Source organism: Bos javanicus, chromosome X (assembly GCF_032452875.1).
Source record: "Bos javanicus breed banteng chromosome X, ARS-OSU_banteng_1.0, whole genome shotgun sequence".
NCBI classification, from domain to species: domain Eukaryota; kingdom Metazoa; phylum Chordata; class Mammalia; order Artiodactyla; family Bovidae; genus Bos; species Bos javanicus.
In genome coordinates this window covers 100,733,746-100,805,834 of record NC_083897.1, presented here as the reverse complement: position 1 = coordinate 100,805,834, position 72,089 = coordinate 100,733,746, and the positions used below count along the sequence as shown (strand labels likewise).

At 39.2% G+C, this 72,089-nt stretch overlaps 1 pseudogene; it reads right to left on the bottom strand.

The window, feature by feature from the left end:
• Window positions 1-43,629: 43,629 nt before the first annotated feature.
• On the bottom strand, window positions 43,630-56,017 carry LOC133242642 (tripartite motif-containing protein 60-like; annotated as a pseudogene).
• Window positions 56,018-72,089: the final 16,072 nt, after the last annotated feature.

Here is a 72,089-nt window from a genome sequence, read left to right as displayed (position 1 = left end):
ATGTAAATTGGTACAAACTATTTGACAGTATCTACTCAATCTGGAAAAGTACACACATTATGACTTGGCAATTTCATTCCTAGGTATACATCCAACAGAAATGTGTTCTCAGGAATATCAAAAGATGTATTAAAATGATCAAGAAAGCACTATTCATAATAGTTCCAAACTGGAACTATTGAAAGAATTTTTGTCTTCTTTTTTTAGTCTTAGCAAAACAATAGAGAATTGATTAATTTTAATGCTATTAAACAGTGGTGTTGCAATTTTACAGTTCTCAAAAGAAGTTCTTATTCATTTAATTACAGTGGTAGAAGTAATGAAATTATATTACAGAAAATTGGCAAAATAAAATCACCCATAGTCCTGTCACCTTAACTCAACCTTTATTATCTTTTTAATCTGTTTCTTTCTGGTGTGGCTTCCTGTATTCATTTTTGCATATCTTTAATTAGGGTGCAATCTCATTTTATATCCTGGTTTTTTACTTAACATAAAATGATTTTATATGGCTGTGTATTCTTAATAACCAACATTTGGAATGCACACAGAATGTGTTCTTGTTAATGTGACATAATTAAGCACCCTCCAGGATTGAATAATTACATTCTTTTCTTTTTTTTCCTTTATAGTCAGTGAGGCTACAAGAATTTTTATAAATATCATTTTTTTAGGGTTTCATGTTTTTTTTTCTTTTGAACTTTTTATTTTGTACTGGGGTATAGCCAATTAACAAAGTTGTGATAGTTTCAAAGGAATAGCGAAGGGATGCAGCCATATATATACACAGATCCATCATCCCTCAAACCCCCCTCCCATCCAGGCTGCAATATAACATTGAGCAGGGTTCTATGTGCTATATGTTAGGTCCTTGTTGGTTATGCATTTTAAATATAGCAGTGTGTGATATCCATCCCCGACTCCCTAACTATCCCTTTCCCCCAGCAACCATGTTTGTTTTCTGAGTCTCTTTCTGTTTTCTAAGTTCATTTGTATAATTTCTTTTGAGATTCCACATATCAGGGATGTCATACAATATTTTTCCTTTTCTGTCTGACTTCACTCAGTATGGCACTGTCTAGGTCCACCCATGTTGCTGTGAATGGCATTTCATTCATTTTAATGGCTGAGTAATAGCCCATTGTGTATATGTACCATATCTTTATCCATTCCTCTGTTGGTGGACATTTAGGTTCCTTCCATGTTTTGGTTACTGTAAATAGTGCTGCAATGAACATTGGGGTGTATGTATCTTTTCAGATTATGTTTTTCTCTGAATACATGCACAGGAGTGGGATCGCAGGTCATATGGTAGCTCTATTTTAATTTTTTAAAGGAACCTTCATACTGTTCTCCATAGTGGCTGTACCAATTTGCTGAATGAATTTTCAATGCACAGTGAATTTCAACAGTAGAATGGACAAATTTTAGTATATCTAAGTGAATTACTTAACTCAGCAGTGAGAATGAATGATCTATGACTACATACTATAACATAGATGAGCCTCACAAACATGATCTGAGCAAAAGAAGCCAGATGAAAGATAATGTAATGTCTGATTCCATTAATATGTAAGATAAAAATGGGAAAAAATATGCTAATAGAAGGCAGGGTAGTGGCTACCCTCCAGTGGAAGGGGAAGGTTGTGACTGGGAGAATAAGGGTACTTCTGGGATATAGGTAATGAATGTTCTGTTTCTTGATCTGAGTGTTGGTTGTAGGGATAGGTTCAGTTTGTGAAAATTCAACTAGCCATATGCTTTTGATATTTGATTTTCTGTATTTATAGCATGCCTCAATAAAAGCTATTTTTAAACATATTTGATAGACTGCAAGTCATGTGCCATAATTGCTTCTAATTAGATTTCTTTGATTTTTCATTGAGATTAAGCATTCTTTCATATGCTTCTTGGCATTCTGTTTGTTTTTTTTACACTTTATGTTTTAACTAATTTTTATCTGAGGATATTTGTATTTTTCTCATTGATTTATAAAATCTTTTTATACTAATAATATTCACTTTTTGTCACTTATACTGTAATCATTTTATCACTTGATGTTCTCCTGGCATAGAAATGTGTTTACTTTTTATGTAATCAATTCTATCAACCATTACCTTTATAATTTCTTGGGTTTCATTTATGCTTAAGTAACTTAAACGTCTATAGAACTGATTTGTTTGTAAATACAGATACAATCAAGGCTTCCCAGGTGGCATAGTGGTAAAGAATCCACCTGCCAATGCAGGAGATGCAAGAAACATGGGTTCGATGCCTCAGTCAATAAGATCCCCTGGAGAAGGGAATGGCAACCCACTCCAATATTCTTGCCTGGGAAATCCCATGGACAGAGGAACCTGATGGGCTACAGTCCATGAGGTCACAAAGAGTCAGACGTGACTTAGTGACTAAACAAAAGCAACAACAATGATCAACACAATACACATTGCTATTTATGCAACAAGTGGCTTTTTTTTTTTTTTTTATCATTTCTGGACCACAACAAGGTTGCAGCACAATTAGAACTGAGGACCATGAACCTTAATGACCTTAATAACCTTAATATACAGGGATAATGGACCCTGATTCATGGACCTAACATTCAAGGCAAATTGGAAGTGGTCATCATCCCTGTGCTTTACCAACAAAGGTCCATCTAGTCAAAGCTATGGTTTTTCCAGTAGTCATGTATGGATGAGAGAGTTGGACTATAAAGAAAGCTGAGTGCTAAAGAATTGATGCTTTTGAACTGCGGTGTTGGAGAAGACTCTTGAGAGTCCCTTGGACTGCAAGGAGATCCAACCAGTCCATCCTAAAGGAAATCAGTCCTGAATATTCAATGGAAGGACTGGTGCTGAAGCTGAAACTCCAATACTTTGGCCACTTGATGTGAAGAACTGACTCACTGGAAAAGATCCTGATGCTGAGAGGAGAAGGGGACGATAGAGCATGGTTGGATGGCATCACCGACACGATGGACATGAGTTTGAGTAGGCTCTGGGAGTTGGTGATGGACAGGGAAACCTGGTGTGCTGGAGTCCATGGGGTCACAAAGAGTCAGATATGACTGAGTGATTGAGCTGAACAGAACTGAACAGGGATGACGTCTGATACCACCATGATTCTTACATCACTTTCCTATAACTTCTTTATATAAAATGTTTTATCAAAAAAAAAAACAAAAAACAAAGAACACCTGGATGTGTTTTTTATGTGATTGCTTTAGTTGCTCAACCGGTAATCACCCAGTGGGCTTACTAGTTCACAAATGTGACTTTGCAAGTGCCAGGAAGATAGGAACACTTTATCAGAGATGCTTGCATTCCCGGGCAATTATATACTTAATCTCTTTGAAACTAAGCTTCAGTTCAGTCACTCAGTCGTGTCCGACTCTTTGCGACCCCATGAATCGCAGCATGCCAGGCCTCCCTGTCCATCACCTACTCCTGGAGTTCACTCAGACTCATGTCCATCAAGTCAGTGATGCCATCCAGCCATCTCATCCTCTGTCGTCCCCTTCTCCTCCTGCCCCCAATCCCTCCCAGCATCAGAGTCTTTTCCAATGAGTCAACTCTTCGCATGAGGTGGCCAAAGTACTGGAGTTTCAGCTTTAGCATCATTCCTTCCAAAGAAATCCCAGGGCTGATCTGCTTCAGAATGGACTGGTTGGATCTCCTTGCAGTCCAAGGGACTCTCAAGAGTCTTCTCCAACACCACAGTTCAAAAGCATCAATTCTTCAGTGCTCAGCCTTCTTCACAGTCCAACTCTCACATTCATACATGACCACAGGAAAAACCATAGCCTTGACTAGATGAACCTTTGTTGGCAAAGTAATGTCTCTGCTTTTGAATATGCTGTCTAGGTTGGTCATAACTTTCCTTCCAAGGAGTAAGCGTCTTTTAATGTCATGGCTGCAGTCACCATCTGCAGTGATTTTGGAGCCCAAAAAAGTAAAAGTCTGACACTGTTTCCCCATCTATATCCCATGAAGTCATGGGACCGGATGCCATGATCTTCGTTTTCTGAATGTTGAGTTTTAAGCCAACTTTTTCACTCTCCTCTATCACATTCATCAAGAGGCTTTTTAGTTCCTCTTCACTTTCTGCCATAAGGGTGGTGTCATCTGCATATCTGAGGTTATTGATATTTCTCCCGGCAATCTTGATTCCAGCTTGTGCTTCTTCCAATCCAGTGTTTCTCATGATGTATTCTGCATATAAGTTAAATAAACAGGGTGACAATATACAGCCTTGACGAACTCCTTTTCTTATTTGGAACCAGTCTGTTGTTCCATGTCCAGTTCTAACTGTTGCTTCCTGACCTGCATACAAATTTCTCAAGAGGCAGGTCAGGTGGTCTGGTATTCCCATCTCTTTCAGAATTTTCCACAGTTTATTGTGATCCACACAGTCAAAGGCTTTGGCATAGTCAATAAAGCAGAAATAGATGTTTTTCTGGAACTCTCTTGCTTTTTCAACGATCCAGCGGATGTTGGAAATTTGGTCTCTGGTTCCTCTGCCTTTTCTAAAACCAGCTTGAACATCTGGAAGTTCACGGTTCACATATTGCTGAAGCCTGGCTTGGAGAATTTTGAGCATTACTTTACTAGCATGTGAGATGAGTGCAATTGTGCGGTAGTTTGAGCATTCTTTGGCATTGCCTTTCTTTGGGATTGGAATAAAAACTGACTTTTTCCAGTCCTGTGGCCACTGCTGAGTTTGCCAGATTTTCTGGCATATTGAGTACAGCACTTTCACAGCATCATCTTTCAGGATTTGAAATAGCTCAACTGGAATTCCATCACCTCCACTAGCTTTGTTCGTAGTGATGCTTTCTAGGGCCCACTTGAGTTCACATTCCTGGATATCTGGCTCTAGGTGAGTGATCACACCATCGTGATTATCTGGGTGGTGAAGATCTTTTTTGTACAGTTCTTCTGTGTATTCTTGCCACCTCTTCTTAATATCTTCTGCTTCTGTTAGGTCCATGCCATTTCTGTCCTTTATCGAGCCCATCTTTGCATGAAATGTTCCCTTGGTATCTCTAATTTTCTTGAAGAGATCTCTAGTCTTTCCCATTCTATTGTTTTCCTCTATTTCTTTGCATTGATCACTGAGGAAGGCTTTCTTATCTGTCCTTGCTATTCTTTGGAACTCTGTATTCAGATGCTTATATCTTTCCTTTTCTCCTTTGCTTTTCGCTTCTCTTCTTTTCACAGCTATTTGTAAGGCCTCCTCAGATAGCCATTTTGCTTTTTTGCATTTCTTTTCCATGGGGATGGTCTCGATCCCTGTCTCCTGTACAGTGTCACGAACCTCCGTCCATAGTTCATCAGGCAGTCTGTCTATCAGATCTAGGCCCTTAAATCTATTTCTCACTTCCACTGTATAATCATAAGGGATTTGATTTAGGTCATACCTGAATGGTCTAGTGGTTTTCACTACTTTCTTCAATTTAAGTCTGAATCTGGCAATAAGGAGTTCATGATCTGAGCCACAGTCAGCTCCTGGTCTTGTTTTTGTTGACTGTATAGAGCTTCTCCATCTTTGGCTGCAAACAATATAATCAGTCTGATTTCGTGTTGACCATCTGGTGATGTCCATGTGTAGAGTCTTCTCTTGTGTTGTTGAAAGAGGGTGTTTGCTATGACCAGTGCATTTTCTTGGCAAAACTCTATTAGTCTTTGCCCTGCTTCATTCCGTATTCCAAGGCCAAATTTGCCTGTTACTCCAGGTGTTTCTTGACTTCCTACTTTTGCAGTTCCAGTCCCCTATAATATGGCCAATTGCCTTTTCATGATGTTTTACCAATTTATATTACCTCTGAGTCATGTGCTTTCTAATATTCTATCCAACACCAAAGGAGAACTGTCTTTTCTAAGTTTTGCTAAATTGATATGTAAAGAAGTACATTATTATTTTATATTAATGTACACTTCTTTGATTTTTGTTAGGTTAGGGTAATTTCATTTATTAGCTACTAATACTTCTATAAATTGCTTGCCAATATTCTTTGCTTGATTTTCTATTAGGTTGTTCCTGTTTATCTGATTTATTTGACTTGCTGTTATTTTCTAAGTGATTGATAAATAATGTTTCATTTCTCATTTGACCCAAGAATTGTTGAAAACTTTATATTTTTCTAGCAGCTAAATAATGATTTTGCTTGAAATATTATTCTTTTAAATCTTTTTTTTTTTTTACACTGAGGTTAGGAATATAACCTGCAAAAGTGAAGTCACTCAGTCATGTCCGACTCTTTGTGACCCCATAGACTGTAGCCTACCAGGCTCCTCTGTCCATGTAATTTTCCAGGCAAGAGTACTGGAGTGGGTTGCCATTTCTTTTTCCAGGGGATCTTTGCGACCCAGGGATAGAACCCAGGTCTCCTTCATTGCAGGCAGATGCTTTACCATCTGAGCCACCAGGGAAGCCCATAACCTGCAAAGTATCTGCTTTTTGGAATTTATTGAGGTTTACTTCATGGTCTAATATACAATCATTTAAAAATATTACCATGGACATTGATAATAGGTTTTTTTTCTTTTGCAGATTATGTGGTATACATTTATTAAATAAACCATGCTCTTTATATGTACAGATTCTCTACATCTTCAAGATTGTTTAGTTATTTTTGTCTGAATATAAGAAAGGTCAAAATTTTCCAGTATTATATTGTCTTTCCATTTATTCCTGTATTTTAAATGGTTTTTGTTTTGTACTTTGTAATGTAGTGTTATTTAACACAAACATTTTATGACTAACATATCTTCATTTTAAATCACATGTTTATTATGAAATGATCCTTTTTATACTACTTAACTTTTTTGGCTTCACCTTGTTTATTTATCTTTTTAAAAAAGTTTTAAACATTGTGTCATTTTGTTTTAGATTTGTGTCCTATAAATAGCATATGATTTACCCTACTATTTTATCCCAGAATGAGTGTTTGCTTTGTTTTTGTTTATTTTAAAATTGAAATGCAGTTATACTTAATGCATAAATATTTGTTGTTATACCTGCTGGATTTGCTCTTATTTTTGCTATTTTATTTTATGTTTTTTCCATTTTATTTTATGTTTTTTCCTTATGATTCCTTTGTTTTATTTTTCTTTTGTTACATAAACTTGAATCTTGCTTTTGTCTTCTCCAGGGATTTGGAAAACAATATATTTTATAAATTCTAAGAAACATTTTTAACATTTTAGTACTTCTGGAATTAGAATGCATTATAATTGATGATATGCTATAGCTTAATTGGCAGCATTTTTTCTTTCCTTGTGGTATATTAAAAAAGATGTTTCTTGCCTTAGATTAAATGAAAAGCAGTATATCATATTTTATGGACTTCCTTGGTGGCTCAGTGGTAAAGAATCTGCCTGCAATGTAGGAGACCCAGGTTCCATCTCTGGAATCTACCTGCAATGCAGGAGACTTGGGTTTGATCCCTGGGTCTTGAAGATTCCCTGAAGAAGGGAATGGCTACCTACTCCAGTTTTCTTGCCTGGGAAATCCTATGGACAGTGGAACCTGGTGGACTATAGCGCATGGGGTTGTAAAGAGTCGGTCGTGACTTAATGACTAAACAACAGTAGCAACAATGTTATATTTTAATTTTATTAACCTTAATTTCTTCAGAAGATTTGGAAAATATATATTTCTCTGAGTCAAGAGTAAAATGCCACTTTAAACAATCCCTCTCCACTTAAAAATAAGAAACTTAAAAAAGGCATTTACTTTCTTCTTTGATGCAATTACCTCCTTATCTGGAGACTTATACCTGTATTACTGCTATTCAATGATTGCTTTTATATCTCTTCTAATATATAACTACATAATTGTCAACTATGTGTTGATGATTGCACGCAGTTTCACAACCAAATCCATAAAAACCATTTACATTAATTCTTGATTTAGCGGGTTTGATGTTCCCTGCTGATCCTTTTGTAATACAATTTATCTATTCTTAAGTTTCTTATTTTCCTTCTCTCTCAACTTATGGAGTTCATTTTAAGCAAGTTTTTCAAAAGTGCATATATAAAGAATATATTTTTTGAGGCTTTGCATATGTGAGTTGACTTTCTGTTGTTTACACATACATATATGACCACTGTGAGTGATATGAAATAACTGAGTCACATTCCTTTTCTCTCAAATTTATTAGCTATTGAGCAGTTGTCTTCTAACATTTTGTATTGCAGAAAAGAATTCTAAACTCAGCTTGCTTTTTGTTCCTTTGTTGGTGATTTGTTTTTCAGGTCCTAGTATTTATAGAATTTTCTTCACACTTAACATTTAAAAAAGAATGACCAGGATTGATATTTCTAGGTATATGCATGTGTGCTTAATTAGTCAGTCATGTCTGACTCTTTGCAACTCCATGGACTGTATGTAGCCTGCGAGGCTCCTCTGTCCATGGGATTCTCCAGGCAAGAATACTGGGGTGGATTGCCATGCCCTTCTCCAGGGGATCTTCCCAACCCAGGGGTTGAACGTGGTCTCTTATGTCTCCTGCATCAGCAGGTGAGTTCTTTACCACTAGCACCTCCTGGGAAGCCCCTCTATGGATATAGTGAACCCTTTAAACCTTAAGATATTGGTTACCATTCTGACATCCACTTCTTTCTTTCCTTTTCTTAACATGATGCCATATTTTCCAGACATTTGATTAGAGTAAATTATTGATTTCAGACCTTTTTTATTTTTTAATATAGGCATTTAATACTCCAAATTTCCATCTAAGCATTTTTAAACTGTATTCCAAAAGTATTGATATGTTATGTTTTCATTTTCATCTAGTTCAAAATATTTTAAAATTTCTTTGTGTTTTCCTATTTAACCTATAAGATATTTAAAAGTTGCTTTTCGGTTTAATTTCCCAATATTTTACCACTTCAAGTAAAATGTAGAACCTTACAACCATATATGTCCCTTTACCTTTCCCCTGACCTTTATGCTATGGCTGTCATAAGTATTACATCTACATACTTTGAAACTTCACCAGACATCATAATTTTTGTTTTCAAGAGTTGTACCTTTAAAAAAGAACTTAAGAAGAAAAACATAGTCTTTTGTATTTTCGCAGCTTTTTTATCATTTTTATTGCTCTTTCTTCATTCATGAAGTTCCATTTTTTTCTAGCATCATTTTCATTTGGCCTGAGGGACTGCCTTTGGTACTTATTTTAGAGCAAGTCCGAGGGTAATGTATTCTTTTAGTTTTCTTTCATATAAAAATGTATTTTTTAGCATTCGTTCTTGGATGATATTTCTGGATATAGAATTTTGGGTCATTGCTTCTTTCTTTTAGTACTTTAAAGATGTGGTTCCCCCATCTTACCTCTAAGCTGATAAGGAATCTGCAGTCATTTAAATAATGTTCCTGTATGTATTAATAATACGTTGTTTTTCTTTAGCTGCTTTCAAGGTTTTTTCTCCATCTTTGACTGCAGCAACTACATTATGATGTGTCTGGGTGCTGTACCCTTTGGTTTATTCTGTTTGGCATTCATAGAGCTTCTTGAATTTGCAAATTATTTAAACAATTATGAAATTGTAAAAACCAAGATGGGAAGTTTTCCATCATTATTTCCTAGAATTTGTATTTCTTCAAATATTGATTTTTCTTTTTTGTACCAACCTCTTTCACCTCTCCTTCTGGTACTCCAATGATACAACTGTTGAATTTTTAGGTATTGTTCTATAGTCCCTGAGACTCTCTTGATTGAAAAAGATAACTTCTTTTGCTCTGTTCTTTATATTGGATAATATTTATTGGCCTATCTTTAGGTTCATGATTTCTTTTATGATTTTATTTATTAATTTTTTAATTGGAGGATAATTGCTTTATAATATTGTGTTTTTTTCTGCCTAAGTTCACTATTTCTCCATCATCTCCATTTTGATGTTTCGTCTGTCCAGGAATTTTTAAGGTTCAGATATTTAATTTTCAGATTTAACATTTAAATGTGATCTTTTTACAGTCTCTATTTTTCTGCTGAGAACTCTTATCTTTCCAGTCATTTCAAATTTGTTTATCTTTATTTCACTGAGCACAGCTATAATTGTTGCTTTAAGCCTTTAATATTTCCATTATCTGGATCACTGCAGAATTGACATCTGTTGAGAAAAGATGACATTGAAAACATTCTCTGTATGTTGGGTAATTTTCTATTTTATCTGGACGTTTGGAACCCTTTGTTGTGCAGCCTTGGAATCTTGTTCTAATCCTCTGGAGAAAGTTGATTTATTTTGTCTGGCAAGTAATTAACCCAGTTAGATTCAGACTGCAAGTTTTATCTCACCACACAAGTGGGGGATGACTCTACTCTCAGTCTGGTTTATCGAGCCTTTCCTACGCTCCTTTCGGTCTGTCCCTCATCTGTGCCACTCAGGGTTAGGTTGAGACTTGGCAGTAGATCGACGTGTACTTCATTTCTCAAGCTTTTCATCCGCTTCGTTGTGTCTCTCTGTGCACAAACGACTCAAGGGTGAGGAGCCCAGGACCTCTGTGAATTCATACAGAGAATTAGGGGATCCTTTTCTACACTTCTCTTCTCTTTGGGATTTCTTTCACACTTTCTGCCTCTCAGGAGTCTCTTTATTGGTTTCTCTGGCCAGAAAATTGAGTTTTATCTTAGAGTTTTAGTCATCCATGCTGCCACTGCCATGCAGGTCTGTAATTGAGACACACTTTCAGGGCAAAGGTACCAGAAAAAAAAAGATTTTTCCCACACTTTTTGGACTATGGGAACCCTTTCTCCTGATTTCTCTGGCTAGAAAGATGGATTTTATATCTGAGTTTTAGTTTTCATATTTGTGCCTCTTCACAGCCCCACAACCGGGGACTGCCTTCAGAGCAATACTGTAAAAGCAAAGAAAGAAAAAAAATTGAAAAAATTCACCTCTGTATGAATCCTTCTCTGAGTGTTGACTCCTTTTTAAAACTTCTTTCTGCTTTTGTTTTCTTTTCTTTGGTTTGCTTTTTTGTTTGCATTTCCCAGATAATAGGGCAGTTGAGTGTCTTTTCTTCTCCTCCCTTTTTTCTTGTTTTTTGAATATTCTCAGTAACAAAGCATATTTTAGTATTTTGTCTAATTTTCTATTATGTTGTCTTATTAATAAGTGAGAGTTCTTTATGTACTGAAAATGTGAGTCCTTTTGGGGTTCGGGTATCATGAATATCTTCTCCCATTGTGAGAATTGACTTCCACTCTGTTCATGATCTCTTTTGATAGATAGACGGTCTTAACTTTGATATAGGGGCACCCAGGTGATGCTAGTGGTAAAGAACCCACCTGCCAATATAGGAAACACAAGAGATGTGGGTTCAATCCCTGGGTCGGGAAGATCCCCTGGAGGGGTCATGGCAACCCACCCCTTGCCTGGAGAATCCCATGGACAGAGGAGCCTGGTGGGCTATAGTCCATGGGGTTGCAAAGAGTCAGACATGACTGAAGTGACTTAGCACGCCCGAAACTTTGATATAATACTATTTGCTTTTTTTTTTTTCATGGCTAATGGTTTTTATGTCCTATTTAAGAAATCTTTTCAAGTTCCAAAATGTTCTCCTTATGCTTCCCTCTGGAACGGCTTATTCTTTTACCTTTCACATTTAGATATACAATCCATCTGGATTTTTTTAAAAATAAAGAATGATGTAAGAGTCAAATGCATCTTTTTTCCATATGGCTATCTAATTTATCCAGTAAATGAGTTAAAGGAACCGTCCTTTCTTCACTGAACTGCAGTGCTGAGTGATAGATATTATTTAGTCAGTATTTGGAGATAATTCTGTCTAATACCAGCAGACTGTGGGGAAAATGTCTTTCTATTGAAGACTTTTTAATAGAGGTGGGTAACTCCATATGAAAAAAACTTCTTAAATGGAACAGAATTTGAGAAGCTCATATTTGTTAATCCAGTCTTACAGTTCTGTAGGAAAATACAGCGTCATTTTGATGGATGTTTCTAAAGGTCTTTAAAGACTTAAACTATTAGTGGAACCATGTAACTTTATTTCAAATATTTTATCATGTTTCCAGACCATATACCACATCTATCCCTGTGAATTTGGTGTATAAACAGAACATTCATGTGGATAAGAGGTGAGAAAGGAAATGAGAAAATAGGCTACACACGTGTATGCCTGGGGCTCTGAAAAGTCAAATTTATTACCTGGAGTGACCAAGCTCTAAGGGATTTATTCCCGTGGCTCTGAATCATAAACTGGCAAGTGATTGGAGACATTAATGATGGGAAATTTATTAGTGACTAATCACCAGCACTGGGCCTTCTTGCTAGTGATAAGGTCCATTCAGGAAGCAGAACCTGCTTGGATGATCCCATGGAGCAGTGGCAACAGAAATCAGCAGTGCCCATCAATATCATAAATGTCTGACTTAAGAACTAGCTGGGTTCTTGGGCCGAAAGCAGTTCATTGAAGTGAAATTGCAGCTTAGTCAGGTGTGGTGGATGCAATTATACAGTGCTTGGGTTTGAACTATTTCAGCCCAAAGTTGATTTATTTAGTGTTGATGGCATATTTGGACTTTCTCACATTTTCAGTTTTGGTTCAACAGTTTTGGCATTTAATTTGGAGAGTACATAAGTAACTCCCTGGATCCTATTTATTGCCATTTTAAAATTGTTAATCTAGATACTTTTCACTCAGAAAGAGATGTTTTTGATTTGAGAGGAAACAAATAGCAAAATTGGTAATCTACAGTAAGTGAAAAAGTGAAAGTGTTAATTGCTCAGTCATGGGTCTGACTCTTTTGTGACACCATGGACTGTAGCCCACCAGATTCTTCTGTCCATGGGATTCTCCAGACAAGAATACTGGAGTGAGTAGCCATTCCTTTCTCCAGGGGCTCCTCCCAACCCAGGGACTGAACCCAGGTCTCCTGCATTGCAGACAGATTCTTTACCATCTGAGCCACCAGGGAATCTGGAATAAGGGATTTGCTTAAATAATTCTTATCCTGGTACCTTTAACTTTAATTTTGCTCATGGTTACTGGGTCTCTTGAAACTCATTTTGTTATGTGAATTAGACAAATTTGATACTTAATGCCAAACGTTGTAATAATTATATCATATATTATCATTTTCGTGTCCCATTTTATTTGAGACAAGTAGTATGATATCCCAGAGTTGGACTTCGTTTTTTCCAATATGCCTTGTCTAGATTGTAACTACTATGTGCTCATTTTTCCATTTCACCTACACTCCATAAGTGTAAGAGACCCTACAGCAAATAATCACTAATTGGGACTGAATTGGTGAGGTCAGTCTGAATTAATGAAACATCTAAATTACACAATTTAAAAACATGTAGTTACTTCCCTTGGTGAGCAGTCTAGGTCAATTGAACTTCTGACTCTGAGAGTAAAGGAAATCTGGAATGCGTGGCAGCAGAATAAGCTGATGAATATCAATTACAGCCTTGGGTTTAGTTTACTGGCACCATCAGGGAAAATAACTCTGTCTTAAGTTTGTTTGTTTGTTTGAGGCTGCAGCTGGCCACCACCTTGAATATTTAGTGGCAGGGTGTACCTTGTTTGGGCAGGAGCATATCTGGGTGGTGCAAGGGGCGTACTGTAACACACACTGTCGTGTGCCTTGTGTCACATCTCCTTGGCTCACTTGGCTTTGGCTCTGGTGAACAGTCCCCATACATGCTGCCCACTTCCTGTCTCAACCATCCCAGAGACTTCCAGTTGTTCTATTTTCTCTGAAGCTGCAGGAGTTTGCTTACTCTATCCAGAGGTTCAATGGCATTAACTTCCTTGATAGGGTTAGCCAATGTGGATGGGAGTTGGTAGAGAAATACTTCAGCCTCTGTCTTAAGAAGGATAATTCTAATATACTATTCCAGATGCTTTTGGAGAGGATCCCCAATAGAACTGAACCTCAGTTGCCCAAAGAGATGACCCAGCCTAGAAAACATGCTCTGTACTGACTTTTCCTCTTTTGTCATCTCACTCCTCCTATGACCACATTCCTGTTTCTAGGAATCTCTCCTAAATAAACTGTCTTCTAGTCTTTGTTTTAGGCTTTACTTGTTTAAATTTATTAATGAATCATAAGTATTTTCTTATGTCTTTAAATAGTCTGAAAAAATTTTAAAGTATGGCTTATGATCATAAAAAAGTGCTTAACTTTCTTTTCAGAGAATCTCTTCATGATAGTGAAAATATAAAACTCAAACAACTTTAAGTGGCATTATTAACAATCATACATTCAGTTCAGTTCAGTTCAGTTCAGTCACTCAGGCGTGTCCGACTCTTTGTGACCCCATGAACCGCAGCACGCCAGGCCTCCCTGTCCATCATCAACTCCTGGAGTCCACCCAAACCCATGTCCATTGAGTCGGTGATGCCATCCAACTATCTTATCCTCTGTCGTCCCCTTCTCCTCCTTCCCTCAATCCCTCCCAGCATCAGGGTCTTTCCCAATGAGTCAGCTCCTTGCATCAGGTGGACAAAGTATTGGAGTTTCAGCTTCAACATCAGTCCTTCCAATGAACACCCAGGACTGATCTCTTTTAGATAGTCCATTCAACCAGGATGGACTGGTTGGATCTCCTTGCAGTCCAAGGGACTCTCAAGAGTTTTCTCCAACACCATAGTTCAAAAGCATCAATTCTTCAGCACTCAGCTTTCTTTATAGTCCAACTCTCACATCCACACATGACCACTGGGAAAACCATAGCCTTGACTAGACAGACCTTTGTTGGCAAAGTAATGTCTCTGCTTTTGAATATGCTGTCTAGGTTGGTCATAACTTTCCTTCCAAGGAGTAAGCATCTTTTAATGTCATGGCTGCAGTCACCATCTGCAGTGATTTTGGAGCCCCCAAAAATAAAGTCAGCCACTGTTTCTGCTGTTTCCCCATCTATTTGCCATGAAGTGATGGGACCAGATGCCATGATCTTTGTTTTCCAAATGTTGAGCTTTAAGCCAACTTTTTCACTCTCCTTTTTCACTTTCATCAAGAGGCTCTTTAGTTCTTCTTCACTTTCTGCCATAAGGGTAGTGTTATCTGAATATCTGAGGTTATTGATATTTCTCCCTGCAATCTTGATTCCAGCTTGTGCTTTCTCCAGCCCAGTGTTTCTCATGATGTACTCTGCATATAAGGTAAATAAGCAGGGTGACAATATACAGCCTTGACGTACTCCTTTTCCTATTTGGAACCAGTCTGTTGTTCCATGTCCAGTTCTAAGTGTTGCTTCCTGACCTGCATATAGGTTTCTCAAGAGGCAGTTCAGGTGATCTGGTATTCCCATCTCTTTCAGAATTTCTATAGTTTATTGTGATCCACACAGGGGCCCAAATGAATGAAATTATTTTTTGAAAAATGGTATTTTGCAATGCCAAAATGCTAATAAGCTGATTTTCTAAATCCAAGTGCATGAACTTTTTCTGGTTATTCAGTTTATTATCCATCTGTAATTTTTGGCTTTCCCACGTTCAGCTGATTCTCAGGCTCTATTTTATTCCAGGCTCTTATGAATGGTTTCCCCACTGCTTTAGGGGGCAAGTTATTACTCCTGTATTATTCTCTGTGAGAACAGAGTTTCCTGCAGTCTACTGAGAATTACTGTTTAGTTGATGGTATTTTCACTTCTATCTGAGTCTTGCTTCATAGTGCCAAGCTGAAAGTTACCCCTCAGCTTGAAGTCATCTGTTAAAAAATTTGGTATTTCCTGAAAAATTGTCCCTATACCACTCTCTCTCTCCTCTTTTCACCGTTGGTCCCCTTTCTGCATATCCACTTTATAGATAAGAGCCTGTCAGTTGCAACAAACTCTGGTGTTCAAACCTGATGTCACAAGTCAGTGTTCTTCTGATTACATGTTTTAGGTCCTGCCTCCTTTCATAAATCTAAGATTTTACACTCCCCCTCCAGCATGCCTTTTTACATAGATTTCAGTCTTTGTTCAGTGAGGTTTATCCCAAATTTGTGTGCTTTATATAGATGTTCTTCAATATATATGAATGTCAGGTGGAATTCTAAATGTAAGAAAATAGCTTCAGTAATGATGTCAGGTAGAGACTAGTCAGAAAAAAAAGAAATTATAGCAGATAGTTTAATTAAAGGAATTGAATAGTAGGGATGAAATTGCAAAGGTGTTAAAAGAGTCCAAAGAGAACACTGGGAAGCATTCCCAGTGCTGAAGGTGGAACGGAAAAGATAGCGTTAGCAGAACTCAAGAGCCAGGGTCAACCTGAGGGGCTGGAATCAGGGCAGGGGCTGCCCAGCAATAGCTGGGGCAACGAAGACACATCGCTGCTGCTGGCTATTCTACTCACAGGAGAAGGTGGGGAGAGAAAGAGAGAGAATGAACGGGCACGGGAGAAATGCATTGCATTTCTTACCTTTCTCCAGGCTTTTGGCAGGGCTTCCCACTGGCTGAATCTAACCAGAAGCCCTGGGAAGTGTGATTTGCATGGTTCAAACCACTATGATACAAAGTACAGCAAGGGAAAAGTGGGGAGTGAATTGAAAACAAAATACACAATAATGGTAACGATTTTGCTGAGGCTACATGGGCTTCCCTGGTGGCAAGGCGCATAAAGAATCCGCCTGCAAAGCAGGAGACCTAGGTTTGATTCCTGGGTTGGGAAGATCCCCTGGAGAAGGAAATGGCAACCCACTCCAGTATTCTTGCATGGAAAATCCCATGGACAGAGGAGCCTGGTGGGCTACAGTCCATGGGGTCGCAAAGAGTCGTACACAACTGAGCGATTAACACTACTTCAGCCATAGATGCTGGGGAGGAAGTAGGTGTCAGGCAGTTGAGGGAGATCCTGGGTAAAGCTCCATGCTCTGTAGAATCGAATATTTACCACATGTTGTTCACTGTGGATGGGATAGGAAATAAAGCGAACAACCCATGCACTTATGAAGCTTGTAGTCTTCCAGGAGAGTCAGGCAACTAAGATCTGTAATAAATTGCATTTTATATAAATAAACATAATTTGTATTATATATTACACATTTAGTATACATTATGATGTTATATGTGGACTTCCCTGGTGGCTCAGATTGTAAAGAGTCTGCCTGCTGTGCAGGAGACCGGGGTTTGATCCCTTTATTGGGAAGATCCCTTGGAGAAGGAAATGGCAACCCACTCCAGTATTCTTTCTGGAGAATTCCATGGACGGAGGAGCCTAGTGGGCTACAGTCCATGGGTTGAAAAGAGTTAGACACAACTGAGAGACTTTACGCATACACATGGTGTTATATGGAATTCTCCAGGCAAGAATACTGGAGCGGGGTGTCATTCCCTTCTCCAGGGGACCTTCCCCACCCAGGAATCGAACCCAGGTCACCTACATTACAAGTGGATTTCTTTACCATCTGAGCTACCAGGGAAGCCCATAATATAATGATATAAAACATAAAATATGTTATTGCATATTTCTTATAGTAATTTGGGAAGGTATAGTTGGGAGGCATAATCTGTGGCAGTTAGGGAAGGCTTTCTGGAGGAAGCAGCAGATAAGGATGAATAGGCATTGGAAACAGAAAGTGAAAGGTGCAGAAGAAAGAGGAAATGAATCAGATCAAGGTACAGTGTGCACACTGTGGCTTGAAGAGGTAAGAGAAGAAAGGCTGTGACAGAACAATGGCTGAGGGGAAGAGCAAGGGATGTTACTGGAAATGGAGCTGGGGAGGAAGGCTTGACTGGGTCTCAAAGGCCTTTGAAGGCCATGTTGAAGATTTTAGTCCTTATCCTAAAGGCAATCGGAGGTTAGTGAAGGGATTTAATTAGGGTTGTTGTTTAGTTAGATAACAATCAAATTTATGATTTAGAAAAGTCACTCCAGGACTTGCCGGGTAGTCCAGTGGTTAAGAATCTGCCCTCCAATGCAGAGGACATGAATTCGATTCCTGGTCTAGGAAGATTCCACATGTTGCAGAGCAAAGAAGGGCCTGTGCCACAACTACTGAAACTCACGTGCCCTAGAGCCTGTGCTTCACAACAAGGAAAGCCAGCACAATGAGAACCCTGTGCTCTAAAACTAGAGAGCGGCCCCTGCTCTTCACAACTAGAGAAAGCCTGTGCCCAGCAATGAAGACTCAGCACAGCCAAAAATAGATAAATACATGCATTTTGTTTGTTTGCTTGCTTTTTTTTTTAAAGAAAAATCATTTCAGACTGGTTGTGGGGAGAGCAGGTAGGACGTTGTGCTGTAGCTCAGGTGAAAGAGAAGGCTGCTTTGGACTGATGTAGTGAATGCAGATGGGGGAAGTTCTAGGCACATTTCAAAAGTTGAAACAACAGTGGTTTGATCGGCAAGTGATTGGCTACATGAGTGAGAGTGAGAGGAGAGAAGGATTATATTTGGACCTCAGGATGGGTAGCAATGCCAATTGTTAAAATGAAGAACACAGTCAATAGAGTGATCTGGATTGTTAAGAATCCAGGACTCAGCAATTTTTTAAAAAATAAAAAGGCGGATAGCAAATATTTTGGGCTTTGTGGGCTAAACTGACCCTAACTGCTCAGCTCTGGTGTTGTAGCATGAAGGCAATCATAGACAATCTACAGACAAATGGACATGACTGTATTCAAGTGAAATTTTATTTACAAAAACACAGTGGTCCGTATTTGGCCTAAGAGCCATGGTTTGTCCACCTCTGGGTAAGCTGAGCTTCCTATTGGACATCTTGCATTTAAGGGGCTAGAAGATATCCAGGTGGAGGTGTCGAGTAGGCTTTAGGGGTATGAGGGAATCTCTCCTTCCTCTCTTTATTTTGTCTCCTACTCTGTTCAAAAAAATGTAACTATAAAAGTTCAGAACCAGTCTTCATTGTGGAGTGGTCATCTTGCTGTGTGATAGCTCTTTAGAGATTGGGAAAGGGCAAAAGAAAGAAAAGATAGACTCTTAAGGAAACCCAGTCTCTTATTTTAAATTTTGACCTTTTTTGGCCATCTTTCTGTTTTTCCTTTCAGTCCCATATTGGATGGTTTAATCATGTACCTCATTTGCATGCATGCTAAGTTGCTTAAGTCATGTCTGACTCTTTGCAACTCCATGAACTGTAGCCCACCAGGCTCCTCTGTCCATGGGATTCTCCAGGCAAGGATACTGGAGTGGGTTGCCATTTCCTTCTCCAGGGGATCTTCCCGACCCTGGGAGCAAACCTACGTCTCTTAAGTCTCCTGGATTTTCAGGCAGGCTCTTTACCACTAGCGTTACCTGGGAAGCCCATACATCATTTGGTGAGTGTGTTAATAGTATTTCCCCTATTGATAAGACAACACTGTCTTCCAAAGTATATTACATTTCCATTGTCTGTTGAACACTAAGAATCTGGGGATACCAAAATGAGTAAGATGGTATGCAAAGGCAACCACACTTTAGCAAGGGAAAACTATATTAAAATTATGCAATGTGAAGAAAATATCAATGGAAGGTTGAGCATAATCCTATGATAAGACACAAGAAGTAGCATGTCATTATTCCAACAGACACTGAGCGGGAGGTTTCTTGAATGATATACCTTGAAAGATGACGTAGCAGTTCACCAAGACAACTGTGATGTAGATGGCAGTGGGAGGGAGGTGGTGACAATTCATTCAGAAGAAACAATATGGAGGAAGGAAGGCATGGAAGTGTGAAGATGCATGGTATATTTGTTGTTGTTGTTATTTAGTCACTAAGTCATAACTCTTGTGATCCCATGGAACGTAGCCTGCCAGACTCCTCTGTCCATGGCATTTCCCAGGCAAGAATATTGGAGTGGGTTGCCATTCCCTTCTCCAAGTGATCTTCCTGACCCAGGGATCAAACCTGGGTCTCCCACATTGCAGACAGTTTGTTTACCGTTTGAGCCACCTGGGCAACCCATTTAGGCACAAGTAAAACCAAAGTCTGCTGAAACCCAGGCACAACAGGAAAGGCTCAAAATATTTGTCAGGTGGGAAGGTTTCTGGTATTGGAATGGCGTTTGCTCAGCCTTGACTTGGAGACGGGAAAGGCACTTGCCTGATAGGATAATGGATTTGTTTGTGGATTTGGGAGTCTGGGGGTACAGCAGGGCACTTAGTTAGTCCGTGGCCTTGCTGTCATGAAGCTTTCCCACCTATATTTGGAAGACTGAATTATGGCCTGTGTTTCTGGCTGATCCCTTGGAAGTAGGATCCAATGAAGGATCTCAGAGGACTTTGTTGATTTCATCTGTGCTTTTCTCTGGGACCCAGCAATTCTAATAATGTGGCTTCTGTGAATTTGTCCCAACAAGTGGAGGAAACAAATAAAAAATGACTTTCACTTTGGAATTATTGTTAAAGATAAATATATTTGTAAGAGGAGCCATTATTTGTAACCCTGAAGTGAAAGTGTTAGTCGCTCAGTCGTGTCCAACTCTGTGCTAGTCCATGGACTGTAGCCTTACATGCTCCTCTGTCCATGAGATTCTCCAGGCAAGAATACTGGGGTGGGTTGCCATTCCCTTCTCTGGGGGATCTTCCCAACCCAGAGATCGAATCTGAGTCTCCTGCATTGCAGGCAGATTCTTTACCATTTGAGCCACCAAACATCCCTGCTCAAAATCGTGTCATTGTCCTACAGCCTGAATTATCTTTTTTTTTAAGCAGGTGCCTTTCTATAGCCTGAAATTTTTGCTGTGAAGACTGAAGAAAATCTTTAGCAAGTAGAATTCACTGTTCTATGCAGCAAAGTTTCTCATCATGCTTTGCATCTCTCCCCAGACTCAGAGGCACTGAGAGAAATAGAACATGCCTCAAGATGGAGCCCTTGAACCACAAAGTTTGGAAATAAAATCAGTGAATTTGTAAAGTTGCCAGATGCAAGCAAACGTGGAGCAGCAGGTCAATACTGGCTGAAATTCTACTGCAGAGAGCAGAAGCAGTGGAGGAGCTGTGTCTCCCAGTCCCCAAAGCTTTCACGAGGCCAGGCAGGCCTTAGTTAGTTAGTGCTGGTTGCTCACGCATGTCCGAGTCTTTGCAACCCCATGGACTATAGCCTGCCAGGCTCCTCTGTCCATGGAATTCTCCAGGCAAGAATAATGACCGGAGTGGACTGCCATTTCCTTCTCCAGAGGATCTTCCCGAGCCAAGAAATTAAGCCACATCTCCTGCATTGCAGGTATATTCTTTACCATCTGAGCCACGAGAGAAGCCCAGGCAGGCAGGCTTGTGTGGTGATTCTCAGACTTGGGCTCCATCAGCTGTATTAAAGGGCTACATCAACAGGATAAATCTTTTATTTGTAGAAACATAATAATTTGTATATTTCACAAACTATACATTCTCCTCTTCTGAAGCCCATTCGAAATGAAATCACAATTTGGAAACTTTATAATCTTCTTTGAGCCCTAAGAAGCTTTTATTCGAAAACACAAAGGGGACCTCTACTTCAGTAACTTAAATGAACCAGATACTCCTATCAGTGAGGGGTCTCCCTTAAAGAGGAAGGTAACAGTGTAGGGAGAGAAAAGCTAGGGCCTCAGTATCCACCATGTTTAGGATTGAATCCTGTCTCCGCCTCTTCCTAGCTATGTGCCCTTAAGCCAGCTTCTTAACCTTATTAAAGCCATTCCAGACTCTTAAGGATTAGAGATCACATATTAAAAGGCCTTTGCTTGTGCCTACCAGTAAAGTATCTACTAACCTTTGCTGTCAGAACATCCATCTACAGGCTGTGTTGTCCACGGCATCATGTTTTTATAGTGGTGCTAGTCACACTGTAAACATGATGCATATGAAAGCAGGTAAGTCCTAGAGCAGTAGAATATGCCCCCTCCTAATGAACCCACACTGTCCCACCCAGCCGCATGGGTAACACTTGGGTAGACACCATCTACTGCACATGTTTGCAAGGCTCTTCCTTGCCCTGAATGTACCTATTCCTCCCAGCCCATAGGAGCCTGATACAGCTGCTTTGGTGGAGGAGGTACAGTGCACAGGCTGGTATTACCAGGGCCCACATGGCCCAGGTGAGCAGGTAAGAGTAGGGGTTCCTGGACAGCAGGTTGTGGAGCATCTTTACCTCATTCCTCACGGGCCTCTTGTGCTCGAGCCAATGGCTTCAAAAGGATCCATGGAACTGCCACTGGGACAACTTTCAGCTGAATGACAGTGCTCCTCCTAGCTTCGCCCCCTCACTTCCTGCCCCTCTGCTCATCCCTACATGGGTCATGGGCTACATAAAGGGTCATGTGCCACACTTTCTTTGGCCTAGTTGTGTAAGCCTGTTCAACTTGGGATCCATCACGTTATCTACGACATACTCTTCTTAGATGATATCATATGCTCAGTCACTCAGTCGTGTCCGACTCTTTGTGACCTCATGGACTGCAGCCTGCCAGGCTCCTCTGTCCATGGGATTCTCCAGGCAAGAATACTGGAGTGGATTGCCATTCCCTTCTCCAAGTTTCCTGACCCAGGGACCAAACCCACGTCGCTTAGGTCTCCTGCATTAACAGGTGGGTTCTTTACCACTAATGCCACCTGAGAAGCTCTTTTAGATGATATCCATTCCTGTTAATTACACTTAGTAGTACCTTGTAAAATTTTAAGATATTGTTATCCCTCCTTTCATCCTACTTCTCGTTTCACTTTTTCCTCCTTTCCCCAGAATAACTCTCTTACCTTTTTCCCTTTCTTGCAGAGAACACTCCTGCTCTTCCTCATAACCTTTGTCTTCCCTCCTTCTATCTTCTTTTCGTATCTCATGTCAATTTCTAACTGCCAGCCCATATTTCTTTTCTTCTCCATATTTCTTCTCCTTTCTTGTTCATTTTCTTTTCCCTTCTCCATGCATTCTTTCTCACCCAGATTTTTCTGTTTCAGCTTTATTCCCTCCTCCAAATCCTCACAAGAACCCCCTCCGTTTTCTCCTTATTCATTTCATTTCTTCCAGTGACACTGGAGAAAGAGAGTTCCTGGAAATAGGTCACAGTGAGCTACTGTGAGCCCATTTGCTATAAGCCAGGTCCTGTGACTGTTCATTTCACTTTGAATCCTTAGAATAAGAATATTGGAGTCCAGAGAAGTCACCATCATGGATCTAGATGTATAGACAGAGGATAAATAGCCCCTGGAGTTAAAGGTAAACTTAGATCTTGCCCTGGTCAAGTTTTTGGCTTATTTCTCCTTGAGATTATGACAAAAAGGACTCATGGAGTGTCTGTAGGGCTGGTTGAATGGTCTTGACTCTTTTGAGAGGCAGGGTCTCCTTTGAAAATTTGCTGGAACATCTGGACCTCCTTTTCAGGAACATGAAGTTTTACTTGCCATGTTGAGAAGCCCTTAAGATCCATTCGTGGGCTCTTCAGGGACCTTTTGGTTGGAGATGCACTATACAAATTCAAACTCCAAAGGAGGTCTTTCTGTTTTGCCAAACAATTGGCATGATGAGTTATTGGTTGTAAACTGAGGCAAAATTTCTCACTTCAATAACAAAGCTAAAGACTATGGTGGGAATTTTCTAGATTAAAGGGACGTTGGTCAGGTTCTGTCTGCCTATGTATTTCCTGCTCTCAGTGAAGACAAGGGGCTTTCACCTTTCAGAGTCTCTCCATTCCTGGCCATTTGGAAGCCTGTATGGTTTAACTGCATAAACTTCCATCTGGGACCTGAGTGGTGAGCAGAATGGAATACTCATCATGACATCTGCTCTTTTCTACAGCTTCCTGCTTTAGTCAGTTTCAGATTAATATCTATTTTGGGGGGAGGAGTAGAGTTAAGGAAGTCACTTTCTTTGTCCAAACGTTCTGACTCAAGGTGGTTTTTTCCATATGAAAAATAAACATTGGAGGGAAGAATCCCATTTATCCACTTTGGAAAATAATTTATTCCAGAAGGCTAAACTCTGGGGTACTTTTTATTTAATCTGTATGGTCCCACGAATTATTATCTTGTGGTTTTATTTTAGTGGCGGTACATATATTTTGCTTGTATCTTTATCCTAAAAGTGTTTTCCAATGAATTAGCTTCCTTCTTCTCTCAGCTCACTAGGTCTTCCAAGTTTATAACCAAAATCAGATTTGCAAGAGCAATTTACTTCTTTCTCTGTTTCACTAGGTGTTGTTTGGAATGATTTTTCCTCAGTGAATTTACTTAACAGGTATTGCCAGCAATTTTTGTGAAATACTGGTTCGAGAGAGGGAGTTAAAGAAAACAAGAGCCTTGCTGGACTTTCCTGATGGTCCAGTGGTTAAGAATCTGCCTGCCAATGCAGAGGACATGAGTTCAATCCCTGCTCTGGTAAGATTCCACATGCCTCAAAACAACTAAGTCCATGTGCTACAACTACTGAGCCCGTGCTCCAGAGCCTGTTCTACACAACAAGAGAAAGCACTGCAACGACAACCCTGCTCACCATAACGAAGAGTAGCCCCCACTTGCTGGAACTAGAGAAAGCCTTTTCACAGCAACAAAGACCCAGTGCAGCCCAAAATAAATTAATAGGCAATAAATAAATTAATGATTATAAAAAGAATGTTTTCTTTTAAAAAAGAGACTTGCTACACCTAGGATGGATGGTATGGCCCTAACAGAAGCAGAAGATATTAAGAGGTGGCAAGAATACACAGAAGAGCTATACAAAAGAGATCTTAATGACCCAGATAACCACGATAGTGTGATCACTCACCTAGAGCCAGACGTCCTGGAGTGTGAAGTCAAGGGAGCCTTAGGAAACATCACTATGAACAAAGCTAGCAGAGGTGGTGGGATTCCAGCTGAGCTATTTTAAGTCCTAAAAGATGATGCTGTGAAAGTGCTGCACTCAATACGCCAGCAAATTTGGAAAACTTAGCAGTGGCCACAAGACTGGAAAAAGTCTGTTTTCATTCCAATCCCAAAGAAAGACAATGTCAAAGAACGCTCAAACTACTGCACAGTTGCATTCATTTCACACATTAGCAAAGTAATGCTCAAATTTCTCCAAGTGAGGCTTCAACTGAATGTGAACCAAGAACTTTCAGATGTTCAAGCTGGATTTAGAAAAGGCAGAGGAACCAGAGATCAAATTGCCAACATCCATTGGATCATAGAAAAAGCAAGAGAACTCCAGAAGAATATCTACTTTGCTTCAATGACTATGCTAAAGCCTTTGACTGTGTGGATCACAACAAACCGTGGAAAATTCTTAAAGAGATGGAAATACCAAACCACCTTACTTGCCTCCTGGGATATCTATATGCAGATCAAGAAGCAACAGTTAGAACCAGACATGGAACAGTGGACTGGTTCCAAATTGGGAAAAGGGTATATCAAGGCTGTATACTATCACCCTGCTTATTTAACTTATATGCAGAGTACATCATGTGAAATGCTGGGCTGGATGAAGCACAAGTTGGAATCAAGATTGCCAGGAGAAATATCAGTAACCTCAGATACACAGATGACACCACCCTTATGGCAGAAAGTGAAGAGGAACTAAAGAACCTCTTGGTGAAGGTGAAAAAGAAGAGTGGAAATGCTGGCTTAAAACTCAACATTCAAAAAACTAAGATCATGGCATCTGGTCCCATCACTTCAGGGCAAATAGATGGGGAAACAATGGAAACAGTGACAGACTTTATTTTCTTGGGCTCCAAAGTCACTGCAGATGGTGACTGCAGCCATGAAATTAGACGCTTGCTCCTTAGAAGAAAAGCTATGACCAACCTAGATAGCATATTAAAAAGCAGAGACATTATTTTGCCAACAAAGATCCGTATAGTCAAAGCTATGGTTTTTTCAGTAGTCATGTGCGGATGTGAGAGTTGGACCATAAAGAAGGCTGAGGGTGGAAGTATTGATGCTTTTGAACTGTGGTGTTGGAGAAGACTCTTGAGAGTCCCTTGGACTGCAAGGAAATCAAACCAGTCAATCCTAAAGGAAATCAACCCTGAATATTCATTGGAAGGACTGATGGTGAAGCTGAAGCCCTAAAATTTGGCCACCTGATGTGAAGACTTAATTCATCATAAAAGACCCTGATGCTGGGAAAGATTGAAGGCAGGAGGAGAAGGGTACTACAGAAGATGAGATGGTTGGATGGCATCACTGATTCAATGGACATGAGTCAGAATAAACTCCAGATGATAATGAAGGACAAGAAAGCCTGGTATGCTGCAGTCCCTAAGGTCACAAAGAGTCGGACATGACTGTTCGACTGAACAGTGACAACACACCTAGAGTGTGTGTGTGTGTGTGTGTGTATTACCGAGAAGAGGAGAAAGTAACCAAATCTAGAGACTGATCCCCATCCTGGCAGATAGAGGTCTGATGTGTCCAGTCCTAAAGGATTAGGTAAAACCAAAAAGTTCTGGGAAAGCTCAGTTTTATAGCTGGAGACACCCAGAATGTTAGATTGATGGTTACACAGCTAAATCCTGACTCATTTGTTAGTGGCAAAGATTCTTATTGCTCTCCAATTGGAAATGTAGCAGGACTGCGTAAAGGTCTCCCAGGCTCACACTCAACAATGCTGAGGTAGGCAGTAGATGACATGGCTAATGCCGTTAGAGACTTCAGGAATAGTGGAGGAGGAGGAGCAGGTGTCACGGAAAATTGTAAGTTGCACAGAGCACATTTTCTTAAAATTTGCATATGATGGATTTTTCATGCTTCACCAAGAGGAGTGTAATATTCTAGAACTTTTCACAAATGCCTTCAGTTATTGTCATCAAACCAGTTATAGTTTTGTCCTTGTAACTGTCATGTCAACACGGCAAGTGGATCAGGTATGCTTAAATCCTGATTGCAAATGCCAGTGTCATATGAATCATTCTGAATATAGAAAATAGTGTGGAGAAAGATCTCCATTAACAACAGAACTCTGGGGTTAGAGACTTTTGGAGAAAGTGATTTTCAGAAGATTTCAGACTAACAAACATGCTATCATGTCTTTGGGAGGTTGTTGGTTCTGATGAAATATTTCTCTTTAGAAATTGTTCCAGTGAGTACCTATCTTTGGGCAGAAGAAAGGAATAAAGGTAGACCTTCTCATTATGATAATAATGTTAAAAAGGTACAACATAGTTGGTCCCAAGTCTATGAAGCATTTGATGAAGAGATGGTCTTATTTGAACAGAAGAAACAGAAATGAAAAACTATGGACAAGGAAGGAGAAATGGGAAAGCATGATTCAAAATCATTTGGATCTGGCTAAATTGATTAGATATCCCAGTGTAAATCTCTTTTCCAAGACCATCTTCCCCTAGGATTGTGGGTCAGATTACAGAGAAGAATTCTGATTTAAATTCTCACCAAGGACTCTGAGCATTCCTGACTCTTCTCTTCTTCAACTTGTACCATGTTTTCTCATATAAATGTGTTTTTCTATCTACAGAGTAAGAAATACCAAAAGACCAAGTTTTGCCACTTTTATTGAATGTCTAGAAAACTCAAGTTCACTAGAAACAGCAATGGAATAGCAAAGACCCTCCTTCTCTTTCCCTCTTCATCCAATCAGTTTCTCTATTGCTTTCCCCCTGGAAACAAGAAACCCCAATGGAGACCCCAGAGGACAGCTCTCAGCAGAACACCACACCATTCACTCTTAACTTCAGAATTTCCCACCATGAGCAGCAGCCCTCTCCCCCTACTTTTTCCTGTCAGCAACAGTGTGTAGACCTATCAATAGCATTTGCCACAACTTTTTTTTTTGTATTAGAGATGATAGCTAGAGTGAGCATATAACTGAGTGTCCAAATCGGAACAGGCGCATTTTTTTTTTAACCTACTACTACTACTAAGTCGCTTCAGTCGTGTCCGACTCTGTGCGACCCCATAGACAGCAGCCCACCAGGCTCCCCCATCCCTGGGATTCTCCAGGCAAGAACACTGGAGTGGGTTGCCATTTCCTTCTCCAATGCATGAAAGTGAAAAGTGAGAGTGAAGTGGCTCAGTCGTGTCCGACTCTTTGCGACCTCATGAACTGAAGCCTACCAGGCTCCCCGTCCATGGGATTTTCCAGGCAAGAGTACTGGAGTGAGGTGCCATTGCCATCTCCATTTTTTAACCTAGACACTAGGAAAACTTTTAAGTTTTATTTGACATAACTGTATATTCACATGCAATTGTAAGACATAATACAAAGAGATTCCTGGAGAAGCTGCAGCATGGGGATGCTCTAGACTGAGTATTGCCCTAGTGTCTTTCTATCTCCTCCTTCTGCAGTGGCAGCAGCAGCACTTGGCAGCAGCACTTTGAGACTGCATCCTCGGAAAGCCCTCCAGGGTGTTGTTCAATTGAGACAGGGGCTCAGTGCTCCAAGGGGCTGCCCCTCCAAGAGCTGAGGCAGTGAGAAGATGTGTGTGCACCTGTCTGCACAGGGAAGCAGTAGGGATGGAGCTGGCATCACCTCATGGTCATCCTTCCAGGGAAATCAGGAAAACAAGAACTAGTCAGAGTTTACCAATCACTTGGATTCGAATTGAAAGACTATTCACCAGGCTACTGCTTCATTCTTGGAAACTGCACTGCAATTGTCTACATTAAGAAAAAATAATTATCCGAAAGAAAGAAAACAAAGAACAAAATACTCTAGAGTTCTTAAAGAACATAAAACAACTAAAATCAAATGGCATCACTTTTTTTATGTGTAAGATAAGAGCTAATGATTTTCTGAGCTCCACTACCACCAAAGCCTCCAGTGACTGCACAGAACTTGGCATGCCTGTGTGTGTACCACGCTGCCCATGCCAAAGTCTCCTCGGGAATCAGCCTTGGATGCCCCAGTCTGAGATGGGAAGCCACCAGTGGTGGCAGGGGCTGAGTGCTAAAGAGTGGGGTTAGGAGAGCGGATCTAAGGAGAGGACTGCTGTTGGCTGCACAGAGACATCCTCAAGGGATGGGAGTGAGGGGCTCCACAGCCAGGAATGCTCCTAGAGGAAGCATAGTCTGCCTTGGAAATCAGGTGCCATTGTTGAGTGGCACACAAGGGGCAGGGCTGTCATTGTAACTCACTTCCCCACCGGCTTGCACAGGGAGGGACTTTCACCAGAATAAGCTCGTCCCAGTCTGTTGAATTTCCTGTTCCTCTCCATTGCCATAGGCAATTCACACACACCCTAGATGTGGCTGCCTTATCCCTCCCTGGCCTGAACTAATAAGTGCCCCGATTAGCCAGAGTCTCCCAATTAGCTGCTGCTTTTGCCCCTTCTCACTTGGGCAGGGAACAGACACCTGAGGGTGGCCCAAACACAGAGGTGGGGCCAAAACCACAGCTGAACCCCAAGGGCTGTACAATTAAGGAAGAGAAGTGAAAATCTCTTCCTGCCGCTGCACAAGCCATGGACTAAATCACTGTGATCAGCTTGGTAAACCCTGCATCTGTGGAATAGAATGGACAGTGAGCACTCCCACAATGGACAGATCATCAGACAGAAAATTAATAAGGAAAATTAATGAATCCTTAAATGACACATTAGACCAGACAGACTTAATTGGTATTCATATGACATTCTATCCAAAAGCAGCAAACTACACTTTCTTTTCAAGTGCACACAGAACATTCTCCAGAATAGATCACATCTTGGGTCACAAATCAAACCTCTGTAAATTTAGGAAACCTGAAATCATATCAAACATCTTTTCTGACCACAATGCTATGAGATTACAGGAAAAAGCTGTAAAAAATACAAGCACATGGAGGCTAAAATGCTACTAAATAGACAATAGATCACTGAAGAAATCAAAGAGGAAATTAAAAAAAAAAATAGAAACAAATGACAGTGAAAACAAAATGACCCAAAACCTATGGGATGCAGCAAAAACAGTTTCAAGAGGAAAGTTTATGACAATACAACCCCACCTCAAGAAATAAGAAAAACCTCAAATAAACAACCTACCATTATACCTAAAGCAGCTAGAGGAAGAAGAACAAACAAAAGCCAAAGTTACTAGAAGGAAAGAAATCTTAAAGATCAGAGAGGAAATAAATGAAATAGAAATGAAGACAATGGTGAAGATCAAAAAAACTAAAACCTGGTTCTTTGAAAATACAAACAAAATTCATAAACTTTTATCCAGACTCATAAAAAAAAGGGAGAAAACTCAAATCAATAAAATTATAAATGAAAAAGAGAAGCTACAATTGACAGTGCAAACATAAATGAACCATAAAAGACTACTACAAGCAACTACACGCCAATAAAATGGCCAGCCTGGAAGAACTGGTCAAATTTGTAGAAATGTACAACCTTCCAAGATTGAACCAGGAAGAAATAGAAAATATCAACAGTCCAATTAAAAGTAATGAAATCATAACCGTGATTAAAAATCTTTCAGCAAACAAAAGCCCAGGACCAGATGGCTTCGCAGATGAAGTCTATCAAACTTTTAGAGAAAAGCTAACAATTATCTTTCTTAAAGTCTTCCAAACAATGGCAGAGGGAAGAACACTCGCAAGCTCATTCTACAAGGCCACAATCACCTTGATACCAAAACCAGATAAAGATACCACAAAAAAAGAAAATTACAGGCCAATATTACTGATGTACATGGACACAAAAATTCTCAACACAATGCTAGCAAACAGGATCCAACAACTCATTAAAAGGATCATGTACCATAATCAAGTGGGACTTATCCCAGGGATTACAAGGATTCTTCAATATCTGTAAATCAGTGTTATACAAACTGAAGAATAAAAACCATATGATCATCTCAATAGATGCAGAAAAAGCTTTTGACAAAATTATACACCCATTTATTATAAAAAATCTCCAGAAAGTAGACATAAAATAAACATACCTCAGCCTAATAAAGGTGGTATACAACAAACTCACAGCAAATATCATTCTCAATGGTAAAAAACTGAAAGCATTTTCTCTAAGATCAGGAACAAAACAAGGGTATCTACTCTCACCACCATTATTCAATAGTTTTGGAAGTCTTAGCAATGATAATCAGAGAAGAAAATGAAATAAAAGGGGTCCAAATTGGAAAATAAAAGGTGAAACTGTCACTGTTTGCAGATGACATGATACTATACATAGAAAATCTGAAAGATGCCACTAGAAAAGTACTAGAGCTAATCACTGAATTTGGCAAAGTTGCAGGATACAAAATTAATTCACAGAAATCTCTTGCATTCTTATACACTAACAATGAAAAATAAGAAAATGAAATTAAGGAAACAATCCCATTTACCATTGCAATGAAATGAATACAATACCTAGGAATAAACCTCCCTAAAGAAGCAAAAGGCCTCTACTCAGAAAACATAACATACTGATGAAAGAAATCAAAGACAACACAAGCAGATGGAGAGATATACTATTTTCTTGAATTGGAAGAATCAATATTGTGAAAATGATTGTACTATTGAAAGTAATGTACTGATTGAGTGCAATCTCTATCAAATTACCAACGACATTTCCCCCAGAATTAGAACAAAAAATTTTGCAATTTGTATGGAAAGACAAAAGATCCTGAATAGCTAAAGCAATTGCAAGAAAGAAAAACAGAGCTGGAGAAATCAGGCTCCCTGACTTCAGACTAAACTACAAAGCTACAGTCATCAAGACAGTATGGTACTGGCACAAAAACAGAAATATATATCAAAGGAATAAGTTAGAAAGCCTAGATATAAACCCATCCACTATAATCACCTAATCTGTGATAAAGGAGGCAAGAATATACAATGGAGAAAATGCAATCTCTTTAATAAGTTGTGCTGGGAAAACTGGAGAGCTACACATAAAAGAATGAAATTAGAACACTCCCTAACACCATATATGAAAATAAACTGAAAATGGATTAAAGACCTGAATGTAAGGCTGGACAGTAGAAAATTCTTAGAAGAAAACATAGGCATAACACTTTTTGACATAAATCAAGCAAAATCTTTTTTGATCTAACTCTTAGAGTAATGAAAGTAAAAACAAAAATAAATGGGACCTTTTAATTAAACTTAAAAGTTTTATACAGCAAAGGAAACCGTAAGCAAAATGAAAATGCAACCACTGAAATGAGAGACTATATTTGCAAACAAAGCAACTGACAAGGGATTAATCTCCAAAATATACCACCACCTCATGCAACTCCATATCAAAAAAAAAAAAAAATCAAAAAGTGGGCAGAAGATCTAAATAGACATTTCCCCAAAGAACACATACTAATGACCAACAAACCCATGAAAAGATGTTCGAATAATACAAAGAGCTTCTTTATTATAGAAATGTAACTCAAAAATACAATAAAGTATCACCTCACACTGGTCAGAATGGTCATTATTTTTAAAAATTTACAAACAATAAATGACAGAGATAGTGTGGAGAAAAGGTGACCCTCTTACACTGCTGGTGGGAATGTAAATTGACACAGTTACTATGGAGAACAGTATGGAGATTCCATAAAAATACTAAGAATTACCATATGACCTAACAATCCCACTCCTGGGCATATACATGGAGAAAATCATAATTTGAAAGATATATGCGGGGACTTCCTTGGTGGTCCAGTAGCTAAGACTGTGACTTAATGCAATGGGCCTGGGTTCGATCCCTGGTCAGGGAACTAGATTCCACATGCTGCAGCTAAGAGTTTGCATGCTGCAACTCAAGATCCCTCATGCTGCAGTGAAGACCTGGCGTAGCCAAATAAGTTTTAAAAAATGATACATGCACCTCAATGTTCATTGCAGCACTGTTTACAATAGCCAGTCCATGGAAACAACCTAAACACCCATCAATAGAAGATGTGGTACATAAGAACAATGGAATATTACTCAGCCATAAAAAGGAATTAAATGCTGCAATTTGTAGAGATGCAGATGGACCCAGAGACTGTCATACAGACTGAAGTAAGGCAGAAAGACAAAACAAATATCATATAATATCACTTATATGTGTAATCTAGAATAATGATACAGATGAACTCATTTGCAAAGCAGAAATAAAGACACCGACATAGAGGACAAATGTACGGATACCAAAGGGGGAAGCGTGGGAAGCATTGGTAGATTGGGCTTGGCATATATACACTACTATGCATAAAGCAGATACTACTAAGAACCTACTGTGTAGCACTCTACTCAGTGCTCTGTGGTGACCTAAACTAGAAGGAAATCCAAAAAAAGAGGGCACTGATCACTTTGCTATATAGTAAAAACTAACATAACATTACAAAGCAACTATACTCTAATAAAAACTAATTAAAAAATAATACAAAGAGATTCTTTATACCCTTCACCTAGTTTCCTCCAAGGGCAACATTTTGCATAACTACAGTACAGTATCTCAACCAGGAAATTGCTGTTGATATAATCTACCTACCTTATTCAGATTTCACCAGTTTACATGCATTTCTATATGTGTGTGTACGTGTGTGTTTTGTTCAATGCAATTTTATTGCCTGTGTAGAATACTGTGATCACAGTCAAGATACAGAAGAGTTCCGTAAAAGGATCCCTCATATTGCACTTTTATAATCACATTCACCTTCCAACTACACCCACATCACCCCAAACACTGGCATCTACTAATCTGGTCTCTATATCTATAATTTTGTCTTTTCAAAACTATTATATATTAATAAATGGAATCATACAGGATATAACTTTTAGGGTTGCCTTTTTTCTCAGCATAATTTCCTTGAAACTCATTCAACTTATAGTAAATGTCATTCTTTTCTTTTTTATTCCATTCCATAGTTTGGATGTACCACATTCTGTTTATCCATTAATCAGTTGATGGACATTGGGTTGTTCCTAGTTTTGGGACTCTTATGACTAAAGATGCTATGGCTGTTTGTGAACAAGTCTTTGTGTGGAAATATATTTTTATTTCTTTGAGATAAATACCCAAGAATGCAATATTTAAGTTGTATAGTAAGCACATGTCTAGTTTTTAAATAAACTAGTATACTCTTTCACAGAGTGGATGTACTATTTTACATTCCCATTAGTAGTGTATAAGTGATCCAGTTTCTTTGCATGGTTGCCAACTTTTATATTATCACTATTTTTTAAGTTTTACCATTTTTTATAAATGCAGAGTGGTATGCTATACAATACTCCTCACAGAACAATTGTTTTGTGGCTACCCTGTAGACAGTGGGCTCAATTCCTCAACCAAAATTGCTTCAGATGTGGGGACTGATGATACCACACACAGTAGGAAGGTATGAAAAGAGGGAATTATTCATATAATGGGATTTTTTTTGTTTTTGGAGGAGAGCAGGTCAGATACCCCAAGCCAGTCTGGACTGGATTGAATGAAAGGAGGAGTAAGTGTCTTTTGATTTTATTTTGATTAGGGAGTGAGGCTAGGGTGATGATTCCCATGTGTGGGCAGGGATTTTCATAGTTTGACCTTTCCTGGAAGTGTCAAGGGAGGGAAGGCCTGGGATTTCTTATCAGCTTGCCCAGAGGCAGGGCAAAAGTGGAAAGAGGTTAGGTGGAATTTGAAAGCTGTCAGCAGTCAAATGTCAAAAATGGATTCAGACACTTTATTAAACTTGCTCTTGAAATGTTGTCAAAGATTAGCTGGGCATATTTGTGTGAGTTTATTTCTGGTTTCTCTCTTCTGTTCCATTGACCCACGTATCTAGTCATCTGCCAATAATACAGTGTCTTGATGGTTTTAACTATATAGTAAGCCTTAGCAAGGTGTAGAGTGGTTCTACTCACACTGTTCTTCCTCTTCAAGATTGTTTTAGCTATTATATGTTCTGTGCATTCCATATAAACTAAGAATATGCTTCTCTATGCCTACAAAAATCCCTGCTGGAACTTTGATAAATATGGCATTAATGTATACATCAGTTTAGGGAGAATTCACATTTTTAATATGTTGAGTCTTTCAACCCATGAACACAATAAATCATACCTTTTATTTAGTTCTTTGATGCCTTTCCTCAGCATTTTGCAATTTTCAGGATACAGATATTGTATATATTTTGTTAGATTTATACCTAAGTATTTCATTTTCATTGGAGTAATTATAAATGGAATTATATTTTAAATTTCACTTTCCACATATTTGTTGCTAGTATGTAAAATTGAGATTGATTTCAGTGTGTTGATATTGTATCCTGAGACTTCGATAAACTCACTTCTAAGAGTTTTTATTTTTGTCAATTCTTTGGAGTTTTCTACATAGACAACAAATCATCAAAAGGGAAGTTTTTTTTTTTCCTTTTCAATATGTATGCTTTTTATTCTTTTTTTATTGTGCTATTGTATTGGCTAAAACTTCCAGCACCGTGTTGAATAAGAGTAGTAAGAATGGACATCCTTGACTTGTTCCTAAATTATACAAGTGAAATGTTCAAAAAGACTAAATAAGTCAAACTAAAAACCTTAAAAACATTCAGGTAACTTATTAGAAGGCTGGAGATGAGAAATAGAGGACTGAGACACACAGGAAATAAAAATAAAGAATAAAGTGGATGTATAAGCCCTATACATACCAATAATTACCTTAAATGTAAATAGTCTAAATACGTCAATTGAAAAGCAAACTATCAGAGTGGATTAATAAACCTGTGATTCAGCTATATGTTGTCTACAAGCAACTCATTTCAAATACAGTGACATAAGTAAGTTGAAAGTAAAAAGATAGGATAAGGTGTGGCAAGCAAATATTAACAACAGCAGCAAAAAAGCAGGAGTAGATATATTAAATATCAGGTAAAATAGGTTTCAAAGCAAAGAATTATGTCATGTAGTAGTGTGCAAAATGCATGGACAGTGCACAGAGTTCTCACTTCACCATGTAGTTAAATGTGAAAGATGACAACTCTCTAGATGCAATGTAACAGATACCTCCTTTTCAAGGACAGGCTGCAGTTTCTTGTAAAACAAAGTTCTCTTTGACTCCATCAGTTAGAAATTACTATCCCTGACTGTGTGGATCACAATAAACTGTGGAAAATTCTTCAAGAGATGGGAATACCAGACCACCTGATCTGCCTCTTGAGAAATTTGTATGCAGGTCAGGAAGCAACAGTTAGAATTGGACATGGAACAACAGACTGGTTCCAAATAGGAAAAGGAGTATGTCAAGGCTGTATATTGTCACCCTGTTTATTTAACTTATATGCAGAGTACATCATGAGAAACACTGGACTGGAAGAAACACAAGTTGGAATCAAGATTGCTGGGAGAAATATCAATAACCTCAGATATGCAGATGACACCACCCTTATGGCAGAAAGTGAAGAGGAACTCAAAAGCCTCTTGATGAAAGTGAAAGTGGAGAGTGAAAAGTTGGCTTAAAGCTCAACATTCAGAAAACAAAGATCATGGCATCCGGTCCCACCACTTCATGGGAAATAGATGGGGAAACAGTGGAAACAGTGTCAGACTTTATTTTTATGGGCTCCAGAATCACTGCAGATAGTGACTGCAGCCATGAAATTAAAAGACACTTACTCCTTGGAAGGAAAGTTATGACCAACCTAGATAGCATATTCAAAAGCAGAGACATTACTTTGCCAACAAAGGTTCGTCTAGTCAAGGCTATGGTTTTTCCTGTGGTCATGTATGGATGTGAGAGTTGGACTGTGAAGAAGGCTGAGCGCCGAAGAATTGATGCTTTTGAACTGTGGTGTTGGAGAAGACTCTTGAGAGTCCCTTGGACTGCCAGGAGATCCAACCAGTCCATTCTAAAGGACATCAGCCCTGGGATTTCTTTGGAGGGAATGATGCTAAAGCTGAAACTCCAGTACTTTGGCCACCTCATGCGAAGAGTTGATTCATTGGAAAAGACCCTGATGCTGGGAGGGATTGGGGGCAGGAGGAGAAGGGGACGACAGAGGATGAGATGGCTGGATGGCATCACTGACTCGATGGACGTGAGTCTGAGTAAACTCTGGGAGTTGGTGATGGACAGGGAGGCCTGGCGTGCTGCGATTCATGGGGTCGCAAAGAGTCAGACACAACTGAGCGACTGATCTGATCTGATCTGATCCCTGGTCTCAGGTGGTGTATTTGATGCTGTTGTATCTGCAAGTTAGTTATGGTATCAGCCACTTGTGCTATTAAATTTGACAGGCCGCTAGCTCAAAGGGTCAGTAGAAAATGTGAGAAAGTATGTGTGTTAACTGTAAGTGAAATGCATGTGGGAAATGGAGTCTGAGCAGTCCTCCTATAGAGCATAGGGAAAACAGTCAAAAAGCTCCTGCTACTGTAGTTTTGCTGTTTCTGTGAAGGTGTAAATCTATAACCATTGCTTATTTTTCTGTTTCTTAATGCCTTTTTATTTTGCAAATAGACCTTCTCTACAGCAATACATTTTCAATGGCAGTGAGAAAACGAAAGTAAATGCTTTGTACATAATTAGTGAATTTTTATTTCTAAATTTTAAAAAAGCTGGTGAATGTAACCTGCTCAAAAATATTTGTCAGTATTTACCTTCCAACCAGAAGTCATAGTGCTATTACTGACCATATGAAAACCAGCAGACCCAAATCTGTTTTTAAAAATCACCATCTATTTCAAAAGTTAACTGTGGAAGGTGAATTTACATGCCATTCTGTGAAGCATGGCTTTTCTTTCTTTATTTTTTTTCCCATAATACTTAGTAGTCAACTCTTTTGTAACTATAGCCCTTGAGGGTGAGGTGGAGGAGATGTTGTTTAGTCGCTAAGTCATTCCCGACTCTTTGCAACCCTGTGGACTGTAGCCCACAGGCTCCTCTGTCCATTGGATTTCCCAGGCAAGAATATTTGAGTGGGCTGCTATTTCTTATGCCAAAGCATGACTTTTCAATTAGATCAAATGATGATTTCTCTGAATTAATTTCATTCATTTTCAATTCCATGTTTTCTGTGCAAATACACAGAGCAAAGTGATAACTGTTACTGGGTCACCTCCATTAGCTGAGAAAGATTTTTGCAAATTGTTACATGATGCCAGTTTTATATCAAGGACATTAGATGCTTCACACAGAAAATTGGTTAATTTCAGAAATGGCTTAATGTTTTCATCAAATTTATGCAAGCAAAGTATAGTTTTTGAAAGATTATTTTGATAAAGGTAAAACATCTGACTTTAATAATGCTCACTTACAAAATCAGTGTAAAAATCCAATATTGAAAATAAAATTAGTTTGTTACGATGATAATACAAATACTGACTTAGGTGGAAAATAATAATCATGACAAAAACTATGTTCTTACTAAATTAAGAAAACGATGGAGCAGAAACACACTTGAAACTGATTGTGGAGTATATATCACTGCATCTACACTGTGATATTCTACCAATTGAAACAGAAGCTATAGTTGTCATCATTTACAAATGTATTTACATATACATATACATGGGGCTTCCAAGGTGGTGCAGCTGTAAAGACTCTGCCTGCCAATGCAGGAGACACAGGAGACGTGGATTCACTACCTTGGTAGGGAAGATCCCCTGGAACCTGAGGAAATGGCAACCCACTGCAGTATTCTCGACTGGAAAATTCCATGAGCAGAGGAGCCTGGAGGGCTGTGGTCCACAAGGTCTCAAGAATCACACACAACTGAGAGACAGAGTACACATCCTGCTGCTGCTGCTGCTGCTAAGTCGTTTCAGCCGTGTCAGACTCTGTGCGACCCCATAGACGGCAGCCCACCAGGCTCCTCTGTCCATGGGATTTTCCAGGCAAGAACACTGGAGTGGGTTGCCATTTCCTTCTCCAATGCATGAAAGTGAAAAGTGAAAGTGAAGTCACTCAGTCGTGTCTGACTCTTAGCAACCCCATGGACTGCAGCCCACCAGGCTCCTCTGTCCATGGGATTTTCCAGACAAGAGTACTGGAGTGGGGTGCCATTGCCTTCTCCGAGAGTACACATATACATATACATATTTAGAATAGTTGAATTGTAAACTTTTGAGACAAATCTAATGGGGAACATGAAAAAAATTTAGCATGGCTGTATATGATTCTCTTTTTGCTTCTGGTCATGACTCAGATTGTTTAAAATTTTGAGCTTTTATGGAAGTATGCTGTTAATTAACTCAAGTGTCCTACAGAGTATTGACCATCATTGTGAAAAAGTCCTTTAAATTTAGATTGTATTTTGTTCAATCATTTAGAAATCTTTAACCAAAGTACTCAAGGAATGGAGTACCCAAAATTTCAGCTTTTGAAGCTCTTGAGCAAATTGAAATTATGAAAATAAAGCTTGTATATAGGAAGAAATTGAAATTCATTATTTAGCAGATTATATGATGAGAGCCCAAACTGCATACAAGATTTAATTTTGACATTCGACAACTGTACTTTGTAATATCTTGACTTGATGTTTCTTATTTTTACCTAAACCATATAATCTGTACTGTAATACTAGAATATACTTGAGAAAGCTTTGATTTTTCAGTGTTTAAATTTGGTGAATCATTCAAAAGAATCATAAATACAGAAAATTTATTTAATGAATTTTATCTTGTAAAAATATTTGTTGAAGCACTCTAAATGGAAGCAAAACACATTACCCTTCAAAATATTCCTCCATTTTTCAATAAAATAATTAAAATCAAGAATACTCTCTAATTAACAGGATTTGCTCTATCTTATAGATGTTGTAACATCTGTAAAGAGACTTTACAGATCTTTGTTGTCTTCTTAGTCAACAATATTATAATCTTCAGAAAAGAATAAATTGAAGTTATCCAAAATTTCAAGTTTATTGGCTATAGAGTACAACTTTGAGGAATATTGCATGCAATTTTACTAAGTCCTATTGAAAAAATATGTTTTCAGAAAAAATGTCAGTTAACATAGTATTAGAAATAGATATAGCTAATAAACTGATTAAAGTGCATGAATATGTACCAGGAATAACTATTTTCTTTATGGAATTTTAGTTTTGGAAAATCATTTTGAAAAGTCTTTTTTTCATGGAAATAAATTTATTTTTTAAAATAATTCCAATTTGGGAAATATTTTAAATATAAAATATATTATACCAATTTATACCAATGAAATTAGTCCAATTTGTTGGTCAATAAATACATATTTTAGAAAAACATGAAATTACAGCTCTTCAAATGTTTGATTCTTCAAAATATTTCATTTTAGAAATTAAAACACTTAAAACTATTCCTAGGAGGCTTCTCTTGTTACAGTCACCAGTAACCATCATGTTGTTAAAAACAATAGACATTTTAAAGTCCTCATCTTACTTGATATTTTCTTGTCAGTTTTTCACATTGTTGACTATTTCCCTCTTCTCACAATGCTCATTTTTCTTGGTTTCTCTGAGGTACACTACACTCTCTGGTACACACACTTCTCAGTCTCTTATGATGGGCTTTTTTTCATCCTTTTCATCATTAAAAGCTGAAATACATCAAGTCTTCATACTTAAGCCACATCTTTCATTCTAGGTGGTCCTCAAACTACCGTGACTTCAAGTAACATAAAAATATGTATCTCATATCAAGATCACTCTTTTGAATTTCAGACTTAATTATACTATTGCCTAGAAGAAAATGGCTTCCCAGGTGGCACAGTAGTAAAAAAATCAGCTCGCCAATGCAGGTTACACAAGAGATATAGGTTGGACCCTTGGGTTGGAACGATCCCCTAGAGTAGGAAATGGCAACCCTGCTATGGCATTCTTGCCTGGAAAATTTCATGGTCAGAGGAGCCTGGTGGGCTACAGTCCAGAGGATCACAGAAAGTCGGACACAACAAAGCACAGCATAGCACTAGAAGAAAAGCTTGTCAAATTATCTCTGTAAAGGGCTATGTATTAAATATTTTAAAATTGATCCAATTGGTTTCTGTCAAACTAATCAACTCTGTCATTGCAGTGCAAATGCAGCCATAGACAATATATAAATAAATGAGCCTGGTTGTGTTCCAGTAAAACTTTATTTTTTAGAAAAAGGAGTGAGCTATTCAACATGGTACTGGAAGTTCTAGCCAGAGTTATTTAGACAAGAAAAAGAAAAATCATCCAAATTAGTAAGAAAGAAGTAAAACTGTCTTTATTTGTAGATGACATAATTCTACATGTAGAAAATCCCAAAGAATCTATAAAAAAGCTACTAGAGATAATAAATTAATTCAGCAAAGTTACAAGTTACAAAATCAACACACATATACACACTGACAAGTTGTGTTTCTAAACACGGGCAATGAAAATTCTCATAAGGAAATTAAGAAAACAGTTTCATTTGTAATAGCATCCAAAAGTATAAAATACCTAGGAATAAATTTAACCAAGGAGAGGTAAGACTTGTACATTGACACTTAAAAAGCATTGCTGAAAGAAATTAAGGAAAATCTAAATAAATGGAAAGATATCTCGTGTTCATGGATTAGAAAATTTAATATTTTAAGATGTCAATACTATCCAAAGTGGTCTACAGATTCAACACAATTCCTATAAAAATTCCAGCTTTTCTTTGTGTAGAAATGGAAGAAATGGAAAAGTTGATTTTCAAATTCATATGGCATTCTAAGGGTCCCAAAATATCCAAAACAATCTTGAAAAAGTATCAAGTTATAAGACTCAACTTCCTGACTTCAAAACTTACTACAAAGCTACAGCACTCAAAACAAAATGGTACTGGCTTATGTATAGACATATAGAGCAATGGAACAGAGCTGAGATCCCAGAAATAAACCCTTACAAATATGGCCAATTGATTTTTGGCAAAGATGTCAAGTCCTTTGAATGGGGGAAGAAATTATCTCCAATAAATGGTGCCAGGAAAATCAGATTTCCCCATAAAAAAGAATGAATCTGGACTCCTGCCTCACATCATATACAAAAATTAACTGAAAATGATCAATGATCTAAATAAAAGAGCTAAAAATCCTAAAACTCTTAGAAGAATGCATAGGGGGAAAGATTTATGACCTTGGATTTGGCAATAGATTCTTAGATAAGACACCAAAAGCACAAACAAGAAAAGAAGAAACTGATCAATTGAGCTTCATCAAAATTGAAAACCTTTGTTTATTAAATGATACTCTTAAGAGAGGGTGAAGAGTACCTAAAAATGGTAGAAAATATTTGAAAATCATAGCCAATAAGAGTATAGTATTTTGAACATATTAAAAAGTTAAAACTCGTCCTCAAAAAGACAAACAACCCAGTTAAAAATGCATCAAAAATTTGAATAAAAAGCTCTGCAAAGAAGATCTACAAATCACCAATAAGTACATGAAAAGATACTCCTCAACATCCTTAGTCAATAAAGGAAATGTAAATAAAAGCCAGAAGTGAGATATAATTTCATACTCACTAGAATGGCTATAATGATTTATTTTTTGTTTTTAAAATTGAAATATAGTTGGTGTACAATATAACATAAGTTAAAAGTGTACATCATAGTGATTCAAAACGTTTAAAAGTTAAATTCCACTAATAGTTACTACAAAATACTAGCTATATTCCCTATGTTGCACAATATATCCTTGTAGCTTGTTTATTATATAATAGTTTGTATTTCTTAACCCCTGCTCCTGTCTTGTCCTCCACTTCCCCTTCCTCACTGGGAACCATCATAGTTTGTTCTTTATGTCTGTGAGCCTGCTTCTTTTTTGTTATATTCACTAGTTTATTTTTTAGATTCTACATATAAGTGATATCATACAGTATTTGTCCTTCTCTATCTGACTTATATCAAGTAACACAATACCCTCTGAGTCTATCCATGCTGTTGCAAATGGCAACATTTCATTCTTTTTTGTGGAGAATGGATATAATAATTTAAAAAACAAAAATAAAAAATGCTGGAGAGAATGTGGAGAAATTGGAACCCTTGTACTCTCAAGATTGGAGTGTAAAATAGTGCAGCCACTATGAAAACAGTTTGGTGGTTCCTCAGAAAGTTAATCATAGAATTACTATTTGACCCAGCAATTCCACGCTTAGGTATAATACCCAAAGGAATTGGAAACAGGGACTCAAACAGATACTTGTTTGCCAAAGTTATTACAGCATTACTCAGAATAGAAAAAAAGTGGAAACAACCTAAGTGTTTATCAACAGGTGAATGGATAAACAAAATGTGGTATGTACATAGGATGAAATATTATTCAGCCTTACAAAGGAATTGTTATTTTTTCCATTTAAAATAGTTTATTGGTTGTGTTAAATAAGATATTATTTATTTTCAAATATTTTATCTAAGAAATTCAAAACTATAAAGATAGTACCGATGATCCTATGTGTAGGGAAGCAAAGGAGACAGAGACACAAAGAACAGACTTTTGTACTCAGTGGGAGGAGAAGGTGGGATGATTTGAGAGAATAGCATTGAAACATATACATTACCATATATAAAATAGATAGCCAGTGGGAGTTTTATGTATGATGCAGGGCACCCAAAGCCAGTGCTCTGTGACAACCTGGAGGGATAGGGTGGGAGTGGGGTTTCAGGATGGGGGAGGCACATGTATACCTATGGCCAATTCATGTTGATATATGGAAAAAACCATCACAATATTGTAAAGTAATTATCCTGCAGTTAAAATAAAAAAGTAAATTAAACAAATAAAAATAAGGTCTTTATTAAAAAAAGAAATTCAAAACACTTGACACCTGATGCTGGTGACAACTTTACAATTGGCATTGCTACCCTATTTATATAGTTTCTGAAAACGAGGAAGAAAAATCCATCCTAATTTTCAGCAGCAGAAAATTTTAAAAATCCAGAATTATCAAGGCAAAATTTACTAACATTAGCCCTAAAAGCTGAAATAAAATCATGCCCCAGGTACTTCATCTTTCATAATCTGTTACTGAAGAGATTTTAAGAGAGTCAGGATCTGGTCTAGTATAGAAATAGGGCCAAATGGCTTCTAAAAGAATCATTAAAAGTATAGAGAAGAGTTCTATCATTCATATTATAAAATGGAAACCACACTCAACTAGGTCCAGAAATGTCACGGTCTTTGTAGACTGGGACCTGGGGACTGGAGTAGATGAGGAGAGGGACGCAGGGGACCCAAGTCTCGAGTGAAACAAGGGTGCTTTATTTGCAGAAATGCATGTTTATATATCTTCATACAAGACAGCTTTAGGCAGTAAAAAAAAATGAGCAAAAACAAAGCCAAGCAAATAACAATCTTTAAAGGGCCAGAAAGCATTCCATATCCTGAGTAAGACGGGCAAAACAGAATAGATTACCTTTAAGTAAAATTTTGGTCACTGAAGGGAGTCCCTGAAAGGAATCCAAGCAGGTGCCCTTTCTCATGATCTCAGTTCTGAGAACTGCATGCAGCTCTGCTTGTTCCTGTTTTCCAGGAACTGATAAGGAATAGAGAATCCTTGAGAAACGAAGAGAATAACATATTGGATCCCTTAAAGTTGAAAGTCCCGACACAGAAAAATGCCTATTTTGCTGGGTCTTATTACTGGCAGAAGCTGGCTGTCTTAGGATGCATTGCACCTTAAGTGCTGTCAACATATCTCCCAGCTGCCTGGACTCTATCTTGAACTAGCTGATTCCACCAGTTCCTAGGAAGACTATCTTAACACACACTCAATGTCCATTTAGTTTTGTTTTCCACTTCTACTTCCCAGTAATGCCTGCCATAATTAAATCTCTTAGAACCCAGGATAGCAGGGCAGAGATGAAATCTCCTTAAGTTATAACAAAGATTTTGTCTTTTTTCTTTCCCTGTTGCACACTTTTTCTATCCTCAGAGACAATAAGCCTAGGGTAAGCAATTTCAAGGTCTAGAATCACATCTACTCGTAATGGTTTGATAATTTTGCCCAGGCCAGAATATTGTGAGGAATACTGAATCCATATTTCTTTAATTGAAATGAGAAGGTGTCAGGGTATTTTAGGTTTTGATACCTGTAGTGGGATAGTCATAGCATGTATCAGGAATCCCAGTTCTGACTGCACAAACTTGCCCTCTCCCTCCCTCAGTAGATGTTTTAATGTGGAAACATGATCTGAAAATGTTATGGAGTTTTCATTTAGTGTTGTTAAAATATGCACCCCTTCATTTTGTACCTGCTTATATGCAGAGTACATCATGAGAAACGCTGGACTGGAAGAAACACAAGCTGGAATCAAGATTGCCGGGAGAAATATCAATAACCTCAGATATGCAGATGACACCACCCTTATGGCAGAAAGTGAAGAGGAACTCAAAAGCCTCTTGATGAAGGTGAAAGTGGAGAGTGAAAAAGTTGGCTTAAAGCTCAACATTCAGAAAACGAAGATCATGGCATCTGGCCCATCACTTCATGGGAAATAGATGGGCAAACAGTGGAAACAGTGTCAGACTTTATTTTTGGGCTCCAAAATCACAGCAGATGGTGACTGCAGCCATGAAATTAAAAGACGCTTACTCCTTGGAAGGAAAGTTATGACCAACCTAGATAGCATATTCAAAAGCAGAGACATTACTTTGCCAACAAAGGTTTGTCTAGTCAAGGCTATGGTTTTTCCAGTAGTCATGTATGGATGTGAGAGTTGGACTGTGAAGAAAGCTGAGTGTTGAAGTATTGATGCTTTTGAACTGTGGTGTTGGAGAAGACTCTTGAGAGTCCCTTGGACTGCAAGGAGATCCAACCAGTCCATTCTGAAGGAGATCAGCCCTGGGATTTCTTTGGAAGGACTGATGCTAAAGCTGAAACTCCAGTACTCTGGCCACCTCATGTGAAGAGTTGACTCATTGGAAAAGACTGATGCTGGGAGGGATTGGAGGCAAGAGGAGAAGGGGATGAGAGAGGATGAGATGGCTGGATGGCATCACGGACTCAATGGACGTGAGTCTGAGTGAACTCTGGGAGTTGGTGATGGACAGGGAGGCCTGGCGTGCTGCGATTCATGGGGTCGCAAAAAGTCGGACACGACTGAGCAACTCAACTGAACTGAACTGAATAGCCCCTTGCTTGTTCTATACAAATAGTTTAAATTGCTCAAATTCGGAATTTATTTCTTCTCTCCTATTCTCTACATTCTTTTCCAGTTCCACTTATTTGCTGGTTTGCAGAGTTATCACTTTTAAAATCCATTTTACATTGCTCTTGGAGGGCTCCATGCTACAACGGAATGAAGTTCTGATACCCACTACAACATGGGTGAACCTTGAAAATATTATGCTAAGTGAAATAAACCAGACACAAAAGGACAAATATTGCATGGTTCCAATTATTTGAAATATGTAGAATAGGCAAGTTTATGGAGATAGAAAGTAGATTAGAAGTTACCAGGGGCTGAGGGGAAAGTGGAATGGGGAGCTATTGTTTAATGGTTACAGAGTTTCTGTTGCTTCCCAGATGGCGCTAGTAGTAAAGAATCCACCTGCCAATGTAGGAGACCCAAGAGACTCAAGTTCGATCCCTGGGCTGTGAAGATTCTCTGGAGAAGAGCATGACAACCCAATTCAGTATTCATGAGAATACTGGAGAATCCTATGGACAGAGGAGCCTGGCAGTCTACAGTCCATAGGGTCGCAAGAGTTGGATACGACTGAAGCAACTTAGCACGCACAGAGTTTCTGCTGGGGTAAGGAAAAGGCTTTGGAAATAGAGAGTGGAAATGTTTGCATGACATAGTGAATGTAATTAATGCCAATAAATTGTATATTTAAAGATGGATAAAATGGTAAATGTTGTTACCTATATTTTATCACAATAAAATTATAATTTTTTAAAAAAAAACACACAGTGAGCCAAATTTGTCCTATAGGTCACCATTTTCCAACACCTGGCCAAGACAATATTTATACTTGAATATCTGACAAGAATCTCAAAACTGAATTTATGATTGTCCTACAGAAATCTATAGATTTCCAGCCTTTCCCATCTCAGTTAATGATGCCATTAACTGGTTGTTCATTTTAGAAACTTGAACGTTATCCTTTACATTTCCTTCTCCTTTAACTCTTATACCTAAGTCCTATTGATTCTATGCTGCTGCTGCTGTCACTTCAATCGTGTTCGACTCTTTGTGACCTCATGGACTGTCGCCTGCCTGGCTTCTCTGTCCATAGAACTCTCCAGGCAAGAATACTGGAGTGGGTAGCCATTCCCTTCTCCAAGGGATCATCCCAATCCAGGGACTGAACCCAGGCTTTCTGCATTGTTGGCAGATTCTTTACTATCTGAGCCACTAGGGAAGCTATTGACTCTATACTCCTACACATTTTCTAGATCCCTTCATTTCTTTCTGTCTCTACTTTACTATGCTAGACCAACTCACCATCATATCCCATCTGGACTCTTACAGTTGCCCCTATGCTAGTCACCCTGTTTCCTCTCTTGACCATCTCTTATTCATCAGTGGCAAAAACTGCCAGTTGTCTTCCAACATCCATTCCTTTTCTTCTAAAGTAATAGACTTCTTATCTGGGCATGGAGCCATCTAGGGGAAAAAAACTCACTTTCCCAAACTCCATTGAGCTGGATGTGGCCATTGGACTAAGTTCTTGCTAAAGAAACAAAATGGCAGTGACATATAGAATTTCCAGCTACCTTTCTTGCTGGTTGAGATCTGGCTTTGGTGCAGAACAAACTTGGACAATGCTGGTAAGGGCAATAATGTAGGGATGATAGAAGAAGAAGATAGATGGAGCCTGGGTTCCTAAAGATTTTTAGGAGCATCATCCAATTCCAGCTCCCACTTCACCTTACTTATGCCATTGTTATTGTGAGTCTGTGTTACACTTAGCCAAAAGTATAATCTAATGAAAGCACCATTTTCCACATGATAGCTAGAGTGATCATCTAAGAACACAAGTCTGGTCAAAACCATCCCTAATTTTATTTAAAACCCTTCTGTGGCTGCCCATCAATGAATGAGTGAATACCAAAATTCTTAACGTTGCCCACAAGACTGTGCAAACCAGCTCCTGCTTGTTTTTCTAGCTACCTTTTGCACCCTAAGGCTCCAAATCTCCAAGAATATTGTCTAAATTTTAGTTAAGTCTTTCCTGATCAAAGCATTTTTTAAATACATAAACCCCCTATATGTAACCTTCAAATTTTGAACTTTCAAAGATGTGAACATGGAGCTTAGTAATGAAGACCTGATGGAATTGGAGGCCCAGAGAAAGGACGAAGGGAGATAAGAGAAAGAAGAAGTAACCAAAGAACTGAAGGGATTCATGACACAAGAAATGACAAGGGGATTTTATATTTGAGGAGGCACTGTTAGTTTTTTTGTTGTTGTTTTTATTTTTAATAAGCGGTCCAGAGACAGAGAATAATAGGTTTTTAAAAAAATATTTGTATATTTATTTTTGGCTGTGCTGGGTCTTTGTTGCTGCCCACAGGCAGAGGCTATTCTCTAGTTGCAGTGTGTAGGCTTCTCATTGGTGGCACTAGTGGTAAAGAATCCACCTGCCTGAGTCAGAAAGATCCCCTGGAGAAGGGTATGGCAACCCACTCCAGTATTCTTGCCTGGAGAATGCCATAGACAGAGGAGCCAGGGGGGTTACAGTCCATGGGTCACACAGAGTCAAACACGACTGAAGCAACTTAGCATGTAGGCTTCTCATTGCAGCAGCTTCTCTTGTTGCCTTGTGGGCTCTTGTGGGCTCCAGGGCATGGGCTTCAGTAGTTGCAGCACACAGGCTCAGTAGTTGTGGTGCTAGGGCTTAGTTGACCCATGTGGCATGTGGAATCTTCCCGGACCAGGGATTGAACCCATGTTCTCTGCATTGGAAGGTGAATTCTTAACCACTGGACCACCAGGGAAGTCCAGCACAGTTAGTTTTTGAGGCACAGGTCTTGAATGCAGAATGGTACATGAAGGTTACAGCAGCTGTTTAGATAAAATCCAGTGCTCCTATGATGAGAAAAAAAAAAAATAAAGCTACTACCCAGACATCAGTGGATCATTTTTTTCAAGAGGGTAGATAGAACTGAATTCAGCAAGGAAACAGAATCTGTGTCATCAGGGTCAGGCATGAGTGAAATTGTAGCTTACACTCCATCTCATGTTGTTGACCATCCTTCAGCTCACCATTTCCCACCTCCTCTCCCTTCTCCAGTCAGTAACTCTTCTTGCCTGTTCATTAGATGCCAGCCCCTGTGTGCTAGCCACTGTACCATACTACTGTACTTTTCAAGGTACTGAAAGGTTGTTGCTGGACCACGAAAGACACCGGGATTCTTGGCCTCCAGAGGAGAAGAATTCAATCTGGGGCCAAAGATGAGGCTTGGCTGCTCAGAGCTTTTGTGTAATAAAGTTTTATGAAAGTATAAAAGGGATAGAGAAAGTTTCTGACGCAGACATCAGAAGGGGGCAGAAAGAGTACCCCCTTGCTAGTGTTAGCAATGGAGTTATATACCGTTTAATTAGTTATTCAGTTTCAGTTCAGTCGCTGAGTCCTGTTTGACTCTTTGCATTACAATGAATCAAAAGAATGTCTGGAGGTTGTAAAGATCTTACTAGACCCACTCCCATAATTTACATTTTAAGATAACAGAATTAGCCAGAAGGTTTTCAGGAAGGAGAAACTGTCCCCAAGCAGGATACATTGTTGTTATATAATCCTTAGTACAGAGTTTAAACTTAGTTGTTTGTTGTATAATCATCAGTTCCAGGCTTAAAGATAAAAACGTTTTATGTGACTAAGACTAAGGAATGTAAAGGAAAAAAAGTTTGTCCTTTCTTCTTCCTGGAGTATTCCAGACCCCTCTCTCCTTGGGGATCCCGGGACATCTGATCAACCTGCCTAGGGGTTGACTCAGTACTGTATTGTAAGATTAAAAATGTTTTATTTTTTGTGTTTAGGTTTGCTTGTTTTTTATGTATTATTTGTGTGAAAAGTTTTATAAACTTATTATAGTACAGTACCATATAGCCAATTGTGTTAGCTGGGTACCTAGGCTAACTTTGTTGAACAAATTGGACTTATGAACACGCTCTCGGAGCAGAACTCGTTCTTTTGTAGGTGACACTGTATTGTTTTCTTTATATAGAATGCTCTTTCTCAGGATTTCCCTGGTGATCCAGTGGCTAAGACTCTGAGCTCCCAATGCAGGGATCCTGGGTTCAATCCCTGGTCAGGGAACTAGATCCCACATGCTGTAATTACCAGTTCACATGCTGCCAGTAAAGATCCCTTATACTGCAACTTAAAAAAAAAAATTACCCACATACTGCAACGAAGATGGTATGTGCTGCAACTGAGATCTGGCACAACCAAATAAATAAATAAACATTAAAAAAAAATAATGCTCTTTCTCTCTTTTTCTGCCTGAATCACTCCTATTCACCTATCAGTTCAGTTCAGTTACTCAGTTGTGTCCGACTCCTTGCGATCCCATGAATCGCAACACACCAGGCCTCCCTGTCCATCGCCAACTCCCGGAGTTCACTCAGACTCACGTCCATCGAGTCAGTGATGCCATCCAGCCATCTCATCGTCTGTTGTCCCGTTCTCCTCCTGCCCCCAATCCCTCCCAGCATCAGAGTCTTTTCCAATGAGTCAACTCTTCACATGAGGTGGCCACAGTACTGGAGTTTCAGCTTTAGCATCACTCCTTCCAAAGAAATCCCAGGGCTGATCTGCTTCAGCATGGACTGGTTGGATCTCCTTGCAGTCCAAGGGACTCTCAAGAGTCTTCTCCAACACCACAGTTCAAAAGCATCAAGTCTTTGGCGCTCAGCCTTCTTCACAGTCCAACTCTCACATCCACACATGACCCCTGGAAAAACCATAGCCTTGACTAGACGGACCTTTGTTGGCAAAGTAATGTCTCTGCTTTTGAATATGCTATCTAGGTTGGATGGGAATACCAGAACACCTGATCTGCCTCTTGAGAAACCTGTATGCAGGTCAGGAAGCAACAGTTAGAACTGGACATGGAACAACATACTGGTTCCAAATAGGAAAAGGAGTTCATCAAGGCTGTATATTGTCACCCTGCTTATTTAACTTATATGCAGAGTACATCGTGAGAAACCCTGGACTGGAAGAAACACAAGCTGGAATCAAGATTGCCGGGACAAATATCAATAACCTCAGATATGCAGATGACACCACCCTTATGGCAGAAAGTGAAGAGGAACTCAAAAGCCTCTTGATGAAGGTGAAAGTGGAGAGTGAAAAAGTTGGCTTAAAGCTCAACATTCAGAAAACGAAGATCATGGCATCCAGTCCCATCACTTCATGGGAAATAGATGGGGAAACAGTGGAAACAGTGTCAGACTTTATTTTTCTGGGCTCCAAAATCACTGCAGATGGTGACTGCAGCCATGAAATTAAAAGACGCTTACTCCTTGGAAGGAAAGTTATGACCAACCTAGATAGCATATTCAAAAGCAGAGACATTACTTTGCCAACAAAGGTTTGTCTAGTCAAGGCTATGGTTTTTCCTGTGGTCATGTATGGATGTGAGAGTTGGACTGTGAAGAAAGCTGAGTGTTGAAGAATTGATGCTTTTGAACTGTGGTGTTGGAGAAGACTCTTGAGAGTCCCTTGGACTGCAAGGAGATCCAACCAGTCCATTGTGAAGGAGATCAGCCCTGGGATTTCATTGGAAGGAATGATGCTAAAGCTGAAACTCCAGTACTCTGGCCACCTCATGTGAAGAGTTGACTCATTGGAAAAGACTCTGATGCTGGGAGGGATTGGGGGCAGGAGGAGAAGGGGACGACAGAGGATGAGATGGCTGGATGGCATCACTGACTCGATGGACGTGAGTCTGAGTGAACTCCGGGAGTTGGTGATGGACAGGGAGGCCTGGAGTGCTGCGATTCATGGGGTCGAAAAGAGTCGGACACGACTGAGCGACTGATCTGATCTGATCTGATCTAGGTTGGTCATAACTTTCCTTCCAAGGAGTAAGCCTCTTTTAATTTCATGGCTGCAGTCACCATCTGCAGTGATTTTGGAGCCCAGAAAAATAAAGTCTGATACTGTTTCCACTGTTTCCCCATCTATTTCCCATGAAGTGGTGGGACCAGATGCCATGATCTTCGTTTTCTGAATGTTGAGCTTTAAGCCAACTTTTTCACTCTCCACTTTCACTTTTATCAAGAGGCTTTTGAGTTCCTCTTCACTTTCTGCCATAAGGGTGGTGTCATCTGCCTATCTGAGGTTATTGATATATCTCTCGGCAATCTTGATTCCAGCTTGTGCTTCTTCCAGTCCAGCGTTTCTCATGATGTACTCTGCGTATAAGTTAAATAAGCAGGGTGACAATATACAGCCTTGACGTACTCCTTTTTCAATTTGGAACCAGTCTTTGTTCCATGTCCAATTCTAACTGTTGCTTCCTGACCTGCATACAAATTTCTCAAGAGGCAGATCAGGTGGTCTGGTATTCCCATCTCTTGAAGAATTTCCCACAGTTTATTGTGATACACACAGTCAAAAGCTTTGGCATAGTCAATAAAGCAGAAATAGATGTTTTTCTGGAACTCTCTTGCTTTTTCCATGATCCAGCGGATGTTGGTAATTTGATCTCTGGTCCCTCTGCCTTTTCTAAAACCAGCTTGAACATCAGGAAGTTCACAGTTTACATATTGCTGAAGCCTGGCTTGGAGAATTTTGAGCATTACTTTACTAGCATGTGAGATGAGTGCAATTGTGCGGTAGTTTGAGCATTCTTTGGCATTGCCTTTCTTTGGGATTGGAATAAAAACTGAACTTTTCCAGTCCTGTGGCCACTGGTGAGTTTTCCAAATTTGTTGGCATATTGAGTGCATCACTTCTACAGCATCATCTTTCAGGATTTGAAATAGCTCAACTGGACTCCATCACCTCCACTAGCTTTGTTCGTAGTGATGCTTTCTAAGGCCCACTTGATTTCACATTCCAGTATGTCTGGCTCTAGGTCAGTGATCACACCATTGTGATTATCTGGGTTGTGAAGATCTTTTTGTACAGTTCTTCTGTGTATTCTTGCCACCTCTTCTTAATATCTTCTGCTTCTGTTAGGTCCATACCATTTCTGTCTTTTATCAAGCCCATCTTTGCATGAAATGTCCCCTTGGTATCACTAATTTTCTTGAAGAGATCTCTAGTCTTTCCCATTCTGTTGTTTTCGTCTATTTCTTTGCATTGATCGCTGAAGAAGGCTTTCTTATCTCTTCTTGCTATTCTTTGGAACTCTGTATTCAGATGCTTATATCTTTCCTTTTCTGCCCGTGGGGCAACCCAAGATGGACGTGTCATGGTGGAGAGATCTCACAGAATGTGGTCTACTGGAGAAGGGAATGGCAAACCACTTCAGTATTCATCTGTCAAGTTTCAGATAAAACATCATTTCCTTAAGAAAGCCTTGATCACTCCCCACCCTGCACCATTCTTCCAAACTAGGTAAAGGCTTTCCTTGTTTTATCTGCTCAAAATACTTCTCCCCATTTTTGTTAATATTTGTCTCAATTACAGTTAACAGTAATTCAAATAATCCCATACTATATTTTCAGCTTTATGAGTCCATCTTATTCACTCCAGCACCTGGCACAGTATCTGGCACATAGTAAGCAACTCAGTGTAGTACATGTTTTTAGTAGACACAAAATTGATAGTGAGGGCAGTTCCCTGGTAGCTCAGTTGGTAAAGAATCTGCCTGCAGTGCAAGAGACTGGGGTTTGATCCCTGGAAAAGGAAATAGCAACCCATTCCAGTATTCTTGCCTGGAAAATCCTATGTACAAAGCAGCCTGGCAGGCTACAGTCCATGGGGTAGCAAAGAGTTGGACACAACTAAGTGACTGAGCACACACGCAAATAGATAGTACTAATTATTATTACTGGAGCAAAGGGAGAAGGAAATTGCAACCCATTCCAGTATTCCTGCATGGAGAATTCCATAGACAGAGGAGCCTGGTAGGCTACAGTCCATGGGGTCACAAAGAGTTGGACACGACTGAAGTAACTTAGCACAAGGACTACTTTTACCTTGATTAAAGCTACCTCTTGAAACAAATGGCTTCCTGACAACTTTTAAAAGAACCTGAATTCAAGACTACTGAAAATTAAAAAGAGGTATGTTATTTGTCTTTGATCAAGAAGTTAAAATTGATTTTTACTTGCCATTTGTCAAACTTGTGAGATATTTTAGCATAAAGTAAATTTTATAGTTTAAAGTGATTAGTGGCTATCTTCCATAAAGTATGTAATGTGAAATGAACAGAAGGAAAAAAGGAAATAGATAGGTTTAAAGTAAAAGAATGCAAAGCATAAAAGGCATATATTATTTGGGAGTCATAGGGAGGAAATTGCTTTAATTTAAGATATTTAGTGCCCAGCCATTATTCTGGGGGTTAGATTACCTACTACATTCCTTCCTTAAATTAATGTCTAAGTATATCACTGACTCAATGGACGTGAGTTTGAGTGAACTCCCGGAGTTCATGATGGACAGGGAGGCCTGGCGTGCTGCAATTCATGGGGTCACAAAGAGTTGGACATGACTGAGAGACTGAACTGAACTCAAGTATATACATACACATATACATATACATATACATATACATATATATATTGGAGAAGGAAATGGCAACCCACTCCAGTGTTCTTGCCTGGAGAATCCCAGGGATGGGGGAGCCTGGTGGGCTGCCATCTCTGGGGTCGCACAGAGTCGGACACGACTGAAGCAACTTAGCAGCAGCAGCACATATATATAATATGCATGTATATATACATACATGCATACAGGTATTATACATCTGTTTGCCTGGACAATTAGTCTACATATATTGCTACTGAATAAATTCATGGTAGAAATAAACTTTAATAATGAAAACTTAACATACAAACAAATAAAAATCTTGATGAATATCCACATTATACCAGTGAAACACCAGTGCAGTACTGAGATACCTGCATGTAATGACTACAGATAAACATTAAAGGAATGTTCTTCAAAGGAAGAAACAAGTAACATCATAAACTACACTTATATTTAAGCTTTTCCTCCCAGGGATTTTACTTTTCTACAATCATTGCCTTCAACCATGCTCTACTGAGTATCTTTTGCATCCGTTAATGATACCTTGGGTGAATTCCAAAGCTTTCTTGTTTCTTCTGATTGCTAAAACTCAGTTCAATCTAGTTAATGTTATGCATGGTGGAGTGTTGAGGAGTAATGCATACTGATGTTTGCTGCTTACTCTGAATTACATCCAACAAATAAGATAAATTGATAAATGATACAGGGATAAATAGAAGGTTAGACATGAGATGAAGCAAACATAGCATCAAGGTGGTGAGTATATGGGTGTTTAATGTGTCATTCTCTCAGTTTTTCTGTTTGTTTAAAAATATTCAAAATAAAGTGTTAGGAAAAAAGGCCCTTTCCTCCACCTCTCCCCCACCTCTCCCCCAAACCCCCATTTATTCTCAATTTAAAACATCAACTTCAAACTCAATTTAAGTACTATCTCTTTCCTTCTCCCAGGGGCAGTTGACCCAGGGAACTGTGACTTAATGAACTTTTGAGATGTGGGGAGCAAGTGAACCCAGAAGTTCCTGCCTGGAAGATTTCAAAATAGGCCTGGTGGGTTCCATTACCCTTGTAGTCAAGTTATGGTTAAGTAGTCAAATATGGAATTCATAGTGAAAGGGGACAGGCCCCACAGTCCATTCTTGGCTCAAAGTGAAATGGGAAGCAAGTGGAACTGTAGACCTGACCATGCCAAGCCTCTGGAAGGCTGGGCTCTTGATTTAAAATGGGAAATAATGCTGAAGGGATTAAACCCACCTGCACCCATACATCAGAAACACTCCATCAAAAATCCAACCTCAAATAAAAATACAGTCCTATCAAAAAATAAAATTCCAGGGACATAATCCTTTGGCTAGTTTCTCTTTACCTTCTCTGATGAACATGATTTTCTTCTTTTCTATTATTCTATTTTCCATATGAAAAAACAGAGTTCTGGAATTTGAAATGTATACTGATTGAATAACACATTTAAGGTTATTTTCCAAGACTGGCCCTTTCAATATGATGAAGTAGGGAAGTGTCTTGGAGGGGTAAGTCTTGAGCTTCTTTTCTTTTGTCTGGAGTCAATGTGCACCTCTGCCCTTTTCTACAAACTTACCTCACTTCTCCTGCCTTTAAAGTGGAATGTGCTCTGCCCTCTCTCTTTAGGCTGATCTTCCCCAAACGCTGGCCCTCTGTTGCCCCTCTTCCTCCTATGCCCAGCATCCTCATCCTTGCGTTTCCTGTCTGGCGATGTCCCTTAGGGAACCAGCCAACTGGTCAGGGTCTTCACGGTACAGTACTAGTGAATGGGCTTTTACTCTACTGCACTGTCGCTTTACAGGGACCTTCAGTGCAAGGTGGTACTGATGGCGATTGTCACACTTCTTGCCACAGTCCCTAATGGTCTGTAAAACAGTCATTAAAATTTAGTGAATATGTCATTGTGAAGGTTCACTTTGTGTCAATTTGGCTAGACAATGGTGCTCAGTTGTTTGATCAAACATTCATCTAAATGTAGCTGTGAAGGTATTTCGTAGCTGTGATTAACATTTCTAATCAGTTGACTTTAAGTAAAGGAAGTTACCCTTGATAATGTAGGTGGGCCTCATCCAATCAGTTGAAGGTCTTAAGGGCAACACTGAGGTTTCCTAAAGAAGAAACAATTCTGCCTCAAGACTGGAACATAGAAACCCTGCCAGAATTTCCAGTCTGTTGGCCTTCTGTATAGATTTCAGACTTGCCAACTCCCACAATTGTATGAACCAATTAAATATTTTCCTGTCTCCCTTTTCCTTTTTCTCAATAATGCTTTTAGAGTAGTGAAGTATATGGCTGGATTTAGAGTTGAACAAATCTTGTGAGACTACTGTTAACCCAAGTTACAGGAGACTGACACACAGATTAGAATGCCGGTATGTAATTTATAATGAGAATTCTGAGGATTGGTTTTTTCTGCTGGTAAATGAATTCTGTCTGGATGGAAGCTCCTGAAGAAACCCTTATGTGAAAAGAAGGCTGCTCCTAGGCAAGGAAACAGAGAGAGGGGAGGTGGCAAGATGATTTTAATAACTGCTATCATCAGATTTGGTAGCTAGATGCAACCATCTTCATCACAGGTATATAACAGCTATGGGGTCTAGTTGGCTATGTTCGTAGGACAGGGCACCTTTTCTCTCTCAACACTGTTGAATGGACATTGCCAACTTCGACCCTGACTTATCTTTTTTGGTTCTGTGTTTACATGATGACTATCTGTTTCTGTAGATATCGCATTTCCTTTAGCTATTGGCAATCCTGTTACAACCAAGATTCTCTTCTTATTTTATGATCTATTTTTTAAAGTATGATGTGTTAATTTCATAACTTGAAATCTCAGAGTTCTGATAGCACCTTCCTGTAGAGTTGCTCAGACTGTCCCATGTTTTGTCAGCTCAATGAGTCAGCTTGTCATCCAAAAACAAAGCAGCTTTGCTACCTCACTTAAGCCTATTATTCTGAAATGATCTACTTCTGGAAAATACTGTTCCAGAGCTTCCCTGTGCAACCAGACTGAAGCTAATCTCCAGCTGAGACCACATTCGGGCTCAACTCCCCCACCTCCCATTCTATTCTGTTTCTTTCAACCCCCTTCTCTTAACAACATTCTGCCAAAAAAATCACTTAACACAAGAACTCCTATTTCAGGCCCTGCTTCTCAAAATGGGAACTTAAAGATATTTAAGTAAATTAATTTACATATAGATTGGGACTAGTTAACATATCTTCAAATTGCATGCTTATTCCTTTAGAAATTCTTTGAATTACTACTGGTTGAATACTGTTTGAGTTACTACTGGTTGTTCACCATCATACACAGAGTGGAGGGTTCAATGCCTCTGATTTTTTTTTTTTTTTTGGTTTCCTAGTGCATATAAAAGTCATGTTTATACTATATTGTAGCTTATTCAGTGTATAAGAGCTATATACTTTAAAACAATGTACATACTTTTAAGTACTTTACTGCTAAGAAAATGCTAGCTATCATCTACTGCTGCTGCTAAATCACTCAGTCATGTCCGACTCTTTGTGACCCCATGGACTGCAGCCTACCAGGCTCCTCCGTTCATGGGATTTTCCAGGCAAGAGTACTGGAGTGGGTTGTCATTGCCTTCTCCGAGCCATTATCTGAGCCTTCAGCAAGTCAGTCTTTTTGCTGGTGAAGGATCTTGCCTCAATGTGGATGACTGCTGACTGATCATTGTGGGTGGTTGCTGAAGGTTGGGATGACTGTGGCAACTTCTTAAAGTAAGACAACAATGAAGTTTGCTGCATCAGTTGGGATGTCTCTGATTTTAAAGGCTAATGGTCAGAGGTAGCTGATTTTACCCAGACCAAGAAATTGTAGATCTTCTTCTTTTCCTCTTTAGGTTGTCTGCCTCTGTCTATCCCTGCCATTTCTCCTCTTTGTGGCTATTGTCATTGTAACATTCTTTCTTGGAGTTTCTCCCATTTTGCCATAACATCATTTTGTCCTTTTCCTGTGACTCAGCCTCCAAAGCTAATAATCATTGATGGTAAGTGGAGGGACATGGTCAGAATTACTGTGGGGAAATACCCTAGTTCCAGCACACCCAGATTTTTACTCAGATGTAATGTGACTTATTTGGAGAAGGTGATGGCAACCCACTCCAGTACTCTTGCCTGGAAAATCCCATGGACGGAGGAGCCTGGTAAACTGCAGTCCATGGGGTCAGGAAGAGTCAGACATGACTGAGCGACTTCACTTTCACTTTTCACTTTCATGCATTGGAGAAGGAAATGGCAACCCACTCCAGTGTTCTTGCCTGGAGAATCCCAGGGATGGGGGAGCCTAGTGGGCTGCTGTCTATGGGGTCACACAGAGTCAGACACGACTGAAGTGACTTAGCAGCAGCAGCAGGAATGTGACCTATTAGCCATTTGTCAGAGTGGTTTCAAAGAAGCAGTGCCTCACCTATGCCAGAACCTTGCAAAACACTCTGGATATCTCTTAGTGAATGAGCAGATGTAGAGGTGCCTATGGCTACCCTGTATAGCTGAAACCTATTTTTTTGTTCTTGAAGTGAAGTGAAGTGAAAGTCACTCAGTTGTGTCTGACTCTTTGTGACCCCATGGACTATACAGTCATGGAATTCTCCAGGCCAGAATACTGGAGTGGGTAGCCTTTCCCCTTCTCCAGGGTATCTTCCCAACCCAGGGATCGAACTCAGGTCTCCCACGTTGCAGGTGGATTCTTTACCAGCTAAGCCCTAAGAGAAGCCGAAAAATACTGGAGTGGGTAGTCTATCCCTTCTCCAGCAGATCTTCCCGACCCAGGAATCGAACTGGGGTCTCCTGCATTGCAGACGGATTCTTTACCAACTGAGCTATTTTTTGTTCTTAAGAGTTTCCAATCCTTATCATTCTTTGCTCTGACTTTAGCTGACCTGGACTACATCAAGGTAACGCAAATTGCAAAGGGCCATTAGTGGGCCATAAACGCAGGGTAAACCCCTGTGCTGGGGAGATGTCACTCTGGTTCCATGGTGTGTCTCATGCTTTGGTTATTGGACTGCCAAGTATAGGTGGAGCAGGACTGACATCTGTTCATGCAGTGTGATGCCTTGGTACTGGCCTGTGGCAACACTTCTCCAAAGCATATTCCAACAGATTACCTTACCGGCCCATCAAGAGACAGAAGCCCTCCATTACTTGATGGATAGCTCTGCTGGCTTGTTCTTAGGTGCTAGCCTCCCTTGCTATTAAAGATTTTGCACAAGAAATCTTTAAAATGGTCAGTCCTTGGTCTACAGAGGTGTGTTTGATGAATTAGTCACTGCTCCATGATACTGACTTAAGGCTCTACATGTCTTCGATACATAGCTGGAAGGAAATAGCAGGCAAGATTTTTCTGGTTTAACCCCACCTCCACCTCCAGCTCAAGGATTCTTGATTTGTCCCTACCCCAGCGACAGAGGATGAGATGGTTGGATGGCATCATCGATTCAATGCACATGAGTTTGAGCAAACTCTGGGAGATGGTAAAGGATAGGGAAGCCTGGCGTGCTGCAGTCCATGGGTCGAAAAGAGTCCAATACTACTGAGTGACTGAATAACAATGTCTCTATAGACAGTCATTCAAATCTCAGCATGGTCTTGCACAGAACTCAGTGAAAGACAAGCTTCTTTCACCACTCTTTAATTTAGGTGTTAAAGACCTCAGGTATATTTCTGAAAAGAATTCCCTGGTCAGTATGCTCAGGATAGTTAGCATCAGCTGGTGAGAAAACAGGGCTGCCCTCCTGGGTAGGTAGTGTGTGATTTTGGAACGCTGTAAGAAAGGCCTGGCTATGAATGTTCTAGTGTTTCAGTGGCATTCAGATAAACCAAAATATGCATTTTCCCCTCACTGTCACATCAAGGGATTCATTTAAGAAAACTTCTGGGGGAAAGGGCTGGTTGAGGATTAGTTCAGTTCAATCGCTCAGTCGTGTCTGACTCTTTGCAACCCCATGAACTGCAGCATGCCAGGCCTCCCTGTCCATCACCAACTCCCAGAATCCACCCCATGTCCATTGTGTCGGTGATGCCATCCAACCATCTCATCCTCTGTCATCCCCTTCTCCTCCTGCCCTCAATCTTTCCCAGCATCAGGGTCTTTTCAAATGAGTCAGCTCTTCACATCAGGTGGCCAAAGTACTGGAGTTTCAGCTTCATCAGTCCCTCAAATGAACACCCAGGACTGATCTCCTTTAGGATGGACAGGCTGGATCTCCTTGCAGTCCATGGGACTCTCAAGAGTCTTCTCCAACACCACAGTTCAAAAGCATCAATTCTTCGGTGCTCAGCTTTCTTTATAGTCCAACTCTTACATCCCTACATGACTACTGGAAAAACCATAGCCTTGACTAGATGGACATTTGTTGACAAAGTAATGTCTCTGCTTTTTAATATGCTGTCTAGGTTGGCCATAACTTTCCTTCCAAGGAGTTAGGGTCTTTTAATGTCATGGCTGCAATCACCATCTGCAGTGATTTTGGAGCCTAGAAAAATAAAGTCAGTCACTGTTTCCCCATCTATTTGCCATGAAGTGATGGGGCCAGATGCCATGATCTTAGTTTTCTGAATGTTGAGCTTTAAGCCAACTTTTTCACTCTCCTCTTTCACTTTTATCAAGAGGCTCTTTAGTTCTTCACTTTCTGCCATAAAGGGGGTGGTGTCATCTACATATCTGAGGTTATTGATATTTCTCCCGGCAATCTTGATTCCAGCTTGTGCTTCCTCCAGCCCAATGTTTCTCATGATGTACTCTGGATATAAGGTAAATAAGCAGGGTGACAATATACAGCCTTGATGTACCCCTTTTCCTATTTGGAACCAGTCTGTTGTTCCATGTCCAGTTCTAACTGTTGCTTCCTGACCTGCATACAAATTTCTCAAGAGGCAGGTTAGGTGGTCTGGTATTCCCATCTCTTTCAGAATTTTCCACAGTTGATTGTGATCCACACAGTCAAAGGCTTTGGCATAGTCAATAAAGCAGAAATAGATGTTTTCCTGGAACTCTCTTGCTTTTTCAATGATCCAGAGGATGTTGGAAATTTGATCTCTGGTTCCTCTGCCTTTTCTAAAACCAGCTTGAACATCAGGAAGTTCACGGTTCATGTATTGCTGAAGTCTGGCTTGGAGAATTTTGAGTGTTACTTTACTAGCATGTGAGATGAGTGCAATTGTGCGGTAGTTTGAGCATTCTTTGGCATTGCCTTTCTTTGGGATTGGAATGAAAACTGACCTTTTCCAGTCCTGTGGCCACTGGTGAGTTTTCCAAATTTGCTGACATATTGAGTGCAGCACTTTCCCAGCATCATCTTTTAGGATTTGAAAGAGCTCAACTGGAATTCCATCACCTCCACTAGCTTTGTTCGTAGTGATGCTTTCTGAGGCCCACCTGACTTCACGGTCCAGGATGTCCAGTTCTAGGTGAGTGTGAGTGATCACACCTTCGTGATTATCTGGGTGGTGAAAATCTTTTTTGTACAGTTCTTCTGTGTATTCTTGCCACCTTTTCTTAATATCTTCTGCTTCTGTTAGGTCCCTACCATTTCTGTCCTTTATTGAGCTGATTTTTGCATAAAATGTTCCCTTGGTATCTCTAATTTTCTTGAAGAGATTTCTAGTCTTTCCCATTATATATGGTTGAGGATAGAGTTTTCTAAACCCCTTTCTTAATTTCACTGAGCTGCTTAATTTCTCGCTTGCTGCAACAGTTTTTTCATCTGCACATGTGGTTGTGAGGAATACTTGCCAGAAAACACTGGATTTCCATTCCTCCCCTCACCCACCAAATCTTGATTGCTGAGATTTTCTGCTTTGCCTCATATCATGCTCCCACATTTAAAACTAATACAGAGGTCTTTCTTTCAGAGAATATTGATGTCTTGTTACTACCTCAGGAAAAGTATATGGACACAAGGGGCATAGAAAATGAGAGGGGATGAGAAGGAGACTGTGGGAACCATTGAAAGACCGGAGGAAGGGTAGAAAGTTGGTAGTAAATATATCTGTAAGTGAAGTTTTTCTCTTGGAGGAAAGAAACTACAGACTTGACCAAGCAAGTAGAACACAGTGGCCTTTGGAACTAGATGGATGAGGTCTGAAGCGTGTCTTCCTATCTAATATTGGTATTGGGACCCACCACCGAGCTTCTCTCAGCCTGAGTGACTTTCTCTGTAAATCAGAAACAATAATATGTTGATTATTGTTTAATAACAATATTATTGTTTAATAATAATAATATTCATATTTGTGAGGTCTACCTCACAAGGGAGGGAGTGTGTGCAACCTTCTAGGGAGGCAGGAAGCTCTCAGCAAGTACTTGCTACCTTCTCTTTCCTTAACTCATAAGCCTTGCGGAAACAAGAAGAATGCAGTTTTTTCAATGGGCAAACGAAGGAGCATAAATTTCACTTTAGCAGATTTGAATTGAAAATTTGAATTTTCCCTAAGTTCTTAGAAACTTCCTATTTGTCTTTCACATACTTTTTCAGTCTCAGAGCGATTTGACTTTATGAGATTCAGCATTGTATTTTTATGGTTATTAAGAATAATTGTATTTCATATATTCTTGTTATATGTACTGCTACATGTTACTTTTTTATTCCAGAGGACATTATTTACTCACAGCTTTGCTGAAATATAATTAACATATAACACTGTGTAAGTTTAAAGTATACAATGTAATGCCTTGGTATACATATATACTATTACATGATCATCACATCCATCACCTTGAAGTCGAGTGAAAGTGTTAGTTGCTACGTCGTGTCTGACTCTTCTCAACTCCATGGACTACTGGTGGGCTATAGCCCACCAGGCTCCTCTGTCCATGGAATTCTTCAGGTAAGAATACTGGAGTGGTTTGCCATTCCCTTCTCCAGGGGATCTTCCTGACCCAGGGATTGAACCCAGGTCTCCTGCATTGCAGGCAGGTTCTTTACTGTCTGAGCTGCCAGGGAAGCCATCCATCCCCTTACATTTTCACAAATTTTTTTTTTTTTTTTTTTTTGCAGTCAGGACTTTTAAAAATATACTCTCTTAACTTTCAACTACACAATACAGTATTAAGTATAGTCACCATGCTGTACTTTACATTCCCAGAATTTATTCATCTTATAATTGGAAATCTGTACCCTTTGACCATATTCACCCACTTCCCCACCACTGTGGGTGACCACCAAGCTGTTCTCTGAATCTATGAACTTGGTTTTTGTAGATTCCACATGTAAACGAGATGATACAGTATTTGTCTTTCCATGTTTAGCAGTCAGTACAGGGTTTAGGATAAAAAACTTTTATCCTTCACTTACTAGTTAGGAGGCCCACAGCAAGTCACTGATCTTTCTAAGTCTATATCTTCATATGTAAAATAGTGAGAAGAATCTTGTCTACTTCATTGAATTATTGTTGTAAAAGTTAATTATATATGAAAGCATTTAGAGTACCCTGTCGACATTAAGCTCTTAAGGATATGTTGGCTGCCATTACTCTTATTTTTTTAATTGAGATATAACTGACTTATGATATTGTGTAAGTTTAAGATGTACAATGTGATGATTTAATAATTTATATATTGCAATATGGTTACCACCGTCGCATTAGGTAACACCTCTATCCCATCACATAGTTATAATCTATTTCTTTTTTTGTGGTGAAAACAATTAGGATCAAGTCTGTAAGCAATTTTATAGTTTATAATACAATATTGCTGACTATAATCACTATGCTGTGCATTAGCTCTCCAGAACTTATTCATCTACTAGTTGTAAGCTTGTACCCTTAAACATTTCCCCAATTCCTCTACCCCCAAGCCCCCAGTAACCACCATTCTACTCTCTGTTTTTATGAGTTTCACTTTTTTAATTCCACATATAAGTGATACCATACAGTATTTGATTTTCTCTGTTTGACTTATTTCATTTAACATAATGCCCTCAAGTTCCAAATATGTTGTCACAAATGGCAAGATTTCCTTCTTTCTCATGGCAGAATAAGATTCCATTTTGTAAACATATATATTAATTTATGTAAATATTTGTATGCATTGCACGTCTTTGTCCATTCATCCATTCACAATTTCTTTTATCCATTCATCCATTACTAGACACTTAGGTTGTTTCTATAGCTTAGCTATTGTGAGTAATGCTGTGATAAATATGAGGGTACAGATATCTTTTCAGTATCCTGTTTTTCATTTCTTTTGTATTTATATCCCCAAATGGAATTGTTGAATCATATAGCAACTCTTTTAAAAAATTTTTAAGGAAGCTCTGTACCATTTTCCACTGTGGCTGTACCAATTTACATTCTCACCAACAGTGCACAAGGATTCCCTTTTCTCCACATCCTCACCAACATTTATTATCTCATATCAATCTTGATGATAGCCGTTCTAACAGGTGTGGAGTAGTATCTCACTGTGTTTTGATTTGCCATTTCCCTGATAATTAGTGATGTTGCACATGTCCCTGTTGGCCATTTGGATGTCTTCTTTGGAAAAATGTTTACTTAGTTCCTCTGACCATTTAAAAAATGGATTGTTCATTTTTTTGTTGTTGTTATTGAATTGTATGGATTCTTTATAAACTTGAGATACTAACCCATTATCCTGTATGTAATTTTACAAATATTTTCTCTCATTCTGTAGGTTTCCTTTTCATTTTGTTGAGCGAAGCTTTTGCTGTGCAGAAGCTTTTTATGTTGACATAGTCCCGTTGGTTGATTATTTGCTTTTGTTACTTGTGCTTTTGGTGTCATATCCAAAAATCATTGCTAAGACCAATGTCAGGGAGATTTTTCCCTATGTTTTCTTCTAGGATTTTTATGGTATCAGACCTGTTCAAGTCTTTAATCTGTTTAAAAATAATTTTTGTGAAAAAATGAAAAAGGGGCCCAATTTTATTTTTCTGCATGTGGTTATAGTTTTCTGACACCATTTACTATAGACATTAGTTTTTCCCCATTCTTGGCTCCCTTGTCAAATATTAGTTGACCTGATATGTGGGGGGTTATTTCTGGGCTTTCTATTTTGTTTCATTGACATCTGTGCTTGTTTTTATGCCGGTAACATACTGTTTTGGTGGTGGTGCTAGTGGTAAAGAACCTCTCTGCGAGTCCAGGAGACATAAGAGACTAGGGTTTGATCCTTGGGTCAGGAAGATCCCCTGGAGGAGGGCGTGACCACCCACTCCAGTAGCTTTGCCTTGGAGAATCTCATGGACAGAGGAGCCTGGCAGACTATAGTCACAGGGTCGCACAGAGTTGGACATGACTGAGTATGCACACACAGTATACTTTGAAATCAGAAGTGTAATACTTCCAGCTTGCCTCTTCTCTCTTTTGGTTATTTAGTCTTTTTGTGGTTCCATACAAATTTGGGAGTTGTTTTTCTATTTCTGTGAAAAATACCATTGGAATTTTTATAGAGATTGCATTGATTCTATAGATGGCTATGAGCAGTATGGACATTTTAACAATATGAATTCTTCTGATCCATGAACATACAATTGTAACCAGGAAGGGTTAATTTTAAATTTACACTGGTTCTGCTTCTGTGACTTTAACCCTTTTTTGTTATAATAAACATACATAATGGCCTCCCTGAGGGAGATAAGCTGAGCAGCCCACCTCTGAAGGACTGTAAGGAACTGAAACTAACACCTTCCCCTGTCTGAGGCTTGCCATTCTAGGGAACCTTTGCAAGGATCGAATAGTCTTTTTACTTGGTTTCCTCACCTCCCCCCAACCCCCATCTCTGATCCATAAAAGAATCTGGCAACTAGGCCTTGACAAAATGATTATTTTTTTTAACTTTACAATATTGTATTGGCTTTGCCATATATCTACATGAATCCACCACAGGTATACACGTGTTCCCCATCCTGAACCCTCCTCTCTTCCGGTACCATATTTTGAGGTTCTAGCTTGCTATTTTCTTCGTCAGCTCTATTCCTTGCCTCAACCCCTCAGATTCATTGGCCTGTCCTGTGGCAAGCAGAGTGAGCTTGAACTCGGTAACAGAATAACATTCATCAAATTCCTGTAGTCTTCCTTGTACAGGTCTTTCACTTGCTTAATCAAATTTATCCCTAAGTATTTTGCTGTTTCTGAGGCTGTTGTGAATGGGATAGTTTTATTTCTTTTTCAAATGTTTTTTATTGTTAGTGTATAGAAAAACAACTCAATTCTGTTGATTTTATATCCTGCAAATTTACTTAATCTGTTGATTAGTTCCAACAGCTTTTCAGTTGAGTTTTTAGGATTTTCTATATGTTAGATTATATCATCTGCAAATAATAATTTTACTTCTTCCATTCTAATTTGGATGTCTTTTTCTCTTGCCTAATTACTCTACCTGGGACTTCCAGTACTATGTTGAATACGAGTTGTGAGAATGGGCACCTACTCAAGGTGTCCTGACCTTAGACGAGAAGCTTTCAATCTTTCACATTGAGTATGATGTTAGCTGTGGAAGTGTCATATAGCCTTTATTATACTGAGGTATGTTCCTTCTATACCTAATTTTTTGAAGTTATTATTCCTCTTGAACTTTCCATTCTGTGTTTGTTTTTCCTTTAAGCAAACTAAAATTCTATCTATTTGACTGAGGCAGAATTGGAAACAGCTAAAATTTGCTGGAACTCCATTCACCAAAGCTATTAAGGACTCTCCCTGGTTTGAAGATGATTTTGGACCCCTGCAGAAGTAAGCAGAAGCTCAGAGAGAGAATTATGCTTTAGGGAAGTTCCTTTATAAGATCCAGATCTTTGTCCTCCCTCAGGCCAATCATCTTGCTTTGTCCCTCCTGGTTAATTTGTCTCAGGATCCTCCCTTGGGGTGCGCATGCACACCTTAGCCAAGATGATCTCAAAGTGAAGACTTCTGGGGAGGAGCAGGACTTGAATTAACCTCTGACTTTAAAAAAAAATTTTTTTTAATTGAAGGATAATTGCTTTATAGAATTTTATTGTTTTCTGTTAAACTTCAACATGAATCAGCCATAGGTATACACATATCCCCTCCCTTTTGAACCTCCCACCCATCTCCCCATCCCACCCCTCTAGGTTGATACAGAGCCCCTGTTTGAGTTTCCTGAGTCATACAGCAAATTCCCATTGGCTAACTATTTTACATATGGTAATGTAAGTTTCCATGTTACTCTTTCCATACATCTCACCCTCTCCTCCCCTCTCCCCATGTCCATAAGTCTATTTTCTATGTCTGTTTCTCCATTGCTGCCCTGTAATAAATTCTTCAGTACCATTTTTCTTGATTCCATATACATGCGTTAGAATAGGATATTTATCTTTCTCTTTCTTACTTACCTCATTTAATTAACCCTTTCTGCGCATGTATAGTGTCTCCCTTGTCCGAAAAGAGAGGGGAGGGATATCCCTTAATCCTTTACTCAGACAGGGTTTTGCCTCTCTTTGTCCTTGCCATGATTATTTCCTTGAAGTGTTTACAAGAGACAGAGACTGGCTATTTACCCTGTTTCTGTTGTTACTTCCGTTTCAGAGAGCAAACAGGAGGCTGGTTGTAAATTCCTTAACTGGAGCCCACCTACCTCTTGCCTCAGGAAATGCAAAGAGGAGGCTGGTTGACTGTAAAAGTCCAACCTGAAGCTCTGATTGTAAAGTTCAACCTGGAGCCTTGAATGTAAAAGTCCAACCTGGAGCCCATCTATCTCCTACCTCAAAGGGGCTATTCTTTTAGGTCTTCAGCTGGGTGGGACATTTTAATCTTTAGGTTGCATACAGTTGCATCACCTTCACATAAGTGAAGTGAAAGTCTCTCAGTCCTGTCCGACTCTTTGTGATCCCATGGACTATACAGTCCATGGAATTCTCCAGGCCAGAATACTGGAGTGGGTAGCCTTTCTCTTCTCCAGGAGACCTTCACATAGAGTGAAAGAACGTGAAAGTGAAGTCGCTCAGTAGAGTCCAACTCTTTACGACCCCATGGACTTTAGCCTACCAGGCTCCTCCCTCCATGGGATTCTCCAGACAAGAGTACTGGAGTGGGTTGCCATTTCCTTCTCCAGGGGATCTTCCCGACCCAGGGATCGAACCTGGGTCTCATTCCAGGCAGACACTTTAACCTCTGAGCCACCAGGGAAGCCCATCACATAGAGAAGGCTTAAATGGGGGTCGTTTCCATGATTTTCTTTTTTAATATGGAGTCATACACATTCATTCATACAGAAGAGGAGAAGGGGATGACAGAGGATGAGATGGTTGAATGGCATCATTGACTCAATGGACATGGGTTTGAGCAAGCTCAGGGAGATGGTGAAGGACAGGGAAGCCTGGGGTACTGCGGTGTATGGGGTTGCAAAGAGTCGGACAAGACTAAGTGACTAAACAACAACACACATTCATCTTGGTGTATGGCTTCCAGACCATCCTGGTGACTGAGTACCCACATCATGGTTCTGGACATAGAGCTGAGCTTTAGTCTAAATGCTAAAAACAGCAGCCAGCAGCCTTTGCATGAAACTCAAAACTAGAGCCTCATTTCCTGAAATAGAATAGCATTCTAGCTTACCCATCTGCCAATTGTAACACACAATTTGTAGTTAAAGTTAAAATTTGAATTGCTCAGCAACTGTGCCTAAGGGCCTCTGAGACTCTCTGGCAGCCTGAGAGCAGCTTGCTCAGGTCCAGCATCTTTATTTAATGTTAGCATACAATTGAACTACAAGAAGTTAGAGTATTGAGGCAACAGAATGTTCCTTTCAGGTTTTTTGTTTGTTTGTTTGTTTTCATATATTTTCATTTCAGACAGTGTGGCTCCCTAGGTACTACAATAGGAAGGGACAAGAAAATATCTACTAGTTATTCTTCATTTCCTCATCTCTGCTCAAATCTAGTTGCACATTTTGATTCAAAAGAAGGCTATCACAAGAGGTTGTGCTCTTCAACTCCATCATGTAGGTGATTCTGAAACTGCAGAAATTGGGAGAATGTCCAAACCTAACCCATTGCATTTGAGGGCTGAAAAACAGATAGCAATGATATGGCCACCGATATCTAGTAGGTCTTATTGACAGAAGTCTCTGGTCTCTTAATCAAAGAACTGCAACAGAAGTTGACTGGAAAGGTCTTCTTCTTTTAATGGTGGTGGAGAGGCTCTGAGTTAGGTAGCTGCTCTGGTGTGACTGAGTTTGCCTCATTAAGATGTTCTACTGTGAAGGGGCCCTTCGATTTAATGCTATTGGCAGGTTTTGGGGAAGTTACCCAAACTTCTCCACAGTGATGGAGAATGTCCGAGTATGACATGATGGGCTCATGGTCTGATGTAAACTGTATTTCAATATTCATTTGCTGTTTTCTATCTGTGTGAACCTGGGAGCATTAACTTCTCTGAATCTTGAATTTTTCATCTGCCAAACAGGGTGTATTAGTCAGGGTTCTCTAAAGAAACAGAACCAACAATGTGTGGAGAGAGAGAAAAAGAGAGAGGTGTATTTTAAGGAATTAGCTTACATGATTATGGGCTTTCCTGGTGGCTCACATGGTAAGGAATCTACGTGCAATGTAGGAAACTCAGGTTCAATCCCTGGGTCGGGAAGATACTCTGGAGAAGGGAATGGCTAGCCACTTCAGTATTCTTGCCTGGGAAATCCCATGGACAGAGGAGCCTGGCAGGCTACAATCCATGGGGTCGCAAAGATTTGGACACAACTGAACAACTAACACTTTCACTTTTACATGATTATGGAACCTTGATAAGTTCAAAATCGGTGGAGTAGGCCAACAGGCTGGAGACCTGGGAAACAGTCGCAGTTCAAGTCCAAAAAGTGTCTACTGGCAGAATTCCTTCTTGCTCAGAGAAAGTCAGCCTTTGTTCTATTCAGGCCTTCTACTGTTTGGATGAGGCCCACCCTCATTATGGAAGGCAATTTGCCCTGCTCAAAGTCGACCAATTTAAATGTTAATGTTATTCAAAAGAAATCATCACAGAGACATACAGCATAATGTTTGAATATCTGGGTGCTGTGATCCATTCAAATTGACATAAAATTGGCCATCACATGGGGGTAATTCCACTTAAATTTAGGACTATTTGAAGACTTAATGAGATAATGTATGTAAAGTCAAAAGAAGTTGACCTTTCCACCAGTGGTGGCTGCAATTGCTGTTATTACTGTTTTCCTGACTGAGCTGCTAGTAGCCAAAAAAACAAGATCAAAATTGGTATAAACTTCCTGGAGGGAAACTTGACAATATGTACTAAAAACCTTCAAAGATTTGTTCTTCAAAGTATGCTTCTATAATTAGAACTGTATCCAAAGGACATAATTCAGGATGAGAATAAAGTCTAGTTTTGGGTCTGCTCATAGAAGTGATATTTATAATACAAAAAATTGGAAACAATCTAAATGTCTAACAATATGAGATTTGATTAATCATAAATCAGGATATAGGTCACACAGTGGAGTATTAAGCAACACTTTACAACAGTGTTGTGCAAGACTTTTTTTTTTAATGGAAGATGATATAATGAGAAGTTTAAAAAGGACCAAAATAGATATGTACAATCTGAACCTGTGATAATATTAAAAATATATGCATAAAGGTCATTTTTCAAAATGTAAAGGATAATTATTTCTAAGTGATGAAGTTAAGGGTGATATTTTATGTTATTTTGTAGATCTGAATTTTCTGGTTTTTTTAAAAGATGAATATGTCACAAAGGTTATTTTTAAACAATTTTGTACCAGGTTTCCTATGGTAGATATGAGACTGGTCAGAGAGAATTTGGCCAGGTGGTGTTACTCTGAAAGAGGAGGCCTGCAATAAAAGGTCAACCTGGAAAGAAAGCCAGCTCTAGCACGATCATTCCCTGGAAGAAACATGGCAGTCTTTTCTTGATCTCTTGGAAAACTTTTGTAAGCAGGGTCACCCCAGAGGGCTTTTGAGGTGTCCAATAGTACCAAGACTAGGGGTGAGGTAAGCAAGGCACCAAGGATACAAGATGTTAGGTGGCACACGCTGTCAGGTGCTGACCCTGTTCTTGCACAGTGAAGAAGTTCTAGCATCTTCTTTAGCAGATGCCTGAGTAATGTTGCCTTATATTCTGTACCCTGGGTCCCTCACTTGCCTCACTCTTGTCTCTATCCTGGTGTCAACAAATAACTCCTAACTGATTCCTCGAACAGAAATATTAACCAAGTTGCAGCTGGAGTGAACGAAATGTATCACCAAGCTCAACAGGTAGATGAATCTTTGAGAAATGAGTCCTTCTTTCTCTACTTCTGATCAATCTATGGTGTGTTACTAATAGTATAAAATTGATTATCATTTATTTTTGTAATTGGCATGGGTATTTTTTGGAGTTTGTGGTGTTGGGGAGGAAACAATAAACTACTTTACAGTAATACATGTTGGCTATTTGCTATGGTCTTATTAAATTACTCCTAGAATAACTTATTTATCTTACAGGTCCAGGAAATACCAGACATTAAGATAAAGACAACTTTTAAAATTAAGAATCTAATCTAGGTAAAGGAAATTAGCTATAACCTCAGTGATGATTACAGATTTCTTTCAACAGATAGAAGTCAGAAATGGTACCCCTTGAGGTCACAAAAAATCAACTGTATAAAGAGCACAGATGTGGAATCTTGGTAATGTTAGTGTGAAAAGGTTCAATCAAAAATTCTCTTAAATTTGAAGATACTAGAATGTTTCAACTTAATGTATTTGCCTATATCCCCATTGCACAATTGTACATTTAAAAAATTTAT